The sequence below is a fragment of the Olea europaea genome, chromosome 1 (genome assembly GCF_002742605.1).
Source record: "Olea europaea var. sylvestris chromosome 1, O_europaea_v1, whole genome shotgun sequence".
NCBI lineage: Eukaryota > Viridiplantae > Streptophyta > Magnoliopsida > Lamiales > Oleaceae > Olea > Olea europaea.
The window spans coordinates 27,912,229-27,982,437 of NC_036237.1; the positions used below are offsets into that span (position 1 = coordinate 27,912,229).

At 36.2% G+C, this 70,209-nt stretch overlaps 8 protein-coding genes and 1 pseudogene across 20 annotated transcripts; 5 read left to right on the forward strand and 4 right to left on the reverse strand.

The window, feature by feature from the left end:
* The first annotated feature begins 15,059 nt into the window (after positions 1-15,059).
* On the forward strand, positions 15,060-16,345 carry LOC111396239 (vinorine synthase-like). Its single transcript, XM_023022647.1, has one exon. It carries the CDS (start codon positions 15,060-15,062, stop codon positions 16,320-16,322), a length of 1,263 nt encoding a protein of 420 aa, XP_022878415.1. The 3' UTR covers positions 16,323-16,345.
* A 1,895-nt stretch (positions 16,346-18,240) lies between these two features.
* LOC111406799 lies at positions 18,241-20,210 on the forward strand. The gene is made up of 3 exons (XM_023036173.1): positions 18,241-18,264; positions 19,571-19,625; positions 19,736-20,210. The coding sequence occupies exons 1-3, from the start codon at positions 18,241-18,243 to the stop codon at positions 20,086-20,088; spliced, it is 432 nt and encodes a 143-aa protein (XP_022891941.1). The 3' UTR covers positions 20,089-20,210.
* A 107-nt stretch (positions 20,211-20,317) lies between these two features.
* LOC111396317 lies at positions 20,318-22,186 on the reverse strand (annotated as a pseudogene).
* Positions 22,187-22,867: 681 nt separating this feature from the next.
* Positions 22,868-25,210, forward strand: LOC111399480 (oxygen-independent coproporphyrinogen-III oxidase-like protein sll1917). 2 transcript variants are annotated; one of them, XM_023026822.1, is made up of 3 exons: positions 22,868-23,027; positions 23,164-24,048; positions 24,187-25,210. In XM_023026822.1, exons 2-3 carry the CDS (start codon positions 23,201-23,203, stop codon positions 24,812-24,814), a joined length of 1,476 nt encoding a protein of 491 aa, XP_022882590.1. In that variant the 5' UTR covers positions 22,868-23,027; positions 23,164-23,200; the 3' UTR covers positions 24,815-25,210. The 2 variants fall into 2 exon arrangements, with proteins under 2 accessions (XP_022882590.1, XP_022882598.1); XM_023026830.1 differs by lacking the exon at positions 22,868-23,027 and having other exon boundaries at positions 23,065-24,048.
* Positions 25,211-26,010: 800 nt separating this feature from the next.
* On the reverse strand, positions 26,011-31,918 carry LOC111399490. 6 transcript variants are annotated; one of them, XM_023026859.1, is made up of 10 exons: positions 31,718-31,918; positions 31,076-31,101; positions 30,618-30,702; positions 30,313-30,522; positions 28,508-28,630; positions 28,317-28,374; positions 28,160-28,233; positions 27,412-27,500; positions 27,238-27,309; positions 26,011-26,411 (listed from the first exon to the last, which is right to left on the reverse strand). In XM_023026859.1, the coding sequence occupies exons 1-9, from the start codon at positions 31,901-31,903 to the stop codon at positions 27,240-27,242; spliced, it is 921 nt and encodes a 306-aa protein (XP_022882627.1). In that variant the 5' UTR covers positions 31,904-31,918; the 3' UTR covers positions 26,011-26,411; positions 27,238-27,239. The 6 variants fall into 6 exon arrangements, with proteins under 6 accessions (XP_022882627.1, XP_022882612.1, XP_022882631.1 ...); XM_023026844.1 differs by lacking the exon at positions 28,160-28,233 and having other exon boundaries at positions 31,076-31,098; XM_023026863.1 differs by lacking the exon at positions 28,508-28,630.
* Positions 31,919-33,105: 1,187 nt separating this feature from the next.
* Positions 33,106-41,144, reverse strand: LOC111399515 (tubulin gamma-1 chain). The gene is made up of 12 exons (XM_023026882.1): positions 40,802-41,144; positions 39,533-39,733; positions 38,786-38,897; positions 38,032-38,432; positions 37,033-37,086; positions 36,862-36,963; positions 35,796-35,870; positions 35,663-35,707; positions 34,868-34,996; positions 34,306-34,410; positions 34,151-34,229; positions 33,106-33,351 (listed from the first exon to the last, which is right to left on the reverse strand). The coding sequence occupies exons 1-11, from the start codon at positions 40,928-40,930 to the stop codon at positions 34,161-34,163; spliced, it is 1,422 nt and encodes a 473-aa protein (XP_022882650.1). The 5' UTR covers positions 40,931-41,144; the 3' UTR covers positions 33,106-33,351; positions 34,151-34,160.
* An 11,156-nt stretch (positions 41,145-52,300) lies between these two features.
* LOC111399524 (UDP-N-acetylglucosamine transferase subunit ALG13 homolog) lies at positions 52,301-57,100 on the forward strand. 5 transcript variants are annotated; one of them, XM_023026899.1, is made up of 5 exons: positions 52,462-52,590; positions 53,078-53,231; positions 53,817-54,127; positions 55,387-55,486; positions 56,590-57,100. In XM_023026899.1, exons 3-5 carry the CDS (start codon positions 53,948-53,950, stop codon positions 56,844-56,846), a joined length of 537 nt encoding a protein of 178 aa, XP_022882667.1. In that variant the 5' UTR covers positions 52,462-52,590; positions 53,078-53,231; positions 53,817-53,947; the 3' UTR covers positions 56,847-57,100. The 5 variants fall into 5 exon arrangements, with proteins under 5 accessions (XP_022882660.1, XP_022882667.1, XP_022882688.1 ...); XM_023026920.1 differs by having other exon boundaries at positions 53,867-54,127; XM_023026892.1 differs by lacking the exon at positions 53,078-53,231 and having other exon boundaries at positions 52,301-52,590.
* A 7,420-nt stretch (positions 57,101-64,520) lies between these two features.
* LOC111399561 lies at positions 64,521-66,388 on the forward strand. Its single transcript, XM_023026959.1, has 2 exons — positions 64,521-65,181; positions 66,014-66,388. The coding sequence occupies exons 1-2, from the start codon at positions 64,717-64,719 to the stop codon at positions 66,098-66,100; spliced, it is 552 nt and encodes a 183-aa protein (XP_022882727.1). The 5' UTR covers positions 64,521-64,716; the 3' UTR covers positions 66,101-66,388.
* A 46-nt stretch (positions 66,389-66,434) lies between these two features.
* On the reverse strand, positions 66,435-70,026 carry LOC111399546 (26S proteasome non-ATPase regulatory subunit 11 homolog). Of its 3 annotated transcripts, XM_023026940.1 has the most exons (3): positions 69,836-70,009; positions 68,065-68,102; positions 66,435-67,975 (listed from the first exon to the last, which is right to left on the reverse strand). In XM_023026940.1, the coding sequence occupies exon 3, from the start codon at positions 67,948-67,950 to the stop codon at positions 66,679-66,681; it is 1,272 nt and encodes a 423-aa protein (XP_022882708.1). In that variant the 5' UTR covers positions 67,951-67,975; positions 68,065-68,102; positions 69,836-70,009; the 3' UTR covers positions 66,435-66,678. The 3 variants fall into 3 exon arrangements, with proteins under 3 accessions (XP_022882708.1, XP_022882699.1, XP_022882716.1); XM_023026931.1 differs by lacking the exon at positions 68,065-68,102 and having other exon boundaries at positions 69,836-70,026; XM_023026948.1 differs by lacking the exons at positions 68,065-68,102; positions 69,836-70,009 and adding an exon at positions 68,516-69,795.
* Between the last annotated feature and the right edge of the window lie 183 nt (positions 70,027-70,209).

Consider the following 70,209-nt stretch of genomic DNA (forward strand, 5'->3'; position numbering starts at 1 on the left):
AGATAGGAGGCCATCGTTTTGTCTTTGGCTGAGAAGTTACCATTGACTTGGCTAACAACCAGCTGGGAATCACTACTGACGAGTAGCTTCTTTACTTGCATTTCCTTGGCCAGTCTGAGGCCTGCAAGGAGTGCTTCATACTCTGCAACATTGTTGGTGGCTTTGAATCCGAACCTCACGGCCGAGGTGAGTTTGTGACCCTCGGGGCTGATGAGGACAACCCCGGCACCTGAGCCGACCTCCCCAGCTGAGCCATCGACGAAGAGGCTCCACGTGGGGGTTCGACGGATTCCATGATTTCATCCACCTCGGGTAGGTTGACGAATTCAGCAACAAAGTCAACTAAGTCTTGTCCTTTGATGGCTGCCCTAGCTTTGAACATAAGGTCAAATTCACTTAGTTCCACTGTCCATTTCAACAATCTTCCCGAGGCATCGGGCTTTTGGAGTACTTGCCTCAGGGAAAATTTATAAGTACATGGATGGTATGAGCTTGGACGTAGGGTCTCAATTTCTTAGAGGCCGTGATTAAGGCCAAAGCAAGCTTCTCCATATCGGGGTTTCGGGTCTCCGGCGATAGGAGCGCTTTGCTCGTATAGTAGACGGGAAGTTGGGTGGACCCTTCTTCTCGAATCAGAACCGAACTGATGGCGTCATTGGAGACAGCAAGATATAGTTGCAAGATGTCACCGGGCTTCGGTTTGGAGAGGAGGGGGGCCTGCCCCAAATGCCTTTTCAGTACTTGGAAAGCCTCTTCACATTCCTCAGTCCATTGGAATTTCTTCCCAGCCTTGAGCACTTTGAAAAATGGGAGGCACTTGTCAGTTGCTTTGGAGACGAAGCGACTAAGTGCTTCCACTCGTCCAGTTAAGCTTTGCACCTCCTTTGGCTTTTGAGGGGACCTCATCTGGCACAGAGCCTCAATCTTCTCGGGATTTGCTTCAATTCCTCGCTGGTTGACCATGTACCCCAAGAACTTGCCGGAAGCCACCCCAAAGGCACATTTCAAGGGATTGAGCCTCATCCTTTACCTTCTCAGGATTTGGAAGGTGTTGTTGAGGTGCGCTGTGTGGTTCTCTGCTTCTAAGATCTTCACCAGCATGTCATCCACGTAGACCTCCATTGTCTTGCCAATGAGGTCGGTAAACATTTTGTTCACGAGTCTTTGGTAGGTTGCTCCAGCGTTTTTCAACCCGAAGGGCATCATTCTATAGCAATAGAGGCCTCGGTCCGTGATGAAAGAGGTGTGCTCTTCATCAGTCGAGTGCATGGGGATTTGGTTGTAGCTGGAGTATGCATCAATGAAGCTCAACAACTCATGCCCAGCCGTGGAGTCCACCAATTGGTCAATCCTTGGAAGCGGAAAGCTATCTTTCGGGCAAGCTCTATTGAGGTTGGTAAAGTCGATGCATACCCTCCATTTGCCATTGTGTTTCTTAACCAAGATCGGGTTGAAGACCTACCTCGGATAGGTGGCCTCCCTAATGAAGCCATTTTGGATGAGCTTCTGAACCTCTTCCTTTAGGGCCTCATACCTCTTAGGGTTGAGGGCTCTCCTTTTTTGTCTATGCGGGGCAACATTAGGATCAATTTTCAAGTGGTGGCAGCTGATCTTAGGGTCTATGCCCACCATGTCCTCATGCCTCCAAGCAAAGACGTCAAGGTTCTTGCCTAGGAAGTCCTTAATCTTTTCTCTCAAAATTTTGGATAGGCCTCTGCCTATTTTCAACACCTTGGACGGATCTCGGGGGTCGGCTGAGAAGCTCTCAAGTTCCTCTACAGGGGATGCTTGAGGCTCATGTTCCATTATGCGGGGGTCGATCTCATCAACGATCAGCATCTCCTGATTAAGCGGTGCATCAATCATATCAACATCTTCTTGATCAATGGGAGCGTCAACTGGGACATCCGCCATGACCACATCAGCTATGATCACGTGGACATCCTGGGGCTCTACCTTCTTAATAGAGCTTAGATAGCACTCTCTCGAGCCTCTCTGGTCGCCTCTCACCGTTGCCACCCCATTTTCTGTTGGGAATTTTATGCATAGGTGGTGAATGGAGGTGACTGCTTTCAATTCCTTTAGGGCCGGTCTACCCAAGACTCTGTGGTAAGCCGACCGGCTGTCAACTACGAGGAATTCCATGAAGTTCACCGTAGTTTGAGGAGATTTTCCCATCTCCACTGCCAGTGTTATCTTTCCCCTCGGAGTGATGCTATCTCTGGTAAATCCATACAATGGAGTGGTGGTGGGCGTCAACTGATGGTCCAATATCATCTTGTCAAAGGCAGACCTGAATAGGATGTTGACGGAGTTGCCGTTGTCGACTAGCATTCGTTTGAGCCCATTTCGGGCTATGACAGCCCTCACCACCAGCGCATCGCCGTGGGGATAATGAACTCCTTCGGCGTCTTCCTGGGTGAAGACAATGGGTGGTACTTGGTTTCTTCGAGAGCTACTGTCCATAATGTAACTCGTCAGAGGGGGGTGCTTAGCCTCCCTATCATAATTTCTTTTGGCGTTTCGTGTTTCACCGCCAACATAAGGGCCTCCAAATATGGTATCTATCTCGTGGATAGGGGCATCATCTTGAGCTTGCCTATTTCTTCTGTGTCTACGCCCTTCCCTGGGCCTCTCTGTGTCTTGCTCTCTTCGCCTTGGGGATACATCCCTTTGACGAGGAGTGGCCGCCTCACGCCCATGTCGGTTGTCTTGCCTGGACGAGGGCCTGTTCGCCTGGGGTGAGTCATGTCTTTCTCTGGCAGGTTCCTGCCGGGAGCGGTGTGCATAGTCTCTGCAATTCACGGTGTCGTGCCCGTAGGACCTGTGGTGCAAACAGTATCCTGGGAGGTTCGGATTGGACCTATTTCTAGGTGCAAAAACTTGGCCTCTCCCTCTACGGGGTCCCTGCTGGGCCTCCATCTGATGTGGGTCAGCAATTGGGTTGACATCCTCATATGCCAAGGTAGGAACCGCGTTCAAAGTTGTGGTGGCCAGAGCTTGGCCGGAGTTCTCATTTCCGGCTCGGTTTATCTGGTAGTCCATGAGGTGGGAGGTCAGACCCCTACCTCGCTGTCTTTGAGGAGGTGGGAGGCCTCTGCTTGCCCTGTTCCTATGCTCAATCAATTCTTCATTGATTATCTCCCTTCTCATCATCTCTAGTAGGGCGTCATAGGTGGTGGGGTCTTGATTCTGCACATCCCTCCAGAATAGGGTGTTCATGTTCAAGCCTCCTCTCAATGCAGATAGTGCTTCTCTGTCGGTGACTTGTACGCAGTAGGCCATCTCGTCGGTGAAGCGGGATAGGAAGCTTTTTAGGGACTCACCATGCGCCTGTCTCATGTCTTGGAGAAGTTGGATGGGGGCCTCTCCTTCCTTGCTCACTGTGAACCTCTTCAAGAAGGTAGTCTTGAACTTGGGCCAGCTTCGGATGCTCCCAGGTTGTAGCTTACTATACCAGATTTCAGCCGCTCCATTGAGGGTTAAATGGAATGCTCTGCACTTCACGGCTGGGGTGGCGTCCCTCAGGCTCATGTGAGTTTTGTAAGCATTGAGGTGCTTTTCTGGGTCACCTCTTCCATCATACTTTGGTATTTTTGGCATGACATATTGGCTCGCGACCTGGGCATTTCTTAGTTCTCTTGAGAATGGCAGGTTCTATCATCATCGTCCAAGTCACAGGACCTCTGCTGCTCATCAGAATCATAGCCATCGGCCTCGTACCTTGGTTGTTGGTGAGAGGGTCCGGGCCGGTTCCTAGCCTCTTCTTCCCTCCTCTGCGGCCTACTTCTAGACGGGACAGTGCGAGGGGCATTTTCATGCCTTCTCTCCGGCTGCTGGGGCATCGGAGGTGGAGGCTGTGGTCTCGTCCGAGGCTGCTGAGCCTGCTGTTGACTGGGCCTCGGTTCGGCAGGGCTGATTCTGTCAAAAACACTTCCTGCTCTCCTATGTCTTGGGTCTTGCTCATATGGAGGTGAAAAGTTATCATGGCTCATTTGGACCTTGGTGGGTCAGCCAGATGCATAGTTGGAGGAAATGTCGACTCCCACTTTCCTCTCGAATGGGCTTTCACCTCGGCCATAGTCTGGCGAGGCAGCCCTATGACTCTGGACCTCGTCCTCTTGCTGATAGTGCCCATGGGGGGCATATGGAGGAATGGGGAAGCCTCCCTGGCCTTGCATTTGGGCCATGAGCTCCCTCATGGCTAAGTTTTGGTTGGCTATATCCCTCATGTTGGCTGCCACCGTAGCCATTTCTCTTGATAGTCGTGCTGTCGCACGCATCCCACCTCTCCTTTGGTGGTGGTGGAGCCTCGGCTGAGCTGCTGGGGCAGCAGGCTGGGGAGGCACATTCGTGCTTTCTCTTACCCTCCTTGGGGGAGTATCTTCGTTAGAACTCATTTTTCTTTTATCAAACTTAGATTTCTCTAAGTGATAGGGGTTCTTCCTGTTCTTTTTCAAGAACAAATCCTTTTTCAAGGGGGGTTGCCCAAATGTTTTTCAGTAAGCTTCTACCACAAGGTTGCTCGTGATTATGGTATGGTTTCCCACAGACGGCGATAATCTGTTGACCCCAAAAAGTGCGCCAACAGATGTCGGTCCCACCCGCGCTTGCGTGGGCGAATGTCCAACACGCTAAGACACGTGGACGGTCTAAAACGAGTGGTTCAAAGGGGCGTGGGGATAGCCCAACGACGTGGGACGGAGACGTTCGGAATTCGGCGGGTTGTTCGTAATCCGATTGTACAATAATTACCAATCGGTGCTCGTAAATGTATATGTAAAAGTGTATAAACTCGATTTGTGTATTGCAAGTAAATGAGAGAGAGTTGAGTAAATGTAGTCTTTAGTATTGATTCTTGCATTAGTCTTTGACATTACACAATGGAAGTATTTATAGTGATACATATGAAATGGGAGCCCTTGGATGAAGTGGCACGTGGCCTCATCTCTTTAGTTCAAACATCTTTTCTTAGGTATGGGGCTTAACTTGCTAGCTTATGGCACATTTATTGCTTGCGCAGGTCCTCCATACTAGTGACAAGACTTGACATTTATGCTTGTGACAAACGTTCCATCAGTCATTCGAATAAGATCTCTGAGCAGGCGATCTCTTGGGAGAAGTGACTGTGGAGGAAGCTCCTTGCGGTTAAGAGGCTCGTGCATCAACTTCGGGGCTTCGACCATTTGACAAATACTTCCACTTGAGGACCTCAGCTACATTCAACAGGTTCCATGCTTCGGGTCGTGGACCTCAGTAGTTGGACTTCGACAAACTCGCGTACATCGGATCGAGGAGCCTCGGCGGATGGACCTCGGCTTGAAGCACTTCGGATATAACCCACCTCGGCAATGTGTGCCACCTCAACAGGAATGCCACGTGGATCAGGATGAGTGGGTCATTGGCCCAGGTGGGTAGGACAGGTGTGACAACACGCAACACCAACATCTTGAATTACCATTCATAAAACGTTTTTAAATTTTTTTTAATGACTCATTTGCATATTTTGAAAAAATTTGGGACTTTAACTGCAATTGTTTCTTAATTTTTTTTTTCTCTTTTTTTTTTGTTTATTTAAAGAGGAGGGTAAATTCGTTATTTTACAAGACTTTAAGAAGAAAAATGAGGAAAATGTTGTATCCCATAGAGTTTGGATGATTTTGAAAGATTAGGGGGTATTAAGCAAAGTTTGATGCTTTTGTATGACAAGAATGACTGAATGATTCTATTTGTAGTCTCACACAGTAGAGATTTTTGCTTGATAAATGAAGAATGTAAGGAACAATGTCCATTGAAGTCTCTTAAGCAGTGATGTACTCAGAACTCGTTCAGAAGTTGAAAAATCGGCTGAACATTAAAAATCTACCCACTCAATAGCAAAATGAGTGGACCTCAATGTTGGCAATAAAGGATGCTACGTGTAAGTGCAAATGAAAATTATCACGAAAATAATTACACTTGGACAACATAATCGTGAATTCGATCCAAACCATCAAATCGATCCAATTCGAAAATCGATAGGGATCAATTAAAACTTCATTGTCGATTTGGGCCAGGTTCACGGTCCATCGGTTCCATTTCTGCATTGCGATTTTCCAACCCAAAGCCTCAATTTTTTTTATTATTATATTTTTAAAAAGATAGATTTAAAGAGGCAAAAAATTGCATTGTCAATTCTATTGCGATTTAGAATGTTCAATCCTGATTAAAATATCCACACTTATTTAGTCATGAGTGTACCATTCTCATTATATGAGTTTAAGAGAAACTAACTTATTATGATACTATGTTTTCGCCTATAGTAGTCTCATTTAGATTAGTCTACATCGCATGCAGTGTGGTCCTAGTCTTCAATGACACCAAATGATGTGTCAACTATTCAATAGTGGGCCCCAATGACTTGATTTGAAAAAATTGCTTCATGAGCCTCCCGCTCTCGATCGCCCTAACGAAGTATTTCTCCCTGCTTTCTCCAGGGAGCCCTACTAGGTACTGTATAGAACCTCAGATTGTGTGACCGTCCTATTGAAGTATTTCTCCCCGCTCTCTTCGGGGAGTCCTACCAGGTACTGTATAGAACCTCAGAGGCCCTATGGTACATCAACATCGTCATCTAATGACATCATTTCTTTTTTCATCCTTTGGAAAGTGGGAAAATTGATTGCAGCCATTTGTTTAAGAAATGACGATTGGATTTTGTTTCTTTGTTTTCCACAATTTCTAATTGGGTACTGTCAGTAGACACATACGCGAAATAAAGTAGGAAATGGTGGCAGATGGCTGCCAAACTTGGCCATTTTTGGAAAAATGGCTGTTGATCGAAAAATTCTCATTAAATAAAAAAAAACTAAAAATGTAAACAAATGCAAAGGGTCGAAAATACCCCCCAAATAAAGAGAAGGGAAGAGGAAAGAAAGTGAAAACTAAGGAAGAGAAAGAAAAATCTCATCACCGACGTCACCTACGGACCGCTCAGACCGGACCCACTTAGACCATTGCAGGAAATTGCCATTTCTCAAATATTAGATTTGTTTCTTTGAAATTTACTCATCATTGAGGTCTAGCACATGTGGGAATTTGAATATTTGAGTTTAATACATAAAAAATTGAATATTTAAGATTTGAATATGCTAAATTATGAGTTTAATACAAATTTTTATAGTTAAAATGGAAGAAAAAGTCGAATTTGAGGTTGAAATGGTTAAGAAAAATGAAAAAATGGAACGGAACTCGTTGAAAATGGAGTTTTTAGACGAATCAGGCGACAACGACATTGCTGTCTAGATCCGGTCGATTGGGCCATTTGGGCCGTTCGGATCCGGACAACCCAGACGTCTGGGCCGTCTGGATTATTAGCCCAACTCTAGCCATTTTTTTTGTTTTTTTTAATATCGAATTTCATTGTTTAAAAATATTTCATGAATTATGTAAATTGTTTATTTAAGTAAAATAATTAATTTTTTATTTCATTTTATTTAAAATATAAATAATGAAATAAATATAATAAACAATTAATATAAATGAGAAATTGATATAAATAATTAAATGAAGTAAATAAATATGAAATAAACAATTAAAATAAGTAATTAATATTTAATAAATAATTTAATAAATCAATATTTAATTTAATTGTTTATTTAAATATATAAGCAATTACTTTAATTGTTTATGTATATTATTTGTTTAATATATAATTATTTATTTTATATTTTATTTGTTTATTTAAATATTTCATGAAGTATGTTAATTATTTATGTATATTTTTTATTTAAATAAATAATAAATAACTAATTGAGATAATAAACTATTTGAAATGAATTAAATAAATATTAATAAAAAACTAAAAAAATAAATAAACAATTAACATAAATAAAAAAATAAATATAAATAATAAAAAATAGTTTAAATAAGTAAGTAAATATTAAATACACAATTCGAACAAACAATTGAAATAAATAATTAACATTTAAGTATTAAATAAGTAATTTAAATGAACCATAAATATAAATAATAAAAATAAGTAATTAAATATTAAATAAACAATTTAAATAAAAAATTGAAATAAATAATTAACATTTAAGTATTAAATAAATAATTTAAATGAAACATAAATATAAATAATAAAAATAAGTAATTAAATATTAAATAAACAATTGAAATAAATAATTAACATTTAAAACAAACAATTAAACATTCAATTAACAATTAAAATAAATATTAAATAAACAACTAAACAAATAAAATAAATAATTTAAATACACATTTAAATATTGAATAAATAATTTAAATGTACAATTTAAATAAATAATTAACAATTAAATGTTCAATAAACAATTTAAATAAGTAAATAAACAATTTAATTTTCAAATATTATACTTTATCCATTGTCTCTTACACAAGGTCCAAACATTTTGTATTTTACAGGATAAATTACCATTTGGACGCTACCATGAGACAGATTCTCGACTAAGTTACGTCGAACTATAACTTTGCCAACTTCGCATTAGTCATAAAATTGTTGGATGAGGAGCACGCAGACTTGTTACGCCGGTACTATTTATGACGGTTACTCTGGTACAGTTAGGAGACGCATTCAAAGAATGCGACGATATGTCTGACAAGGAATGAGATGGTGTTTATACTAGATAGCATACTGATGTGTCATCACAAGAAGATGTCGATCAACGTCTTTCATTTGGAAGTTGTTGATGACATTGACACATTCAACAACTATTTATGGGGACAAAGCTAACAATTATTAGCTCTTCTCGACGATCCTGAGGTACATACTATTCATTCATGATTTATGTTATACGTCATTTCGAAATCTCGATACATGGTTATTAACTCGGTGAAATGTTAATATGTCAGCTTGAAATGCTCACTGAGCTAACACCGTTGATCAATGAGGATGGTCAGAGTCATATCTGAGGAGATAATCCGATTCGAAATTAAAAAAATAAAGATTTTATTTATTTTTTCAGCGAAAATCATAGCCTCAACAAGATTTAATTATTTATTTATTTTAAAAATATTTGAACTATCTTGATGGGCTCACTTATTATATTAGAAGGTCAAAATCAATTTTTTTTTATCTAAATGATGCTCATTTAACTCCTTTTTAAAGGAGACTCATTTTGGAATGTTTTAGTGATATCGGATCGGATTGATATATATCCAAATTTGAATGTAAGCGTTCTTTTATGTACATTGTGATCCGTAGTTGTAATAATTTCAAATGTAAGCATTTTTTAAAAACGTTTATAATACTTTAATTTTTATGTAATTGTTTAATAAATAACTAATTACTCTTAATTACGTATATAACACACTATAAATAAAGAAAATTGAGAAAATCAGTAACATACTATAAATAGAGAGTACATACGATTTAAATAGATATTACATATTCGTCGGATCAATTTTCATATATCAATAATGCACTATAAATAAAGAAATTGAGAAAATCAATAACATATTATAAATAGAGAGTACATACTATGTAAATAGATATTACACATCTATTGGATAGAGAGTAACACACTATAATCGGGAACTTCTCACTCAACTTCATTTTGTAGAGGAAATATAGTTTTGACATTCTTGAATAATGTTCGATGTATTGAAAATGTGATCGTGCATAAAGTTCGACTCTCATCTCTATTAGATATTCTCATACACCGTGTGATTTATGTTCTAATTAAATATTAAATAAATAATATAAATAACCAATCAAGATGATTAGAGCATGTTTGGTACAGCTTAAAATCCAATTAAAATCAAATTTTTTTACCGTTATTTCACTATTCCAGCCGTTATTTTTGAATTCTTCTCTCACAGGTAGGATCTACTTTATCTCTAACGATCAAAAAAATCAATTAACAAAATCTCTACCAAACAAGCACTAATTAATGAGATATTTAAAGAATAAATTAAATTAAATATTAATTTTCTATTCGAATAAGTGATTAAATAAATAATTAATTAAAGTAATGAAATATTAAATAAACAATATACATAATTAATTAAGATAATTAATTAATGAAATATTTAAAGAAGAAATTAAATTAAATATTAATTTTTTAATTGAGTAAGTATTTAAAATAAATAATTAAATAGAGTAATTAAATATACATAACCAATTAAGGTAATTAATAAAAAAATATTTAAACGAGAAATCAAATTAAATATTGGATAATTCTACATGTACTAATTCATAAGCATGTCCCTAATGTACATGTAAAATTCCATGATTGGAGAATCTAAAAAACTGTTTTTCAACTCTCCAATAATGTTATGCTACTTGTTCATTATAGTATAATGTTTTTATTTAAATAAGTAATTAAAATAAAGTAACTAAATATTAATTACTAATAATATACATAACCAATTAAGATAATTAGTTACTAAAATATATAAATAATAAACTAAATTAAATATTAATTTTTTATTTAAACAAGTGATTAAATAAATAAATAAACAAAGTAATTAAATATTAAATAAAGAATATACATAATTAATTAGATAATTAATCAATGAATTATTTAAATAATAAATTAAAATAAATATTAATTTTTTTTATTTAAATCAGTGATTAAATAAATAATTAAAAAAAGTAATTAAATATTAAATGAACAATATAGATAACCAATTAAAGTAATTAATAAAGAAATATTTAAACGAGAAACTAAATTAAATATTAATTTTTTTTTATTTGAGTAAGTGTTTAAAATAAATAATTAAATATGGATCAATTAAAATAATTAATTAATGAAATATTTAAAAGAGAAACCAAATTAAATATAAATTTTTTTATTTGAGTAAGTGTTTAAAATAAATAATTATATAATTAATTAAATATACATATATCAATTAAGATAATTAGTTAATGAAATATTTAAATGAGAAATAAAATTAAACATTAATTTTTTTAATTTAAACAAGTGATTAAATAAATAATTAAATAGATTAATTAAATATTAAATAAATAATATACATAACCGATTAAGATAATTAATTAATGAAATATTTAAACAAGAAAATAAATTAAATATTAATTTTTTTATTTGTATATGTGTTTAAAATAAATAATTAAATATAAAGTGAAAAGTGTTTGATTTTTTAATTTGTAACTTAAGGGTATTTTTGTCTTTTTAAATAAAATTCTATCATTGTAATGTATAAACCATTTAAAGATAGTTTTGTCTTTTACTCAACAAAATGTCATTTTGAATATTGACAATTTTTTTTGGTCAAAGTGGAAAAATGGCATTTTGACTTGCCCAATCGTAAAAGTACCCCGAAAAGAAGTGATTTTCTATGGACCCCCAAAACCTCTATTTTATTTTATTTTTTTAAAAATAAGAATGGATCTCTCAAGGGTGGACCTTTTAATCGAACCGAACATTCTAAATCGCAATCGAATTCGCAGCGCAATTTTTGTATATATATATATATATATATGAAAATGTTTTGGCAGTCTTGTCCACAGAGTTTGTAGTAACAAGCCTTCAATAACGGCAAGTTATTGTTTTGGTTGACTTCTAACCAGAACCTTGCCTACAAAATCTCCAATTAATATTATATCTAATTAAAGTCCTTGTCTTTCTAACCAAAGCCTCACGTACAATTCTCTTTTTAACATCTCGTCTAATTAAGATGCGTAAAATCCCCACATTCAATTCTAATTTTTATTTCGAGCCTGTAAAAAGTGAAAATTTTCAAGAGTGCGTGATTTAAAATGAGTTTAAGAAATAGGAATTTTAAAGGAACCGTACCAAATACGAATTATATGTACAAAAACAAAACCAAAATAAAATTGGGTAACCACTTGATGGAAAGAATTTCGTAGAATTTAAAGTGAAAAGTAAAGAGTAACCAAGATCAAGAAGTCACAATCGCTAATGGGATGTGAAAATAATCGTGATTGCTTGGGTTTGGTGATGCTCATAATTTTCAATGGGAATTGAAAGGGAGAAATCAATGAATCTAGTAAATATTAGAATGTATTAATCATGTGATATTTTCTAGTTTACAGTGCGGGCATCGTTTGTGTTTCAAATTTCAAAATTGACTAGTACTAAATTAATAATGTGAATTAATAATATCTCAAAGGATATTATTGAAATATAAAGTTGTCCAAAAAATGATTCCAGCTTGTGACATTCAATATATGGTAAATATATTGAGTAATTATATTAACATCACAATTTTTGTTAATTGTATCACATTTTAATTACAATCGAGGTTCTCAATTTTTACTCATTTTGATATCTATGCCCTCACCATTTCATTATATTTTTTCTTCAATATTCTATTAATTAACACATCTTACCGACAAGTACCAAAGATGTCAAGGCGGAGCACAAAGATTAATGTGCCCCTCGTACTTTAAAATAAGCAACATAAATAGTAAATACAAAATTTTGACAAGTATGTAATGCCCCAAAATCTATTTCATTTTTTTATTTTTTGGTATAAAAATGACTCGAGGTGTTACCAAGAATCTTCTTTATAAATTAAGCAGAAATTCTTTTTTTTTTTATCGATAAATCGATAACAATAAACTAACAATTTAAGTGAAAATTTAAATCTCGAAATACTACTACCTCAAACCCTCCATTTAAAATTAACATAAAATGTCACATATTTGAACATAAAAATATATGTATTACTAAACAATGTGCACAAAGTTTAACAAAAAGAAGTTCTTTAAAATAGACAAAGGAAATTTGCAAATTATCATTTCTAGAAATTTTTACTTGGTGACCCCATCACTCGATCAATCTATCATGCATCCACATGACCTATTTTAAACTGAAAGATTATTGTAATAGTGAGTATTTCGAAAATACCCAGTAAAAATATGTACATATTCTTATTAACAGGATATAAATATAAAATGACATGGCATACTTACATTTAGAGCAAATTGGTCGCGACATCAGATAGCTCAAGGAATTTCATAAGAATTCCTATATCTAGTAGGATTTACATATTTGACCAAACTATTCATCCTGTAGGATTTAACATATTCGACCTAACGGTTCATCCTGTAGAATTTAACACAAAAACAACCCGAAGATCTTAGAGTATTTTCATGCCAAAGTCTATAAAAATATCAAGAAAATAAGAATCTATAACTTACACAAAGCATTACCAAAGAAATTCTGAAAAATGGCTTGTAAAATAAAATGCTATTCATATTCAAAAGAATGAGCGTGTGTAGATGTGTGAAATACCACTTTTCTATGTGAGTAAAATGAAAGTTTCTCACATATTTTATATATTACTTGTATCAGTTGTGTGCTTATCAAATCAAATTCAAAACATCTAAATGAAATTCAATAGGTTAATTAAATTTATTCTTTATTTCAAATCAATCATGGTGGACGCTTCAAATTTACGGGCCGGTTGAGTGAGGGAGTTACAAAGGTTAATTAAATGAATTATTATATAAAATAATGAATGATTTGTGGTTTTCAAATTCCAAGGAACGTGAGTGATATTATTATTATTATTATTATTATTATATTTTTTATTAATAAAATATAGGATTTAAAATACTTTTATTTCTATCAAAATAACTTTAATATGACTAATCCAAAATTATTCCTTCTTGAGTCAATTTATTTTATTTAGCACGAGTTACAAAATGAGTATAATATCGATATATTTTTATCAACTTTTGAAATATTTACATATTTGACCCAAATAACTTAAGATAAATTCTAAATAATATACGTATGCAAAATAAATAATTTATGCAAATAAGTGGATCATATTTATCATTTCAACTTTTGAATTTTAGTATGATGACGTGACTGGTCATGGACCCTTTTATTTGCTAAATGATTTATATTAAATTTATCTCACATGAAAATATAATTAAAATTCAAAATGTTACAAAATATCTTCTTCGTACTAACAAAATATTTGAAGAAAGGATTTTAATAAAGTCAAGATGTCGTGATTAATTAAATATTCTAATGATAAAAACGCGACGTAAAAAGTTTAGGACTTATAAATACAGTATTTCGAAACTTTCATCGTAATTAAATGTGATAATTAACAAAAATTATGTGAATATAATTAATCATATATATTGTCACCACTATTTTAGTTTATGCACCATATTATATACACACTACTTAAAACAATTTTTTAATAAACACACCACAATCATTTTACATATGAAACCCAAATCAGTAAATAAAAAAATAAAAAAATGACGATATACCACACATTCTCCCCATCTGTCAAATACATGTACACTTTCTTCACCCTTTTACTGCAACAACATCAAGTGATCAATGTAAAGGTTGAACTCCAACCTTGAGGACCCTTACCGCCTTGCTCCTAGAGTTTTGTGAGGGAGATAAATCGCGGGATGTGCCCCAACAGATCAGGGAATAAGAGTCGCATATATACTACGCCTACAGTGAGTCCAATTCCATGTTTCAGGAATCGAACTCTCATACTGCGACTGCCAACAAGGCGTGAGATAACCTCACTCCTATCCTTTGCACCAAGACTATGCCCCGGGGGGCTACATCAAGTGATCAATGTAACCAACTAAAGGGAGGAGAGAGAGAACGAAGAGAAATATAAAAGGAAAGCAATAAAAGTTTTACATTTTTCTTTTCTTTTTATTTTTTTCCTTTGACTCATTTTTATTTTCTGCATTTTATTAATTAGCACATCATGTCTCCAATAACAATTTCTGTCCAAAAGGTCCGTTGAAAGAGTATAAAATGACTTATTTTGTATAACATAATTTTAAAAGGACAATAAATGCAAATGTACAATAAAGTATTTTTTTTTCTTCACATGAAAGCATACAAATAGAAAATTTTGACAAGAATCATAATCAAGGACGAGACGTGTGTGTGTATATATATATATATATATATTCCCTTTTTCTTTTGAATTATTATGTCGATGTCATTCTCTATTAGAGCATACAATCATAGTTTTCAAATCAGACCTGCCTCTGTTCCCCATATAAAGCATGCTATTATTTTCAGAAACAAAACATTATGAATCAGAGAAAACAGAATATGGAAGGCAACGTAGAGATAATTTCTAAATATATGATTAAACCATCATCCCCAACTTCTCCACATCTTAAAATTCTCAAGCTTTCTTTTCTAGACCAAATCTCTCCACCAGTTTATGTACCTCTTATTTTCTTCTATCAAGCTGATGAATTAGGCCGCAAATATACTGATCATGCCCACAAATTTCAATTGCTAAAACAATCTTTATCCAACACTTTAACTTTATTCTACCCTTTGGCTGGAAGAATTCACGAAAATTCTTACGTGGATTGTAACGACGCTGGCGCTAAACTAATCGAAACTAGGGTTCATGCTAACGTCTCAGATGTTATAGAAGAGCCTCATATGCAGAAACTGCAGCAGTACTTGCCAGTGAAACCCTCCAGTGTCGTTGATGCTGAGGCTGCTCTTCTAGCCATCCAAATCAATTTCTTTGATTGTGGTGGCACCGTTATAGGCGTGTGTTTATCACATAAAATAGCAGACGGCGCGTCCTTGGTGATATTCATCGAAGCTTGGGCAGCCACGTGCCGTGGAGAATCGAAAATTGTGCAGCCCAATTTTGGTTTCGCAGCCCTCTTTCCTCCGAAAGATTTCTCTACCTATAATTTCAGACCAACCGATACCATGTCAAGCGAAAAGATTGTCTCAAAAATATTTGTCTTTGATAAAGATAAGCTTGTTGCGTTAAAAGAAGCAGCCGTGGTTGGATCGGAACTATTAGTGAAGAATCCCACTCGGGTGGAAGCTGTGTCAGCTTATATTTGGAGGCATTTCATCGAGATGGCAAAAGGAAAAACTGAAAAGGAAAAGATGTTTGGTGCTGTCCATGCAGTTAACCTAAGATCAAAAACAAGCCCACCTCTTCCAGAACATGGTTTTGGAAACTGTTGGAGCGTCGCGTTCACATTATTCACAGCTGATGACCCCAGCAACCTAGGATATGGTGATCTAATAACAAAGTTGGGAGGCGCGATAAGAAAAATCGATGGCGATTATATTAGACAAAAGAAAAATGAAGAGAATTGGAGTCGTGTCAGAAAATTAAATGATCCATCATTAGAGTTATGCAATTTTAGCAGTTGGTGTAGGTTTCCTGTTTACCGGGTGAATTATGGCTGGGGAGAGCCATTATGGGTCTGCACCACAACTATGCCGTTCAAGAATTTTGTAGTTTTAATGAGTACTAAAACTGGGGATGGCATAGAAGCATGGGTGAACATGCTTGAAAATGATGTGGAGAAGCTTCAAATCCATGGATAAATACCACCATGCTACATAATCAGAGTCAATGACAGAATTTCATTTTCAAACAATACTTGGCAGATTCTCATTGAAAATTGAAAAAAAAATACAACATAAAAATACTTAATCATGAGTTGCCACATCGGTCTTTTTTTCCTTGTTTGTTTTCATGTTTGTTAAGCATTATTCGAATAAATAACTTAAACTCTGATTTTTCCATTAGTCTTTCGTGTGCTTTCGGGTTTTCAAGCTTGAAGTCCTCTAGTGTCTGTTATCGTTACATGAGATGTCATGTCACGCTCCCTTCGAGCTTCTACTATTTATTTTGTAAAAATATAAGTATCATCCATGTTAACTATCTATACGCAATCACCCAAATCATGAACAAGCAATTCCAAAGTCATAAGTATTATCGCATTCTATGATGATTGACCTATTGTTTCAGAAAATATGCAATAAAGAAAGCAATATGGAGAAGAATATCAATTTGTATTCATTTATTTCTTTCGTGTATTTGCTATACAATGCCTTGGCTACTTATAGAGAGGAAAGAATCTACTCTAACTATAACTTTATACAAGTTGGTATAAGTTATAAAAAAAAAACAACACAATTTAAAAAAACAAACTCCAGCTATGCAGCAGCATATTCCCAGCAATTCTTCTAGAGTCTTCGTCAACTAGAATCTGTAGTCCAGCTGGATTTGTGACTCACGTCTATTTCTACTAAGCTTTGAGTTGGCATCAATGCTCCTTGCTGACTTTCTTGATTCAATAGTGCTTTGGGGACACACAATTTTTTTATCATTTGAACAAACTAAATAATTTAGAGCATTTTCAAGACACAACTTAAACACAATATGTTCTTTATTTTTAAGAGTTGGTTCTTAAAATTATATTTCAAGAGACTGTTCAAATTAACATTTTAATTTAGATAGTGAGTTTGACTATAAAAATTAGAGCCAAATTCACTCTCTATAATTAAATGCAATCAAAGTATTTCGTTTTTCAATGGAAAAAATAATACAATAATTTAGAAAAAATCTAGTGAAAATAAAAGAGAAAAAATAATAAATAATTTTTTAGAATAGTAAAATTAAGTGTTAAATATAAAAAGTTTGTTGAAGTACTTAAAATTATTCTCTCTAAATTATATGATATGCTCTTTTAAAATAGAGAGTTTCTTGAAAATGTCACAAATAATTAAGAACAACCATGCTTGATGTATATCATATTTTAAACCATTTTTTACATTTTGCTGTCTCATTACACCATTGGACAATTTGAAAATAAAAATGTTTTTTCATCCAATCAATTATTGACAACATGAATGATGTCAACCACGATGTTAAAAAAAAAAAGTATACAAATGGCATAATTCTAAAACTAAAGCCATTAAGACTGACTAAATTTCAAGAATATTTGAAGTGAACAAGTATTAAGATTTTGACTTCACCTAAATGTCTTCTTTAATTTCTATAATCAAGCTCCAGGACATATTTGCTCACGTTGACAACCGATGTCCCTTCAATGTCCAACAATCTCTCTGTCTCAATGTTACTTTTTAATTAATACTACAACAATTAATACAATAACAAGTAATCAAACATCAAGCAAATGTTAGGAGCAATTAGAACAAGATTATAAAAATTTAAGATTCAAAATAGGTTTACATCATCATCCTAGCATGTTACAATTTAGACCATTATGTGAAAATGAGAGAAAATACATATGTTCTGTTACGCACACCGCACCGCCTCAGCTAGTCGAAGTGCGTACGACACTTCCAAATACCCGTATATTCGAGGCAGTACCCTTTGCCTATAATACCAAGGTCTTGACCATATAACCAAGAAAAAGCATTTTCTCCTCCCCCTTTTTAGTATCGCGCATTTCGGCACCGCCACCACCATCGACTGACTTCATCATCGGAGTATATGCGGCTCCCACCACCACCACTGGTACCGATCGTATATGCCTGACCTTTCATTATTGCGTGCAAGGAGGAATAAGTGGAATAGCTCGCAGTTGGCCACGTGAAGAGTCCAATTTGCAGGGTCAGCATGTTCAAGAAATACATTTCACAAAAATGACACACTTGAAATCTTGAATTTTTCTACATTAAAAATCATAATTTGACATCTTGAAAAGAGATTGACTTGAACTGGCTGGGACATGGCCTAAAATCCTGAAAATTTCCTAACGGTGTGCAAAAATTCCAAAATCAAAACCATACGTATTCTTTCACTTAATTTCAACCCAAAAAAACATTAATTGTCTTGAAAATCATAATATTTTCTTAAAATTGTACTTTAGTACTAAACATGCACAATTGTGTTAATGGAATTTAGTGATGTCACATTCTACATTTAGTAGGATCACCTCACCCCAACCCTGCCCTTCAAAAAAAGAATTTAAGCCTTGTTTGCTAGTGCCCACTCTCAAAAAAGAACAATGTCATAGGTACAGATTTTTTTCCTAGAAATCAAACAAATAGACACTTGACAAATTATGATTGGAAGATGACAAAAATACCACCAACAAAATAAAATAAAATGAAGTAGATGCTGCCCTCACAATGTATATTTTTATGTACTTGGGGAAAAACAGCTAAAAAAAGAAAAAAAGTTTACAATAATGCTGCCTGTCCATGGACGTAGAGCAGCACTAAAAAATTTAAGGTAATGCTAAAATAGTTTTTAAGAGTGTCGAATCCTATTATGGCCCAATTAGTGCTATTTGTGTAAATTTGTCATTGCTATTTGATCTATTATGTGGATCCGACCCTTCATTTTACTTCCCGCTCTCATCACTTTCACCCCTTTTTGGCACGTGAAATTCGAAAATTGCCCTATTGACAACGTACATACTATTTAGAGAGATATAGAGAGTGGGAAAATTTTGGGGAGAGTGAGGCCATCATCAATCAGTTCCTTAGGATTGTTGGAGTTACTCTTTCGATATATGGTATGTTTTTTTCTTTGATTTGTTGTATAGGAACTGGCCATTGTCAATACTAATACATTTCTGATCTTTTCTTTTGGTGAACTGCCACTTTTATTCCTTCCTGAATTAATATCGTTCTAAAGTAGGAGTTTACTCCACGAAAATTGGGAAGTTTTCGTTTGGGCATTTGAAAAGTTATCAGTATTACAGAAATTAGTAAACAAAATTAAGAGCGATTCTCATTTTATCTATTTTATTTTTTTATTCTTTTATTTTCTGGCTGCTCTTCTGAGTGACCCTGTTGGAAATATCAAATACCAGAGACTAAGAAATATCAGATACTATGCAGTTTTGCATATACTTGAAGAATATGATGGTAGTATTCCGTTCACATGATTTCTAACGAAAGTTGATGAAATATGTAGTTGAAAATGAGTTTTAAAAATAGGGGTCAAGACTCATTTAACTTGTTTCCAATTGGCACAGAAACTACACTTTTAAAGCTTAAACAAGGCTCTCTTCGCAATCCTAGCATAGCCCAGGAGAATTCGACAGGGACAGATGTAAATTGTACCATGGAAATTGAGGATGCAAAGACCATGGAGGTCGATTTTTCCTCGACTAATTCTTTACCAATTTCTAGTAGCTTTGAATCTACAGACACCTCTAAAGAACAAGGGACTAAAAACCTTTCTGTTCTCTACCTGTTTTCGAGATACAACAACTCTCAACAAAATTCAGTAAGCTCACCTAATGGGGTGGATATGTTGGCAGACAGTGCTTTTTCTTCTACCAGTGTTTCACCAAGTCCTGGCAATGGCCAGCTGCTAAGCACTTGACAGATTAATTTTTCTCTACTCATCTTTTTTTGAGATCACAACTACCAAGTACCTCTAATAAATGACAAGTTGAGAGCATAGCAAAAATTTAACTATCGTTACATTTCTCTTCCGACTGTTGTATGAAATGAATTATCTCGAGTCACTCTTCTGACAAACAAGTTCTACAAAATATGGCTGGTCAAGCATGGAACAAAATTAACTTTTTTTTGTTTTTTACTTTCTCACGAGAATTGAGATTGAATTACAAAAATGAGTTTTGAACACGATTGTCTAAGAAGTCAAATTTCACTCCCTCGACCATGGCTCTAGAACTGGTGTCCATGCACATAATTCTTCATCCTTGAACTAGAAAGCTGCAAGGCAAGAAAAGAAACATAAATATGTATTAACACTGTCACACTGAAACCCGACCTTTGGTATGCACAAAAATCACAAAAATTTCATCATAAACACAAGAAATTTGAAATGTATGAGAACTACTTGTTACCTTACCTCAAAGCACTTGTGACTCGTGTTATAGCACATTAAATGTACTGTGCAGTAGCGTGTACTTTAACATGCTAGTTAGAAATAAGTACCAAATTTGTGAGACCTTAATAATGCAAGTTAGCATGATACGGATGAATAGAGAATGGTTAAGACCTCAAAGTAACATCCACAGCTTGTGAAGGATAAAGGTAAATAGCATGTGCTCGAATTTAAAGATGTATTTACTCAACAGACCCTCCCTTGCAAAATATATGTAACTAGCTTGACATTGAATCAATTTAAACCATTTAAACAGTGAAGGTTAGGAAGGGGTTATGTAAATGAAGAGAATTCTCTACGCCATAAATCTTGACTGGAAACTTGCTTATGCATAAAATATATCTAATTCACGCTTGCTGTCACTTCCATGAACCGCATTCCTGCCTATGTAATAGCATAAAACCATGAGCATTAACCTTAAAGTTCCGATTAATGTTGAATTGATATAATTAAATCCTTAGTGGTATAACCTCGAGTTTGAATAGCGAGATCTCCTCTGATTGTTCTCAGCTCAGCTTGAAGTGAATTGGCTGCACCAATCACTTTATGAGCAGAAGCAACAACGCCAACACCTTCCCAAGCCTTGCGAAACAAAATAATCACTCGTTTCTCAGAAAACAAGTAAATAATATAACTTAATTATTTGCTTATGGAGAATAGGGTTTAATGAGAAACATACCATACACAAAAGAGGACCAGATGTAATGTAATCAATCAGTTTAGGGAAGAACGGCTTAGGTTGCAGATCCTTATAGTGCTCCTACAATCATTATTGAACTACACAACTAGGTTGTATAAATAACTTAGTCATCTCAAAGAGTTTTCAAATTAAGATGAGCAAATTGAGCAAATTTTCTTGTAAATGACACGTAATCGATTAAAATTGAGTAATCTTTTTACAATAATTACTATAACAATTCAGCTTCCTGTTGGAATACACAGAGCCTAATTATATTGCTGACCCTTCCCTTCAACTGCTGATCGACCTAATGTTCCTACCATATAAAGAATGCATATAAATATGTAAGTTTGCTTTGTGTTTTCTTATTTCTGGCAGCTTATTAACACATTGAATCCATTTGAACTTCCCAGACATACATTACAAAATCAACACGACATTTACTGAAAACACAAAATTTTATATAAGCTCTTCTTCCCAAAAACTAAAGAAAACAAAACACTGCCAATTCTTGGGGACACTGGAAGAGTTTCATGCTTTAAACATAAACCCGAATTATTAGAGGCGCGCTTTACCACTGAACTAATAGCCCATAGTACGAGCCTCCCATTGGTGTCCCCTCCAGTCAAGAATTGGGGCCTAGGCCCCGAATTCAAGTTGATTCTATTTTGTCGATGAATTCGTTCTCGGGAGATCACCTTTTTCTCAAATGTTGAAATTCTCTCTCCAACTTACAAATACAGAAAAAATTCCAAAGCATGCACTTCTACTCTAAATTTACCAAGAACTGAACTTTTTTACTACTATTTTAACTAGATGAATTTTTGTTGAGTTTCTTACAAGGCCACGTTGAACCCCATCAGGCGTAATCATAACGTAAGTCTCTTCCACTTCCTACACAACAAAATCAACAACATAAAAAAAATAAAAAATAAAATCCGAATGAGGTTCCTAATACGTGAGAAGTACCAAAATGAATACTTCAATTTCTTCCTCTACAACAAAATCAAGAACCCAAAAAATTCCAAAAGGGTTTATTGAATCTTTAAATGAAAATTGAAATATACGTACATACCATGGAAGCAACTAAGTGGGGAAGGAGCTCTCGGGACATAGCTAAGTGGTGTAAAGGACTCCTTATAGGTATAGTGTACAGACAACTCTTGTTTCCTGGACTGTTGGGGCACATCCCACGATTTATCTCCCTCACAAAACTCTAAGAGCGGGATAGTGGAGGCTCTCAAAATTAGGGTTAAACCTTTTTTAACTAAATGGGGAAGGAAGATGTGGGGTTTACGATGTACTTTCTTGTAAGTATAGAAACAAGATGGGTTGGTGACTGGAATCCTGTTTAGTGTGAGGTGTGCAGGAAAATATTGTACATTACTCGTTGTAAACTTGGCATTTTTCAAATTTCAACATTTATGTTAGTGATTAACGTACAATATTTTTAAATGTTCAATAACTAAAATTTGATATTTTAAATTTCAGTGAGCAATAGAAGATATGGATCTAAATTCAGTGATCAAAACTCGACATTTTAATCAATCAAAAACATGAACCTATGCACAATTACCATTGGAACAATTAATTCTTGGATAAGCTGCCATTTCTTGCGAGGAAGAAACACAGGGCAGTGCCGGTGCTCCACATAGAATGGCTATGGCATCCAATCTCTATCCAGTCTCCCTGTGCCTGACCAAACTTCGTCGGGACAAGTGATGATTACGTAAATGTTTTTTTTTTTTTTTGGGCTCCGTTGGATTAATTATTTCTTTTTAATATTGTTATTTATTAAAACATAATTTAAATTATAAAGCCACAACAGAGTACTCTGTAATACGATGTTTTTGTGTCATCGGCAGAATATAAGCGGTAGTCGGAAAGATTGCAGTCGTAAATATGCTTCTGAAATCAGCATTTTCTCCCATATTCACAGTCATTCCCACCACAAACATACACCGAAAGCTCTCGCGCTTTGTGATAACAAATGCTCTAACACAAGCATGTCTACAAAATGTTCGACAAAATGTGTCAATGTATGCTGAAGCCAATCCGTCTTCGTTATTAGTAGTACATAAACTCCCCCCTACATCGGCTTACATTCACCTCCCTTTTTGCCGAAAACGTTGCCACTACTGCGATTTCCCCATCATTGCTCTTGGCTCATCCTCCTCGTCTTCGTTTTCGTCCTCAACAAGAACGGCAAACGATGATTGTGAGGATCCACGTATATTGAACTATGTTGAAACTCTCTGTAGAGAAATGAAGGCCACCAAATTAAGTTCTGATTCTAACCCACTTCTTGAAACGGTGTTTTTTGGTGGCGGCACGCCTTCGTTGGTTCCACCGAAGCTCGTTGCTCTAGTTCTCGACACCCTTAGTTCGAAATTTGGTTTGTGTGCTAATGCTGAAATATCAATGGAAATGGACCCTGGCACGTTTGATGGAGCAAAAATGAAGCAGTTATCAGGATTGGGTGTGAACAGAGTGTCTCTGGGTGTTCAGGCTTTTCAAGAGGAGTTGTTGAAAGCTTGTGGGAGAGCTCATGGAGTTAAGGAGATTCACGAGGCTGTTGATATTGTGAAGTCGTGTGGGGTTGAGAATTGGAGCGTGGACCTCATTTCCTCGCTCCCTCACCAAACTCCGGATATGTGGGAAGAGAGTTTGGAGCTCGCTATTCAAATCCAGCCTACTCATGTTTCCGTCTATGATTTGCAAGTCGAACAAGGGACAAAGTTTGGAACACTGTAAGTGATTTATCAGCTAAATTTAAGAATCGAATTGCTAGAACATGATGCAATGAAAGTGCTAAACCTTTAGTCTGGGGTTTGAATATGTTACAGTTTCCCTGATTAAATTTTTGGGTAATATTTGCATGCTTGCAGGTTTACTCCAGGTGAATTTCCTCTGCCATCAGAAAATCAGTCAGCTGAGTTCTACAAAATGGCTTCAAGAATGCTGAGGGATGCTGGTTACGACCATTATGAGATCAGTAGTTACTGTAAAAAAGGTTATCGGTGCAAGCACAATCTTACATATTGGAAGAACAAATCTTTCTATGGTTTTGGACTCGGGTCAGCCAGTTTCGTTGGCGGAGTAAGGTTTTCTAGGCCGAGGAGGTTGAAAGATTATATGGGTTACGTGCAGAATTTAGAGGATGGACCGGTGAATCATTCTGAGGATAGTTTTACTGATTACAAAGACTTGGCAATGGATATTGTTATGCTCTCTCTCAGAACTGCTCGTGGGTTGGATTTAGAGTCTTTCGGTGAAGCCTTTGGTGGTTCACTTCTGCTCTCAATTTGTCAGGTCTATAGACCATATGTGGAAACTGGGCATATGATCTGCTCAGACTCGAATGGGAGAAATATTACATCTGATGAATATAGTTTCTTGCTATCAAACGAGCATAAGATGAATAAGGTGTTGGGGTTCCTTCGGCTCAGCGATCCTGATGGTTTTCTATTATCGAATGAATTGATATCCCTTGCTTTTGGTGTCATATCTCCATGATTTTCTTTTTCTCCGTTGTTTTTCATGCTTGGAGTTCTATGCTAACAAGCGTTTGAAGCTTTGTCTGGTACGAGGGAGACAATGTTCAAAGCCCAAGAGGATCAAGAATATTCAAGTTGATAAAATGTTTGTTGTGTGCAGGTTCTGGCAATAACTTGGTCTCTGTGGCAGTATTTCATCACAAAGATGAGAAAAATAAGTGCGCGGAACGGTGTAACAAATACAACTTAACTTCTCTTTTCTCCCTCAAATACTGTCTAGCGCTATTCAAACTATCTATCAAATGTATTGTAAATGTATATTCTCAAAACTGAGAAGAAATATAAACTAGGAATTATAACTGATGTTGTATGTTGCAGGCTTCTATTTATGGATAGATGTTGTAATTTGTGAGAATTAGAGTTTTATTCGATGAATTTTTACCCCTATTTGATTTTGCTAAAAAAACAAAGTTTAAGAAAAATGTAAGTAAAAGTTGATAAAATTTAACAGATGTATAATTAACGTTGACTTTGATTTAAGTTTTTATCATTTTTTTTTTTAAGCTAAACCAAACAAGAGCTTTGTAATTTAGCTTCAGAATTTACCAAGAATCCAAGATGCAGTTTTTGCTTAGGGGTTAAAAACATTATTAGAAAGGTTGAACCACAATCTTGAGGGCCCCACCGCCTCGCCCCTAGAGCATTTTGACGGAGGTAAATCGCGAGATGTGCCTCAATAGACCAGAGAACAAAATTTGGTCCGTACACTTGTGTCTATAAAGAGTTCAATTCAATATCTCAGAAATCGAACCCTCACACTGCGGCTGTCGACAAGGTTGAAACTACCTCACTCCTGTCATTCACTCCTGTCATTTGTACCATTGGGTTATTCCCCTGGGGGCAGGTTACAAACATTGTTAGCCATATTTCACTTTGTTTGTCAAGTTTTAATCGTTCCAAATTAGTCGCTGAACTTTCATTTTATTTTAACGTCTGTTAACCTTGAAGTAATATTAAATGCAAGAGTCCATCAAATTTAACATAATTATCAATTTGAAAAGTAAAAGGGGACAGATTTGAAAACATACTAAATTTTTAATCAACTAAATACAACTGTTTTCTTTAAGTAACTTGTACTGATTTTTAAGCATAGGCAAACACGATATTTAGAAACAAGAAGTAAAAATCAAATAAAATTTAAGCATAATGCAGAAGGCCAAGAAAATTGAAACTAATGAAGACAGATGAACATCTGTTCAAACTTAATAGACACCATTTTGAAATGTACAATATTTAAAAATTTCAAGAGGCACCTGAATCCCGAGTCGGAAGATACTTTATGAACAGAATTATGATCCATTTATCAAAATATCTTTTCAAGCATCTTCTATGTTTTTTTAACGTTAAAGAGAAATGTTCATATTCGGGGAAGAAAATCTTAAAACCAACAAAATCCAAAAAATGCAGCTGATTTTCCTGCGAGCTATTGTGAGCCGATGTTGAAAATTCACTTCAACAGGCAACACTATTGAAGGATATACACTTGTTAGTACCTCAGAACTTGAATTTATGTTCATTCCCCATCTGCTCCAGTATGTTATGCCTAAGAGTTTTTCCTGAAATGGAAGGAAAAGAACACGATAAAGGCATGTCGTGCCCATGTAATATGCTCATAATTGGGAACGAATATTTCAACGCAACATATCGTTCAAAGACAAATTAGAGGACGAGTTGAGAGCATGTTTGGCTAATAAGCTTAAAAAGAAGTAATTGTTAAGTAACTTTTGTTTTCAAACATGTTTAGGTAAGTTACTTTTCTTACTTTCAAGAACAAAAGAGTTGTTTCAAAACTGTTACATACCGTCAATATATTTTTAAGGGAACATTCTGAAGGCAGTAATCTCAGTTAAAAATACATCCTTGTGTGATTCCGGTAGACGAAATTGTGCACCAGAAAATCTAATCTTTCTAGTGGCCAGCCAATCTTCTTGTTCAAATAATAACTTCTTCCACACCGTTATTTAGGACAAACAAAGATACATTAATTAAGTGGTAGTTGAAGTATCAAAAAAATTTCCATGTGGTGAAAAATATCCAGAGTGTTGAGGAGACTGAGTGATTCCATAAGAAAATAAGAAATCTAGATAACGAAGCGTCATAACTGTATATGAAGCTTAAAGGTTAAAATTATTGGTCTCAACTCTTGATTTAAGCACTACAATTTATTTCCAGAACAAATTATCATGTTAATTAGGATAAGACCTACGAAATCTATTTATTTTTTTATGATTGTTTTTCGGACAGGTTCTCTTTTACAACATGGAACACGAGCGACTTACTTACAAAGAAAATGAAACAAAATGACAAATAAGTCAAGAAACTTAAGAGCCCAAATTTAAATTTTCATCATCGGATAATTTCGAAGCAATTTCAATTGCTTACCATCAAGAAGGCTTTGGTTTTCTTCCAGGTTTTGAGATGCGCTTGAGTTGTTGCCCTCCCGTTCTCATTTCTCTGCAATGTATAAAGAAAATCTTCAGAAGCTAGAGCAAAAGTGCTTGGATTCTTTCCTTGATATCATGTAAAAGTTTGGGAATTCAGAGACTAGAATGGAACCTTTGGTACAAATAAACAATCAGGTAAAATATTGGGAGGAACATCAAAATCAGTATTGAAATTGCCAGGTAGAAGATGCTTGTATGCTTCTGCATGTAAAAAGGTGAAACAACAAGAATTAGATGGAAAACGATGATAAAAAGAATGAAAAAGTGCAAAATACTCAATAGATGGATCGAAATAAACCAATTCCACAAAGGTATATGCCGGGCATCCAATATGCCTAAAAAGCCGTAAGAGGCTGATCCAACTGTTGTTGGGAAAAATCAATTCAACTCAACCAAATTTTATGGCCATATTAGTGCCTAAAAAGACATGTTAGTAAATTCGTTGAAGACTAAATTAAAAATATAAATGTGTCTACTCTTTGGCAGTTGAAGCTTCTAGATGAGATGGTTCAAAATGGTATCAAAGCAAGCAAAGGTTCTGAGTTTACGATTTTACTGCCACCATGTATAAATATTATGCATCTGTCATGCCTTTGAAGAAAATATATATTTCTGGCAGGCCACGTGAGGGATCATGTTGAATCAAACTTTTAGATAAAATAGTTCAATAGTGCATATGCAAACCAGTCAAAGTTTTCTATCAGAGATTGACAATGCAATAATGCAAACCACAACACCTTGAGAATATAAAAAATCTCTCCTCTATACATAAATCGCTTTCTCTTTTATAATTTCCTCGAAAGAGTTTTCAACTACATTTATAGCACCCAAACTGGGGTATTTACTGAGTGAAGCCTTACCCTGCCTCCCCTAGAGAAGGGTTTTCTTCCTCCAGAACAAGTGTGTGCATCACAGAACTGGCGCAAAAATAACTCTACAAACATCATAAAGAAAGTTAATGGGGGTAATCAGGAAAATTAAAGCCAGAAGAAGTATTTATGGGTTAGAAAATGGTACCATGAAGACGAGTTGCTGGGGGGCCCTGATTAACGGGAAAACAGCTGTCGGCAAGATCCTGCAAAGAAAGAAACGGATTTAAACCAGGGGATAACAAACAAATAGTGCATATTTTCTTAGTACCGTGCAGTATACCAATCCTTCCTACCAAACATGCTAATAATGTGAAAGATCACAAACACGGGGACAACCTCACATAAGTGATGGTTTTTAGCAGCAGCAGCAGGATTGCACTTGGTTTTACGAGATTGAGTATCCATTACGAGGTCACAATGCAAAGCTCCGCATACATCAGCTAAGCACTTGCTGCCACTCTGAATCCACACACAGTGTGTCATAAAATATGGAACATGCTATATTTTAATAGAAGAGCTATTACTATAGCCTCTTGATTCAGGGTAATCCTTAAACCATTAAACAACGGAAAAAGTCGTAAATGCCTAAACAGTAACATGATTTGAACACCTTGTGAATGTTAAAACATAGTGCAACCTCTTCAGTACTCAAAATTATGATGCAAGCTGCAGCTACAGGAATTATTTTCACGTGAAATATTGAAACGGCACGTGGGGTAATTTCAGATGGCTCTACATTAAAGTTACAAATAATCAAACTACTTTACAGTAGCAATGCTTCATAATTAGTATCAATACAAGGCTTTGGATGTGCAGTTTTGAGAAATGTTCTGGTTTTCTCATTGTGATCTGAATCTCGAGACAGGAACCTGACGACTTTCTATCTTCTGAAGGTACCATTTTCCAATGACAAAAATAACTCCAGTGTGCAACATATGAATCAGCCAAAACTTTTACTGTGGGACTAGGGTGATATTATTCCAGAAAGTAATTCACTTCTCTCCCTCTGTATTTGTTCTGGTTCAAACCAAACTAGGAAGACCAGGGCGAAAAAAGCTGAGGGTTATATGAGAGGAATCAAAATTTATACAAAATGTGTAAAACATAAAATGACTCTGCCAGATAAAAGGGGATAGGGATAGATATTCCAATTGCACAAAAAAATCTTAATCAAATTACCTACCCACATCCACTCAGATAAAGTACAAACTCATAACATTTCTAAACTGTGATGTGACAAATGTAAAAGGGTACTAATAAGGAGGGGTACCAAAAATTTTGATAAAAGAGGTTAAATGTTCAAACAATGTATAAATACAGTGGCCGAGGCTAGGAAGAATCCTAGATCTAGGTTGGGAAGGATATAAAGGAGCGGTTTTATTTACTGGAACAGATGGGAAAGAACTATATCAGTCTTATAATTTCTTAAAATCATATAGTTTATATGTAAATTTGAAATATAATAGGAAATATTTTCTCCGGTCCAGTATCACATAGAGGTGATTGTGTATATTTCCTATAGACCAATTCTACAGTACATATTTAACAGTTATTATAAATTCAATCATATTAAGAAACAGCGTGAAATTTTGTTAGGGTTTTATAAGTTGAACAATGAAGATTAAGGGCTAAGACACCAATTGGAAAGCATAACCACTCTCTCTGGTTACTAACTCACACAAACAATTAGAAGGTAGAACAATGCTTGCTCTTGTTAAAAACCCGTATGCTTATCCATCTTGCAAACAAAAATTTTCTTAAACATCATTTCAACGATAATTTCAACTATACTCGTCAACTCAACATAACTATGATATGTATATCAAGGAGTATGTACAACAAATGAAAAAAAAAATTAGCAAAAAACAGAAGGGTCTTTATGTTAACCAGTTAAAATTCCTTCTTTTTCTTTTTTCTTTTTTCTTCTCCTTTTTCTTTTTTGATAGTTTGCAATTGAAAGTCGAAGCATATCATATAAAAGTAACAATGTAAGCTAAATAGAGAGAAGTTATTCCGAGAATTTGTAAAATGCATAATTGACTGCAATATACAACCAAAAATACTAGCAACCAGCAGTTTTGAATCCATAGAACCATGGTATTGCTCTAGAATAATGAATGAGGAAAGACGTTTTTACATACAATATTCAGAAGATTTAGGTGTCTGTTGTCAAAATGCTGATCCAAATATTTTTCTGCTCGGAAGATTTTCTTACAGTACCCACAGCGCCACTCATTTATATCCACATGAATCTTATTTTCCTCTTGATCTCTAAAGATATCATTGCTTGGATGAAGTCGGCATTTGCTCGAGAGCTGATATTTCTCTCGTTCCAAAAATGGCATAAGATACTGCAACATTAATTACATTTAAAGTTAATGAAGGGAGAGCAGATTAAAGGTTGGCTTCAAATGTATCTACAGAACTATCAAGTATTTGATAGTACCTCCTCTATAACTTTCCATGCAGCCCGACTCCTCTCTCTGGAACAATGAACTTCAGGAACTTGAGATTGATCTTCTTTAAGATTTCTAAGTGACAAAAGGAAGAAAACTTACCAACTCAAACCTTAACCCAAGTTTTATTAGAGTGACTCGATAAATTTTAATTGAATTGATCTCACTTCATGGATTTCTCTATTTGAGAAAGAGTTAAATTACTTAACCATCAGTCTATTAATGCAGGGATTAGTATCAGTGAATAGGATAGAATGGAAGAATGTAGAACCAGCGAAAAAGAAAGGAAGGAAAAAGTTAGCCAATACTAATCCTAACTACAGGACAGGGAGCATTTTTTCTGTAAAGTGTCCAAAGATTAGATTTATCTTTGACAGTTGAGACACAGGAAGTGATCTTAAAAGGAATTAACAAGTAAGAACTTCCATCAAGTGAAAGAAAATGTTACCTTGAAATAGAATGCTCAATACCCTGCAGCACATTAAGTTGAAACATGTGAATTCACATGAATAAGTGTAGAAAGATGACATTTATTCAGACATTCAATAAAACATATCTCATGTACATATACGGACGCATAAGTATTCTTTCATACAATTAGTTTATTGCTAATAATCCAGTTGAGATGATCACAAGTTGCTAAAGCAAAACATTAACCTGTTTCTCGTCACTGCAAATCTAAGAATCCAAACCATCCAAAAAAAGTTAATTAACTGAGCATTTCATAACTTCATAGTATAACATAAGAAAGTTCTAACTTGGAAAAAATTTAATGGGCCCTGATCTTATGAAACTAAACACCCAAAAATTCACATAAAAGGATCAATCAAATTTTCTATTCATTAAATATTCAACCTTTTTCTTCATTTCTTACCTCGTCTTCACACCAAATCCTCAATTACTTATTATTTAAAGAACGAATTTGACAAAAAGTAATCAAGATTTTGAGCACTACAGAGTAAATAAACTACATTTAGAGAAACAGAACAAATCCAAATAGATGGATTAAAATTGAACTCAATTTCTTCGTTTGAAGAATTCTTATTTCCCCGTAAAATTAAATTTCATCTTAAAGTAAGAGAAGAACTACCTGATTTGAGTTTGACTGCGAAAGAGATGAAGCAAAGGATGATTCAAGTGTGATCAGAAGAAGAAAAACACTGTATGAAAAGACTCGTATTTTCTTCCCCATGTCCCCTCTATTCTTTCTCTGCCCTTTTCTTTTAAATAGCACAGTGATTTTTCTCCGACTCCTCTGTCCATTTATATACTCCATATTACGGTATTTCGGAAAAGTTGCAATATTAGTCCTGAAACTATTGCTTCAGTAGCAAGTTAATCCTAAGTTTAAATTTAAAAAGTAAGTTGATCCTTAGAGTTGCATAGTCATTTATCAATTAGAAGCGGTTTAAATTTGGTTAAATTGTCAAGAGATTTACAATATGTGATGATTTACTAGTAATTTAGGCGATTTTAATTTTTTAAGACTTATTATGCAACTACACAAAAGTCTGGAGATTAATTTATAACTACAATAATAGGCCGTGGGCCAGTACTATAATTTCTTTACTAATTAATATAATATTTAATATTAATCAGAATTATTGAATATTAAATGCCTGTCAATTTTCTCAAATTTATATCTAAAGCTCAATAATTCTTTGTACAAATTATTATTTGACAAAAATAATAAATTTATCTAACATTTATCAAAATATTAATCAACCCTATAATAAGTGGTTAAAAAAAATGGCTCGAAAATTTTTCGATTTTCTATATAAAAGTTAACAAAAGCAAATTGTTTTTAAAATTTGTTTAATATCAAGTAGGAAATTCATCATAAACACCACATCATCTGACCCCGGTTACTTCTAAATTATAGTGAAATTTCATGCTAATATTCAAATTTTAAATCATTTCATTAATCAAACTTTATATCATTTCATCAACCACTAGAGTTTACTTTTTATCTCAGCTTAATAGTCACCTAGCCTCTATTTGAAAGAAATAATATATAGAAATAAATAATGAATAAGTAAATAATACTTGTGAATTCATTAAAATGTATGATTAAGCAATTATTTGATCTCCATTATTTCTAAAACACATTTTTTCTCTCGTATTTTCAATCAAACGTTTTTCAATAAAATAATATACACAAATTCAAAACTTTTTCTTATCTTTTTACCACATATTATTTGAAAATGCATTTTTTGAGAACGATGGGACTCAAACTGGCTTTTGATTATTTATAACTGATTGATAAATTTTGCCAAGAGGCTTAAGTTAAAATCCATTATTTCTTCTAACAAAATATATGATATCAAAGGCCTCCAAGTTTACCTCACCTTGAGACACTCAATTTGAAAAATTAACGAATTGCGAGTTACCAAACTAGCTCCACCAAATTGCATCATCATCATCATAATTGTGTGTGTGTGTGTGTGTGTGTGTGTGTGAGAGAGAGAGAGAGAGAGAGAGCTAATAATTTTTGTTCCTTGTTTGGATCTAATAAGACATCTAAAGCAAAAATTGCTGATAACAAAACAAAATATTTGAAAGATGAAATGCCAACATCAATATACACAATCAGAATTGCACCATCAAATTGATTCATTTGTTATTGATATAGCAAATGACACACCACACCAACATACACCGTACCATGTTCAACAGGACAGATTCAAATCTGAATACACCCTATGTTACCGTCTTTACTGAGCCCTGTGACAAAAAATTGAAGGGCATAAGATTTCCTGTTCTAGCGAGAAACTAAAAGAAAAACTAAAAACCCATTACCCGCACTATTAACATTCAGAGTTGTATTTCTGCTTATAAAACAAGATATATAAATAGCCAACGTTATTCGATTACAATCATCAAGGAAAAAAAAACCAAGAAACCCAATGGCAATGGTCAACTTTTCTCCTCTTTCATGGCTTGATAGTATTTTATCCTATGAATTTTGAACTTTTGGTTCTTCTTCTCAAGATGTTTCTTTAAAAGCCCGTTAAAATGTTGTATCTAAAATTCAGGAGGCATCACGTTGCCATATTGATCAGCTAGTTGACTATTTTTCTTTGGTTCAGCATGTGCTTTTGTTTCAGGGTTTTGCATTTTTTAAAGGATAGATAACACCCTTCATTTACTACAAGGATAGTAATATTAGTAGGAAAACAGAATCCATATAAAATACTAAAGTTATATTCTGTATTCAAGCATTATAGATACAGAGTAAGAGTGTGAAAACTTAACCATTAATAGCTCTAATAGTTGGTAAATTTTTATCTCAATATTATAAAAGATTAAGTCTCAGTCGAAGTTGATAACAACCTTCGCTTAATCTTCATATTTCAATCGTTATTGTTTCCTTTGAAATTACCAAAAGCATCTCATGTACTTCTATGTCTGTGCATCCATGGTTTTTTACCACAAAGTATACATCATCATTAAATTAAGCCAATCTAGGTGGTGGTTGATTAGTACCTAACAAAAACAAAAATTTCAAGTGATTGCAACATACCTGGGTTAATTCACAGACCAAATTTAGGGTCCACTGTTCCGGTAGCATTTCCTTCCCCCGATAGCATATGGTTGGGATCCTGCCAAAACATATGAACTCATTAGCAACAAAGAAAGTAATAACAGACAAATTAAATCAGACGTGCAGCGGGCTACCTCCATTCCCCACTTGATGTAATCTGGGGATTCACAAGCCTTGTACTCATCTACAAGACTCTCAATTATGTCTCTAGATTCATCAAACTCTGAAAGATCATTATCCTGGACATGTTTCACAACCATTAAATGTGAGACAAGATATGCAAGCAGAAATTTAAGTTCTACAATACAACTAAGAGTCTTAAGGTGTTCAAACCAGCGAGTTATTGGAACGACCGAATACCAAATGATAAATTCCTGAAACCTAATGAAAGCCTAGTGCTTGCTGCTTCGGGAAGAGTAAAAAGGACCAATTATAGAGCATGAATTTCAAAGGGGAAAAAATATGAATATGAAAATCTTGTTCTCCATTTCAACTATTAAAGCACTTGCTGAACTTTTATATGGCATCATCACTGATTAAGAAATTTTTGGTACTGCAAATGTCTCGAAAGGTCGAGAGGAAAGTGTGAATGACTTCAATTATCAGGGGAAAAAAAAGACGGAAAAAAAAAAAGAAGAACGAAATGTAAGGTCCAAAACAAACTACATATGAAATGACACAAGGCAGACAACTTACAGCAAACATTGGATGGTTCCTGTAATTATCCAGAAAAGCTTGTCTCTTCCTCAACTTTTCGTACTGGCTCAAACACTTGGAGAATAAGTGGCGGATACCAGTATGACTTGCTAGCATGAGACCACTGACCTAAAAAATACAAAAGGCATATATAACAATTGATTGCTACAATATTTTGACCCTCATCATCTAAATATAACTTCACATGCAACCAGGAGAAAGAAAAGAAACATAAAATGATGATTTATATTGTCTAAAAAATTCTTGATGAAAAAGGTCAAGTACACAATAAAAGCTGGAACAAGGGAAAAAATAGTCAGCTACGTATTGTCTTACTTTTGCATTTACCGGTCTCTACTCTCTGCTATTTTCATTTAAAACCCTCTCCAAAAGCATGCATTTTATTCAGTTTTACAGCACTAAATAGATAACACCAGAGAAGCAAATAAGGAAAGAATTATAAATGATGCAACAGTCCCCCTTTTATCCAAAACACCACTCCATGAGGTCAGACGACGACAGTCATGAAAGGAATTAAGCACCCGTTTGGCCCCCATTTTTTGGAAATGAAAATGGGTAAAATTGTGTTTTCTAAAAAATGAGTGGTTGAAAAAGAAGGAAAAAATTTCGACTTACGTGTAATATTATTTTATGGAAGATTGTGTGGTTGAAAATAGGACAGAAAAAATGAAATGTAATTAAACGGGGCTAACTAGCTGGTTGCAGTCACAGGAAGCCGATCATGTCTTATACCACCTACAATAGTTATTTACCAAGGAAGTGCAGACATCATACCCTGTGAGCAGTCTGAACATAAGGAGACTTTCTAGATAGAGCAACCTATCAAAATGAAAAGACAGATTTTACTGTATAACAAATGATATAAATTAAATATACAAACTAACAACTGAGAGAAGATTAGACATGCCTGAATGCTGGCAGGGCCCCATTCAATAAAATTTACAAGCTTTCTTTCACGTATTCTCTGTAAACTTTCATGAACCTAGTTTCCAAAAGTCGTACATTAATAAATAATAAATAGAACACCGAAAGTGATATAACTGACACAACCTTTGGTTTCTAAGATCATTATCAAAATTCAGCAAAGAGAAATTAGGCAAAATAATTCTGCACAAAATTATAGAGATAGAGGCAAACTGAGCTGTTGTAGACCATGAGATGGTGATCAATCCCTCTACTCTCCACCCTAAAACAATCATCTTGGCTTCTATTCTATCTTCCCAAACTCTTAATTTCTACCCAAAATCCAATTTTAATGTTTCTCATTTCTCATTATTATCCTTAGCAGATAATGTTTTAGTGGTTCTTTTAGTTTTGTGTTGTTTTATATACTCGTTATAGTGGATTCGCACATGAAATCATTACTAAATTTCACAATTGATTGCAGACCTCTGAGATAAAAGACTCCCAGATCATTTATAGCTTTAGTCCATTGTTTGGACATATCAAGCATAATTAAGAAATAATGACACTCTACGGAATTAAACATGTGAAGTCATTCATACACTAAGCAAAGCCAGCTTAAATTTTTTTCGAAAGGATGATGCTTGTTCATCTATAAATGCTCCATGCCTCCACCCAATAAACATCATAGTAGTATCATTACAATGCTAACTGAACAAACTGAAACCCCAAACCAATAAAAACAAAAACAAAAATGCACTAATGGCACACCTTTTTCACCTCACCAAGATTTTGAGCTCAAGGGAATGTTGCATGACTAAATAAGAAATTTCTTAATATACTTGGAAAAGTCCTGGCATTTACAATTTACAATCTCATTATAGTCGCAGAAACTAAGTTTATATTGACTAATAAACATGAAATTCTAGGTACTTGCTCTATTCTTTCCATAAATGTGCTTTCAAAAGGAATTCTCAAATCCAAAATTACATGTGATTACTGGCCTCTTGAAACTGAAATTACATGTGATTACCGACTTCTTAAGAGGGATGAGCATTAACCCAAATTACCTGAGTAGGATCCACTTCTCCTTGAATAATGTTCAGTATTGATATGTATTTTGCCTGACTAGCTTCTTTTGTTCGAGCAGAGGAAACCATGATGTTCTTTGTCTGCCAAGTGAAACAACATAAGAATCTATCCCATATGTGTAAAACAAATTTTAAGAGATTTCCTCTTGCCTGAAGAAGTCTTCTCATCACATCTAGTACGGTTGTTTTGCGAATTACATTAGCCTGCAGAAAAAAATTTCCATGCATTAGCTTACAGTTTTGACTGTTTTGACACTTTGACGAAAAAAATAGAAGTGTGCTTCATACTTCCAAATATGAGAATATTTAAAATAGAAAAATGCCCTGCTTCATAATTCATAAGATAATTAAATATATATCCACTTATATCGAGTATTATCCATGATTGACCTTTGCCATAATTAAGCAATCATTTCAGTTAATTAATTTTGCTTTAATAAGATGAATCATGATGGCAGATCTCAATGAGATGTAAACATGTGTGCTATGCCTTGGGTGGGATAAGCAAAAAAGAAGATGGACATTCTCACAAGCAAGAAAGAGTAAGAGAGACGGAAAGATTGTCGTGGGAGAATTAAACCTAGATCTATTTGTTCAATTGCTACATGAAATAAGCAGTGTGCTAACGCATATACCAAAAGTCTGAATGAACTGCATCAAATAAAGCATCCTAAGCTATATGGAGCACCACTAATCAAATACAGCAAGCTTGTGATGAAAATTTCTATCAACTTATATTCAATACTTCTCAACATAGCACAGAAGACAATTTGATCAAATAGACAAAAAAGAAACCATTTAGAAGTGATCCAACTCTTCCAAAATGATTCAATCTAATACTAATACATTTTTAAACATCAAATATAATTAGCTTTTCAAGCCAAAACAAGTATATACATGTTCCATTATTGAGAGAATGCAAATTATGCACAACTGTGTGATGAAAGTTACTGTATGTAAATTCGTGAGTGAAAGTAATTAACATCAGATATTGAGTTGTAGTATTCCCTTCCTCTTGCAACACTCAAAACCAAAATGTAATAAACAACACAAAGGGCCGTAGTTTGAACTAATAGAAGGGAAATCAGAAAACGTCAGAACACGTCTACTTGCTAAATTTTCAGTAAATAGCAGTCATAAGAAGCTTACTTGTCGCTCCACTGTGAGTGGTGTATATCCTGTCATTAGAAAATGACATCGAGGAGTAGGGATCAGAGAAGCAAGAAGTCCAACCAAGTCATTGTTCATGTATCCTGGATAGCGCAAAGTTGTCGTGCTTGCTGACATGACTGTAGAAACTAAAGAATTTGTTTGGGCAAAAGTAGGAGTAGAGATGTGAAGGCGTTCCACAGCAATCCTATTAAGTGCAGTATTATCGAGAACAACTACGCAGTCAGCATTCAAAGTCAGTCGCTTGAGTGTTAGAAGGGAGTTGTATGGCTGTACCACCACATCACTTGTCTCGTTTTGGTTGGGAAATACACTATATGTTTGAACGAGTTTTTTGCTGTAGCGATCATTCAGCGTCTCCAGTAGGTATGATCCCATACCTGGCGAAAGCAAGCAATTATTGGTCAAAATAAGTCAAATCACTTGGCCAAGACTAGAAAGTAATTGTGTCAGTGAAAAACATATTAAAGATAAAGTGGCATGGGATATCTGAGGAATAATATGTTGCTATAAGGCAGTCTGAGTTAAAGCGGGAAAAGAATTCAAGTATAAGTCATCCCACAAATGATAGTTGATTTTCATTTTTCACTCACTCAAGAAGGCAAGCATATACCTTCTTACAATTTAACAATTGATTAACATAATTCTTATCAAAATCAATATGATTTAGAAGATTCAGATTTTGGAAGTTAGATAGGAAAGTTGTACAGCAACACAGTAGGATTCGAAAAACCTGAGCCTGTTCCGCCAGCAATTGAATGGCACAGTACAAAACCCTCAAGACTGTCACTTCCATCCGCTTCTCTATCAATCATGTCCATTAGATCCTCCTCATATTGCTTACCCTGATTGAAAGAATATTAAAATGCCAAAAGGAAGTAATATAACAATATTAATTGACATCCAAATTCATAAGTTTAATACAAAGAGGGGACAAAAGAAAGAGATTTATGTCCAATTTAATATGCGAGGGATAGTAAAGGCTTATCTTAGGAGATATAAACTACGGCAAATGACAGCTCTACTAAATAGAATCTATAGGAAGTCGAGAAAAAATTGAATAATTTCAGGCAGATTGCTGTAGTTTTTCTACCACATACGACTCACTTGTACATCTACTTTATTTTAATTTGCTGGATTAGAGAAAAGAATTTGTTTCGCTCAGAAATTGAAATCTAATATTACTTGACAAAAAAAAGTTTGGAATGCCAAAGTTATTACTTTTGAAACCAGCGTGGATCAAATTAACAGTAGGGATTCAAGCAGAAAAAAGCATGATTACAAAGAGCAGTAGGCCAGCAGTCATCTCACCAAATATATCGAATACCATTATATCGCTTTACACACACTTTACCAGCAATCCAGTAATATTTTCTGTACTATTAGTCCGAGCATATTGCTTTCACAATACAAAAGGAATATGTCACATTAACTGTATATAATATCTGCCATCAATTATGAAAATGGAACAGATACTGACCTGGTGGTATCCACTTGCCCAGTTATTTCCAGCACCACCTCCATGATCTGCAATAAATACATTCTCGTGATTGTAGAGATTTCTGTATTCCCCATTTTGTATACCATTAATCACTCTGGGCTCCAAATCCATCAGTAATGCACGTGGAATATAGTGTTGATCATCGGCTTGATAGAAAAAAACATCTTTCCTGTCACCTCCCTGCAGCATTTGAAGCATCGCATTAACACAGAATAAGAAATTTTTATTAGAATGCTGATAGAGATCAATTCTGCTCATGGGGCCAGATATAAGTATCCAGTGCACACACAATTTACCATTTATGTATATGAGCATGAATTTACGAATAGTTGATGTATTTGTGAGCATATACATCTTCCCTGAATACATCCTTGATAAATATGCATACTTAAGATCTGCATCCTTCAGCAAGGAATGAAATCTCAGAATGAGATGACATTAGCAGGATGCCTCATCAAAGTTCCCACTGCATGTTTGTTTTCTTCAGTTCCAATTTCATGCCCCCAACTCTGTGGACCAATCACTCAGCAGAGGTTCATTTGTATAATCAAGAACTTATTTGAAACAGTTCTCTCGGTTCTCCGGCGCTTCCCTTTCCAAAATAATTGAACTTCGCCCCTTATTATATTGCTTTCTTTCCCTTCCAATTCCATCATGCACTTGCTAACTAATACTCTCAATAACTAAAACAGTATATGACAAACTACCAAAATCCTTACTTAACTCCAAAAAAAATAATAATAATAATAAATCTAACAGTGCAATTTCATTTCATCGAACTAAGATGGGTACAACTTTTGATACATGAACTACCACACTTTGTTATTGCACTTCACCAACCCAATAGTTCAAGCCTTCTCCTCTATAGCACGATCAAACAGGAAAAATCACACAAAAAGTAAAGCATTAAGTATCGAAAATTTCCACCCCTTATCACCAATTCGAAAATTGAAAGCTTTCTCCATTATATCTTTTCCGGTTACATTTTTCTACCAAGGAAGAACATAAAACAACAACTCTAGAAAAAAAAAATGAGAGAGAAGAGAAGAGTATACACAGACATAAACATATACCTACTTCATACTGAAAGTAAAGCATTGAGTTCTGCACATTCACCAATCAAATTTAAAACATTCCTTCATAATATTTTTTCTATTTTCAATTTCTTGGCCAATTACAAGCATAAAACAAGTATACATTAATGGAAAAATCATATACAAACAAAGAGAGAGTGTAAGAGGTTTGGACCTGAGTGGCGAAGTCTTCGAGAATGCCATCTTTGCTAATGCCATGTTCGAGGCATAGCTGTTTCCAGAACTCCATTCCGATCTGGTTCCCACATTGCCCCACTTGCAACGTAATTATTTCCCTCGGCATTTTCCTTTTCCTGGGGGAAATTCGAATTTAGCTAGGGTTTCGATCGAGAAAGATGAGGGATCTGACTGTGAATATATGATTTTGCTTTTTTGCAGTGTTTGTGGTTGGTGGCGGGGACTGGGGTTTTGAAAAGGAGGAGAGGGAAACTGTGGCGTCGGAAATTATTGCCACTGCGCTTTACAACATAGTGCCGGCAAAGGTACGGATGGAGTCACCGCAGACTTGTGCTGCATTTATAGGAAATGGGAAAAATTACGGATGGGGTCCTCGACCTATTGAAAATGTAGCAATTTTGTCTTTCACTTTTTTTATTTGTAGCAGTGAGTTCTTCATAGACGGATTTCATAAAACGTATTGATAGAGTTAATCGATTTGACTTGTAATCAAACAAATTGATTAGTTTTGATCGATCAAATAGCGTCAACAGTCCCTATTTGATCCCATTAAAATTAAAATTCATTTTTTCCTCTCTTTTCACTAATTACGCATTTTTCAATAAAATAATATTACACATTGACTATGCCAATATTGATATAGCCCGAGGAGTTTATCCCGAGGACTCCATATATACCCCATCTCATTTCTCTGCTATGGTCCTCGGGGTCTCCCTAAGTTCTAAAGGTAATGTAGTCCTCGAGATACCTCAAGGACATATTTACATTCTCTCAGGTCCTCGAGAATAGTCCTCGGGACATACACCACCAACATGTCTCCTAAGACCTGGGTACCTAACAAACAAACCTAAACACCCAAGGATTCTACATCAACCCTGATACCGCTTGTCAAACAATTCCATTACAAGTAGGACACTCTTTATAAATAGAAATTCCCTTGGATAAAAACATCCAACCAACACAATCCTACTAGGAGTACACTACCTACCCCTATAAAAGCAGAACCTTGGGCCATTATTCAGGTACGTTTTTCATTGTTCTTCAGCACATAGCCTCACGCTTATATTTCCCTTTCTGACTTAAGCATCGGAGGGACGACGAGAACATACCTCGTTGCCTTTGTTTCAGGTACCGGAAGATCGCTATCGTGATCAACCCGAATCATCAAGCTCGGAAAATCAGCAGGTACGATTTTTGGTATCATCATTGGCGTCGTCTGTGGGAGACGCTACCAAAAGCCATGGTAAACACACGTTCAGGTCTTCCACCAGCAAGCTCATCCGCTCCAAACCAACCCCCTCCTGAGGATATCCCTGTTCCTCAAGAGGAATCATCAGAAGTGCCAGAGCCCCAGCCGGCAGTCGTCACTGCTGGAGCCTTTGAAGAACTCAGACAACAAGTCGCCACACTGAATCAGCTGCTAAGCCAAAGAAATTCGCATCCGTCACCCACACCAGCACCCCAGGGGGGTCCTATGACTGATGCTCGAGCTCGAGCTCAAACACATGTCCCTGACAATGGCGGAGCAAGGGCCTCGGGTATACCACATGTGACCTCGACCTCGAGATCAGTGACCATGGAGTCCGGGGAACTCGCTAGAATTATTCAAGAAGGAATCACGGCAGGCCTACTTCAGGGCAACAAAGGGACGATAAGATTCAGTCCCAACACTCCCTTTACTCCCGAGATATTAATATTCCCCTTGTTAGACAGATTTAAGTATCCTAGGATCAAAGAATATGATGGGACCACCGATCCAATCAATCATTTGAACGTATACACGGACGTCACGAATCTACAGGTTGCACCAAATCAGGTGATGTGCAAGGCCTTCCCGCAAACTTTGACGAATGCTGCTAGGGATTGGTTCTCAACCTTAGAACCCAACTCCATAGCCTCATTCTCGGATTTGGCGGACAAGTTCTCTGCTTTCTTTGCAAGCAGTAAACGCATCAGGAAGACAGCGGCTTCCCTCATGCAACTTAGACAAGGGCAAAATGAGACCCTACGTGACTTCATGACCAGGTTCAACAAGGAAAGACTTCAGATTCTCGACCTACACATAACTGCAGCAGTTTCTGCCCTCACAAATGCCATAAAGTGCGAGGCTTTCAAGATGTCTTTATCCAAGACTCCACCGAAGACAGTCACCGAGCTTCTTACCTGAGCCGAGAAGTACATAAATATGGAGGAAACATTGAACCCGAGAAAGGTTGGACCATCCCATGATAGGGTCGAGCATAAAAGACAGCACGACGCGAACCCCCGTGAAGAACATCGGAAAAAAACAGAGACAGGAGGTTTCCCCGACGCCATTCACGCGTTTAAATACGTCAAAAACCAATATATTGATGGAGATCAAGGATATTAAGGAACTCAAATGGCCTGCCAGAATGAGGTCACCACCCGAATCCAGGGACATGAACAAGTACTGTGAGTTCCATCGGGATCATGGGCATACCACGGAGAACTGTAAGGCCCTGCAAAGGGAGATTGAAGCCCTTATTAAAAGAGGACTCCTGAGTTCTTACGTCGGTAACGAAAAACGCCCGAGGAATGATCGTGGCAGGGAAAAAGCCCCTGAGACAAAAAGGGATGGTCAACCTACTGCTGGAACCATCAATATCATCATTGGAGGCATTGCCTCGGGAGGAGACTCCAGCAGTGGAAGAAAACAATATGCCCGACAATATGCCTTGGCCTCTGGGATGCCTCATAGAAAGCTGGAGGATATTACTTTTGGGACCGGGGACTTAGATAGTGTATCACTTCCACATGATGACGCCTTGGTAATCTCAGCCATTGTGGCCAATTTTGAAGTAAAGAGAATCTTGGTTGACAACGGGAGTGCGGCCAATATACTTTCACAAAAAGCTTTTGCAAAAATGGGAATCTCATCTCAGCAGCTCAAAGCGGTTAAAACTCCTCTCCAGGGATTTGGGGGAGGAGTCATCACTCCAGAGGGTGTCGTGGAGCTTCCTCTAACTTTGGGTTTTGGCCAGAAACAGGTTACGGAGATGACATCTTTTCAAGTGGTACGTGTCTCAATGGCCTATAACGCTATTCTGGGAAGGCCACTCCTGAACAAGATTAAAGTCATTGTGTCCACCTTCCACCTAGCCATGAAGTTTCCAACATGTAATGGTGTTGGGGTCGTCCGTGGAGACCAGATAGCCGCTAGACAATGCTACGTTGCCAGCGTTCGGGAAATAAATAACGACGTCTTGCAAATCTCGAAGATTGAGCCCGAGGCCGAGCAACAAGTCAGACTTGCTCCTGTCGAAGAATTGATGGAAATTGAGCTCGAGCATGATAAGAAGGTGACAATTGGTCGGGATCTGGACGTCACCCTGAAGACAGAACTTGTTGGTTGCTTATCTCGCAACATTGACGTTTTTGCCTGGAAGGTTGAGGATATGTCAGGGATAGACCCTAAAATTGCAGTCCATAGGCTTAACATTAGCCCAGGGGCCAGACCAGTAAAGCAGAGGAAAAGACAGTTTGCCCCGGAACGCCGGGAGGTCATTCGCGAAGAAATTAACAAACTCGTAAGTGCTTAGTTCATTCGGGAGGTCCAATATCCCGATTGGCTTGCCAATGCTGTTTTAGTAAAGAAGGCCAATGATAAGTGGAGGGTCTGCATTGACTTCACAGATCTTAACAAAGCATGCCCAAAGGATAGTTATCCCCTACCACGGATTGACAACTTGGTGGATAGCACGTCCGGACATAAGTTGTACAGCTTCTTGGAAGCATTTTCTGGTTATCATCAAATCCTCATGGCCGAGGAAGATCAAGAAAAGACATCATTCATGGCCGATTCCGCCATATACTGTTATAAGGTCATGCCTTTCGGTTTGAAGAATGCAGGGGCAACATACCAAAGACTCATCAACAAAGTCTTTGCTAACTTGATTGGAAGGAACGTGGAGGCGTACGTTGATGACATGGTGGTCAAGAGCAAACAGGTGGACCAGCATATTTCAGATCTTGAAGAGGTTTTCGACACATTGCGAAAGTACGAAATGAAATTGAACCCCGCAAAATGTGCATTTGGTGTGGCCTCGGGCAAGTTCTTGGGCTTTATGATCACTCACCGGGGGATAGAGGCCAACCCTGACAAAATACAAGCCTTGGCGTCTATGGATCACCGAGGAACAAGAAAGAGGTACAGAGGTTGACAGGTAGGATAGCAGCCTTGAACAGGTTCATGTCCCGAGCATCAGACAGGTGCTATCCCTTCTTCAAAGTCCTCAGAGGAAACCAAGGCTTCGATTGGAGTAAAGACTGTGAGAAAGCTTTTCAGGAGCTCAAGCAGACATTGGCATCTCCTCCTATTCTCACTAGGCCTGAGCCTGGTGACACCTTATTTTTGTACTTGGCCGTATCTCAAAACGCAGTCAGCGGGGTCTTGGTGAAAGAGGTTAACAAAGTCCAGCAACCTATCTACTATGTAAGCAAGGTCCTACTGGATGCGGAAACAAGGTATACTTTGGCGGAACAACTTGCCCTTGCCTTGGTTATAGCAGCACGGAAACTCCGACAGTATTTTCAGTCTCACCCTATTGTGGTACTCACTAATCAACCACTTAGGCATATACTTCAGAAGCCGGACGTATCGGGAAGACTAATGAAATGGGCAATCGAGCTTGGAGAATTTGACATAGAATTCAAACCACGCCCATCTATCAAAGCCCAAGCTCTAGTCGGCTTCATTGCAAAACTAACCCCTAGGCCTCAGGGGCCAGGTGACAGCTCTAGCATGAGCACTAATTTGGACACTTGGCAAATATTTGTGGATGGAGCATCGAACTCCTCGGGCTCGGGCGCAGGGGTCATCATCATCAGCCCTGACAAACAAACAGAGATCCAATGCGCTCTCAGGTTCGAGTTTGAAGCAACCAACAACGAGGCCGAGTATGAGGCCGTCGTTATCGCTCTTGAGCTAGCCCTTTGCCTCGAGCTCGAGTTCGTAAAGATATTCAGCGGCTCACAACTGGTGGTCGGACGGATTGAAGGTTCATTTGAAAGGAAAGACGAGAAAATGAGTTTGTACTGTATGAGGGTTCAGGATCTTCAACGAAAATTCAAGAGTTGTGAAATTGCAAAAATTGCTCGAAAGGACAACGGAAAAGCCGATGCATTATCCAGGCTTGTGTTCATGGGGGTAGATGGCCTTGACAAAACAGTTCATATTAAAATCATCACAGAACCCAGCATCAGTCAAATCCTCGACATTATGGACATTGACAACGAACCATCCTGGATGGACCCAATCATCGAATTCCTCACAAGTGGAAATCTACCAAGCGATGCCAGGTTGGCTAGAAGCATCAGAGCTCGAGCTCCTAGGTACTGCATGATAAGCAGTGTCCTCTTCCACAGAAGTATTACTCTTCCATACCTAAGGTGCCTTAGACCATCTGAGTCATCCCAGGCCTTTACTGAAGTTCATGAAGGTGTGTGCGGGAATCATCAAGGAGCCAGGGCCTTGGCCTTTAAACTCATACGATATGGGTACTATTGGCCAACTATGAAAAGAGACGCCTCAGAATATGTTAAAAGATGTGATAGGTGCCAGAGGTTTGGTAATGTTATCCACTCACCAGCCGAAGACCTAACCAACATTAACTGTTCGGCCCCGTTTGAACAATGGGGAGTCGATATCCTCGGTCCCTTTCCTGTGGCTAGAGGTCAATTAAAGTTTGTTGCTATAGCAGTAGAGTACTTCACAAAATGGGTAGAGGCCGAACCTCTCGCCACAATATCGGAGCCCAAACTAAGAGCCTTCACTTGGAGATCTATCATTTGCAAGTTTGGGATACCAAAGGTCCTCATCACCGACAATAGCAGGCAATTTGACAATCAACAGTTTAGGGACTTTTGCTCAAACATTGGGATTGATCACCGTCTGACATCAGTTTCACATCCTCAGAGCAATGGTCTGGCCGAGGTAACAAATCAAATCATATTACAAGACCTCCGAACAAGAATAGGCAATGCTAGGGGATCTTGGTCCGACGAGCTGCCTTCTATACTTTGGACGTATAGAACAACGCATAGGACAACCACAGGAGAAACCCCCTTTATGTTAGCCTATGGCATTGAAGCAATGGTCCCAGTAGAAATTAGACTCCCGAGCCATAGGAGGCTCGTGCCAGAAACCTCGGAGCATACAACTGAACATCTTGATCTCTTGGAAGAAGTGCGGGAACAAGCCGCTATAAAGGTGGCCTCTTACCAAACTAAGACGGCAAAACATTTTAATAACAAAGTCAAGACTCAGAGGTTCAGAGCACGCGACTTGGTCCTGAGGAGGGCCGAAGCTGCAGGTTACCCCCCTGGGAAGCTCGGGCCCATCTGGGAAGGACCCTTTGAGGTCATACGACAGGTTCTCAAGGGAACATACAGTCTAAAAGACACTTCGGGTAGACCTCTTCCAAGGCCCTGGAACGCTGATAATCTGAAATTATACTACAAGTAACATTCTCGATGACATCTAGGAGATTTTCTTTTTATTCCTGCATTTTTTCTTCTGAATATTATTTTTGGTTCCTCGGGCCTGCGCGCCCTTGCATTTTATTTCTCTAGTTTAGCGGGCCTGCGTGCCCAAACATGTTTTTTGTTTTCTCTTAATGAACTACGTTCGGCTTGATCCCGTTTGGGTACGTAGGCAGCTTCGATATAATATAAATTCAAGTCCAGTCCGAAAAATTAGTAAATTCAAGTTTCGGGTATAACAGCCCTTTAGTTTACTTTGCGCCCAGGAATCACCAAAGCCTTGCCCCGAGCAAGCCCCAAAAGCCTTGCCCCGCGCAAGCACACAAAAAAGCCTTGCCCCGAGCAAGCACTCAAAAAAGCCTTGTCCCGCGCAAGCACAAAAAGCCTTGCCCTAAGCAAGCACTCAAAAAAGTCTTGCCCCGCGCAAGCACAAAAAGCCTTGCCCCGAGCAAGCACTCAAGAAAGCCTTGCCCTGCACAAGTACAAAAAGCCTTGATCATATACTCAAGCATAAACCGTTATAGTATCACCCAGGGACATACAAAAATCCCACATCATTTTTGACACCCTCGAGAATTTCACATTACAACTTTTTAAGTTAGATGTGCTCGAGGTTTATAGTCCTCGAGAATTTCACATTATAGCTTTTTAAGTTAATTGTGCTCGAGGTTACAGTCCTCGAGGAAAAGTTTAGTTGTGCTCAAGGTTTACAGTGCTCGAGAATGTCACATTATCATTTTTTAAGATTAATTGTGCTCGAGGTTTACAGTCCTCGAGAATATCACATTACCATTTTTTAAGATTAATTGTGCTCGAGGTTTACAGTCCCCGAGAATGTCACATTATCATTTTTTAATATTAGTTGTGCTCGAGGATTACAGTCCTCGAGAATGTCACTCACTTTTTAATCCCTTAAATACGCTCGAGTTGTGGAATCCTCGAGTAAACACTTCGATGTCGCATGAGCAGTTAGTTTCGAATTTGTTTGCTCGAATGTATGGAGTCCAAGGGGTCGAGATAAATAGTTCGAATAAATTAACTTTAGAACATACATAGTCCTCGATCAATTTACATGTTCAAAGTTAAACAAAAATTACAAAAGATCGGGGTGGGGAAGTCATCCAATGTGGCCAAGAGGAGGGTTGAGGTTGCTGATGTCGATCTCAACGTCGTCCTCAAGACCATCCTCATCATCTCCACCCGATCCTCCTCCATCTTCCAAACCCGAGAGCTCCAATGTATCAGCAATGGAAGGCACTGTCTTCAGGCCGTCCGGAGTGACGTCGGGCAACTTCTGACGGAGGAAGGCCCGGGCTTCTTTTAGAGCATGGAAGTACGCCCCCGACGCGTACTCCCCTTTTATCTTGTCGCAGTCCTCGGAGGTTTTAAACTCCTCCCAGGCCCTCTCCCTGACAGCCGCGAGCTCGCGCCCAAAATCCTCTGTCTTCTGGATAAGCTCGAGCCTCGCACCCTCGACCTCATCCTTTGCTACAACAAGGTCATCCCTGGACTTTGCAGCCTCTCTCCTCGCGTCATCACGCTCCTTCAATAAAACCTCGACCTGAGCCTCGAGTTCTTGAATCCTGCTATCCTTAGAGGCCATGGACGTCTCGACCCCAGCTGCCCTCTTGGCCTCCTCGAGCCCTTGTAGAGAAAGTCCTCGAGCTATACTCAACATCTGGAAAAAATGAAGAAAATGACAAGTATTAATCTCGACAAAAAAAAAACTTGAGGTTAAAGTCGAAAGCCCGAAGATTACCTTTACTGTAAGACCCTTAAGGACCTTCATCCCATCCTCGAGCTTGACCTCCTCCTTGTATTTATTTACGAGCTCAGGAGCGAGGTGGCAAGTCTCAAAGTCCCCCGTGAGAGACGGGTCATCCTCAAGGTCAACCACTTCAGAAGGAGGCTGAGGAGTGACGACCCGAGGAGTGGGAGATCTAAGGTTCGGTTGCAGAGGGGTCGAGACTTGTGGATGTGCTCGAGATGTTTCGCCAGGCCCCCTCGCACCCTCAGGAGTCCCTCGAGGCCTCTTCTTGCTTTTCTTCCTCGGGGGCTGCCCCTGTGGATGAGCGTCTGCCCTTGTGCTGACAAAGTTTCGAAGAGCCCGAGGATCAAAAGACATACCTGCAAAAATTTACAAACATTTTAGAACGAGCACAAGGTCAGGCTATTTTTCAAAAAATAATAATAAAGGAACATCCCTACCATCGACGCCTCTAATATCTGCCAGGTCTATAACCTCTTCCCCAATCTCCTTCATCGTCGAGAAAAGGGGGCTGAGCCCGACCAGCATCCTCCTATGCTCTTCCAAAACATCCGGATATACCTGGCCCTCACAGAACTTCTCGGCGTCGAGGATTCCCCAATCAGGCCAGAAAGGAAGATCGGGTTCTTGTGCTATAACATAAAACCACCCCTCCCTCCACCCCTTCAAAGAGCTCACCATCCTCGGGACTTTAAAACCCCCAATCGTCGAGAGATAGCCAAAACAAGTATATCGAGGATGCTTCTTAAACTCGAACACTAATTTACTGAGGCCAATGTTGGGCTCGATACCTAAGTATCTACATGCTATAAAAAAAATAAACGAGCATTCTCCAGGCGTTGGGCACTAACTGCCCCCGGCACATGGAGTGCTCGACTAATAGAGCAATAAAGAAGGGGTGAAGAGGCCACCTAAAGCCAGCCTTAAGGGTCTCCCTAAAAATAACAAACTCCCCTCGTCGTGCTCGAACAATCCTATCCTCGGGGTCAGGAAATCTAACATCGCAATTAGGCATTATACCATATTCCCTAGCTGCAGCTATGACTGAGCTCTTTAAGCCTGCAGGGTTCGTCGGGATACTCAAAAACCATATTAACCTGGGCCTCGGGAATAGCCTCTAGGGGAATAGCCGTCGGTATTATCGAGGTCCCTACGTCCTCACTACTACTAGAACTACTAGAAGATTCTCAACCCTTACTACTCGACATCACTTCGCAAACTTAAGACCTAGCTTATGAATAACTTAAAGTCTCGAGCCTTACCTGGAGTTCCCGACGACTTGAGAAGTTCCCTAAGTGTTTTTCTCGAGCACGACCTCGCAGAACTCTGATTTACAGTGGGTAAAAGTGAAAAATAAAGGTGAGAACAACAGTATTTATAGGTGAAAACGATGGGAGGCCAAAGGTCGCTATCTACGACCGTCCACGAAGACACGTGTCACAAATCCAAGCCACTCTCTGCAACGGTCATATCTCGACCTTTATCATCAGTCATCACTTATCGACGAAGGTTCGAGAAATGACATAACCCATGTGCACCCCATCCTAAGAGCTCGATCTCTAGGACGAGTGCACGGGGGCTAGTGACTATGCCAATATTGATATAGCCCGAGGAGTTTATCCCGAGGACTCCATATATACCCCATCTCATTTCTCTGCTATGGTCTTCGAGGTCTCCCTAAGTCCTCGAGGTATTGTAGTCCTCGAGGACATATTTACATTCTCTCAGGTCCTCGAGAATAGTCCTCGGGACATACACCACCAACATGCCTCCTAAGACCTGGGTACCTAACAAACAAACCTAAAAACCCAAGGATTCTACATCAACCCTGATACCGCTTGTCAAACAATTCCGTTACAAATAGGACACTCTTTATAAATAGAAATTCCCTTGGATAAAAACATCCAACCAACACAATCCTACTAGGAGTACACTACCTACCCCTATAAAAGCAGAACCTTGGGCCATTATTCATGTACGTTTTTCATTGTTCTTCAGCACATAGCCTCACGCTTATATTTCCCTTTCTGACTTAAGCATCGGAGGGGCGACGAGAACATACCTCGTTGTCTTTGTTTCAGGTACCGGAAGACCGCTATCGTGATCAACCCGAATCATCAAGCTTGGAAAATCAGTAGGTACGATTTTTGGTATCATCACACATAATTCCAAAACTACTTATTCTTTTTTCAAACGCACATTATTTAAAAAAATATTACAACTATTAAAATTCAAATAATAGGAGCCAGATGGAAGCTTTTTTTTTTTTTGAAAAAATATTGCTCCCGTTTGGTCCCCACTCTTGCCAAATTTTAATGGTTGGAATAGTATTTTTTTGAAAAATGTGTGATTGAAAAAGAATGATTTTTTTTTTATTTGCGTATAAATATTATTTTATGAAGGATTATGTGGTTGAAAATAAAAGAGAGAAAAAGAATGAGAAGGAGAATGAGGGTCAAACGGGGGCATTATGTTCAAACTCTTCATATTCAAGGAGTTTATTCTTAGGTTTCAATTCAAATTTGAAGAAGTTGTCTGAGTTTCCTCATTTTCCTACCATTAATAGAGACACTTCACCATCACAAACCACAATGGGCCAACTAGTCAAAAAAAATGCGAGATATGATATTCATAGCTCATCACAAAACGAGCTCAAGTCAATATGGGCCAAGTTGAAATGAGTCGAGCTCGATCCATTGATCCCACCTGATAAGTTTTGAAAATAGGGTTCAATCAGGAGACTTGATTTAAGAGTATCTCCGATAAATTTTTTAAACAAGAGAATCTTTATTTTTAAGAGAACCCTTAAAATCACGTTTCAAGAGATTCATTAACATTTTAATCTAGAGAACTCATTCTCTGTAATTGATGCATTTAAAGTGTTTTATTTTTCTATATAAAAAATAATAAAAAAAATTTAGAAAAAAATTAGTTAAAATAAAGTCAGTTAGTTGGGGCAAAAAATAGGGAAGTAAGAGACAGATTGAGGTGACGACAAATGGTTGAGTGTTTTTATCTTAAATTTTCAAATTGTTCAATCACAGAAAGACACTTGTCATCCCTATTTTTTAGACTGCTTTTCACTTGTGTACCACAGTTGAAAAATAAAATATAAAATTAAGTCCTAAATATGAAAAAGTTGCCAAAGTAATTCAAATGAAATACACTATTTAGTACAATTATCTTAGAAAACATCATCGCCTGCTCAAATGCTAGAGATTCCATCGGCAGAGCCTCAACCAGCCTTGAGCCCTATTTTTTTTCGAAAACTGTATTTTGAATAGTAGATTGATAGAGAATATGTAATTAAAAATTTAGAAAAAAGTTTTAGCTATTCTTTTGTTGAAAAATGTATAATTAAAAATAAATTTTGGAAAAATGAATTTTCTGAAGTAACTGACTCAAACAACACAAGAACTCAATGTTAAATCAGGTTTAAGAATATTTCTCCGTCTTAGATCTGATTCTCCTGTCTAAAGGCGGCTCCATTCCATCAGGTTTGATTGTTCTTCTTTTCATTTATTTATTCAGTTTAATCAAAATTAACAACAACAATTAAATTTCTTTTATTTTCTTTTTTTTCCTTTTCCTTTTTCTTTCTTGATTGTGTGATATCCCAGATCCAATTTCCTAGCAGTGTGTATTACTCTTCAGTTTCCCGTCTCAATAACTTAAATCAATAGTGGTCAACAAATAATATCTGATTTATTGCATAAATTGGTGGCAGATTTTATTTCCCTTCTTCTTCGAGATTTCCCGGGTTTTGGATCATTATTGTTTCCAACATAATACCTGGCTAATATTTAAATTCTAAAAGAAGCCAAAAGTGGACTCTTTTCAGCCTTTTCTTGATAGTATGGCCTTACCTAGCATTCACTTCGCGAAACATGCTCATAATCGAATTGTGCATCTCTTTTTTGCTACTGGATATTATTTGGGTAATTAATTCTATCATCAAGAAATTTATTCCCCGCATGAATTCAGTAATGTAATTTAGCATTGAAAATGGCTTTGGACTGGGTGGGGTAAGGAGGGAGCTGCAGGGTTCGGGCTGCTGTAGGGCTTTGCGGATTGGGAGAGTCTGTAGGAATGAGGGGCAGGGGTGCAGCTGGGTCATGGCATGTGGGGCTTGGAGAAGGTGATGTTTAAAATATTTTTCCCTTTTATATATTCAATTTATAAATTTATTTATATATTTCAATTTAACGGTAACGAATTTTGGAAGGAAGTTTAAGGGTCATGTGCATGTTAATTTTAATTTTAATGTTAATGAAAGGTCGAGAAACTTAATGCCAAGAAAAAACCTTTGGGGATAGAAGTGCACAGGGAGGTGTTCGTCAGAAATCAGCGCGATCAAATTAATCATTTTCTTTCAAGGCTATCCACACTCAATTACTAATATGACAATACGAAGCTCTGATAGAAAATGTGTTAATTGTGAAAAACTCTCCATTCTTCATTTGAATGTGGTGCAGTTGCTGCAAGCCTTGCCTGTGCTTCAATTCAGCCTACCTCTGTTTTCTTTCTGTCCATTTCTCCTCTCCATTTTTTCAATTCATAATTCTATTTTCTCTACTTTTTTTTTTCTCTGTCTGAGCATAATTTGTTCAAATAATAATTTGAGTCTATAATTTTCTGCATATCCAGAAACATGAAGATAGAGAATTTAATGATTTATTCGTAGACTCTAAGCTAACAATGGCATTGATTTTCCTCTGCGCAGTCTGTCCTTGTCCTTAGAAGCACATCTTCTTTTGCATTTGTTATGTTCAGAACAAGAATGTTAAATATGTGATGTTTATCAACAATTCTAAGCATTGAAGTGAGTAAGGTGGAGAGAATTGAAAGAATATAATGAGTGAGGTTGACCATAGCATGAACTCCAAGAGATTGGTTTTCGTGACGGTTGGAACAACATGTTTTGATTCTCTGGTCAGAGCAGTGGACACTCAAGAAGTTAAAGAAGCTTTGTTTAGGAAGGGCTATACCCACCTTCTCATTCAAATGGGGCGTGGATCCTACATCCCCACAAAGGTAATTTATACTTGTGGCTTTCTATTTTATGTTAATCAACTTGTTGATCCTGGCATTTAGCAGTATGGTGTCGAGTATTAGGTATCTATTCCGATTTTAAATGCAGCCAGTTCCCTATCCAGATCTACTTGGGTGAAGAAAAAAGCAAGATATGGGCTTTATTCCAGGCTCTAAAAAATAGTTCTTGAAATTCTTTCTAGACGGTGAAGATAGCTATAAGTAAAATAAATACGAGGGGCTGACTTTTGAGTACTGTCCACTTAATTTAGGACTTCAAGTATAAGTTTAAAGAAATGAAATCAATGATTTCTTGATAATTATGAATAAGTGGCAGCAAGGAACATGCAGTGAGATAAAATGCAAATTTCAATATGAGGTTACATTTTAGTGAATTACTGGTTGTCTGCATCCATTCTTCCGTTTCCAGAACTCCACTTTTAAAATAACCTCAAAGTATGACTCCCAGATGTCATTCATAGTCTTAACTGATTATCATAACCACCTTTTTATCCATTCTTTGACTCAAAATTTTAGAATGTGTGACCAAGTTAGTAGTTTCAACTGCATAATCAATTTCCAACTGCTGTGTACAATAGGCAGGAAAATAGTTCTCTATGCAAGAGATTGTTTCAAGAAGTGGATACGTTTTTGTGCATCAGTTTTTGTATGCAAGAGTTAGTACAGCCTTTACCATGCTTGTTTGTTAGTCAAATCACCTCTCTTCATTTGAATTAAATTAGTGACATCTAGCATCTATTGGTTCCAAATTCCTCTCTGCATGGTTTCTTAATAGAAGAAGACTATGTTGTGAGTGTAAATAGCAGGACTTGATTGAAGATGGGAAATCTAGTCACCACCTTGATAATAGAATTTACCTCTTTTCTACAAGTTGCCTTTCTCAAGAAGCATAGGAAGTTGAGCTTTTCCCATCTCATATATGATTGTTATTCTCATCCACTGCCAGAGTAATACATGCCAAATTGTTTAAAATCTCCCAGGCAGCATCACATGAGGTCAAAACTCATGGTCAGTCGCTCTGTGGATCTAAGCAATACATTACAAGTTCTCCAGATTTCAATACATTTAGTGTTTTTATTAGCTTATCCATTAAATAATTAGGATGTGTCATCTATTAGAAGATGTAATGTTGAGAAAAAATTGCTAGATTAGAAGATTAGGAGTACGTTTTCATAACCTACTTTTATTTCAAAATGTTGATGCTTAGCATAATGTCATTAAAGAATTATTATGATTTTCAGTCTGCTAGAGAAGAAGGATCTGTGGACGTAGACTATTTTACATTTTCCTCAAGCATAGCTGAGTACCTGAAATCCGCGTCTCTTGTAATCAGTCATGCAGGTAACTCTCCTTTCTCGCCTATTTTATGTAATTCTATCATCTGAACATCCCCCATATTTTCTCCATATGCTTTTCTTGCACCTTTCCCCTCATTAGCAAGTTACTTCACCTTTCCAGTTTCCATTAAACACTGTATATACCATATATTGAGTGCCTATTCCTGACAGAGTCATAGACAATCTATTTGTGCATGATTAGGAGTAATGTTCTAAGCTATTCATATATTAGACATGAGCTGGAGGAAAGCATATGGCAGATTGGTTAAGTTTCTTTTTTTTTTTTTTTTTTTTTTCCTTATATTGTATTTGCTACTTTATAGGGTCCAGTACTATCTTAATTCTTAACTCTGATATATGAAGACCACCATTGAAATTGTATAAAGAACCCAAATCAATGCCTGTTTGGAAAGTGATTAAATTAAAATTTAAGCGATTATAAATTGTAGGTCTCATGGAATGTGTGGATAATAAATGGGTAGTAAGTATGGATCCTACGAAATGTGTGAATAAAAAATATGTTTGATTAGAAGTGATTAAGTGTATGTTTGGTAGGGATTAAAATTAGATTTTTTAGTAGATTGTGATAGAAGTTTTTGAAATGTGTGGTTGAAAAGTTGTAGGATCCATAAAAGATATGGTTAATATTGATTGTTTGACTTTGATTTAGATTAAGATCAGATTTTAATCTTTTCCAAACAAGCTTTAAATTATAATCACTTACCAAACATGCTCCTAGTCCTCTACCACTTGGGTGGTTGAACTTTTTGGTTAATAATTAATTGTGATAAAAAATCACCATCCTTTGTTGTATACTTTTGATGGAAAAGTAATAGGTCGATGTCTGTTTTCTTTTTTTCGCCTTTAAAAATCAAATTTGGATGATGTCTTGATTCTGGTAACTATTTGATTTATTTATTTAGGTTTACTTTCCTTCCATCTATTTCAGTGTAAAAAACTATTGCATTGCTGATCTCTGATGCTTTAAATAGAGGTTGTGATCATTTCTTGGTCCATGTAACCAGTTTTTCTTCAAATGTTTGGCAAGACATTTTGTTGGGCGTCTCAATCAGAATTTAATTAATGAGATTTTATCTGGTGTTGCAGGTTCAGGGAGCATATTTGAGACATTGCAGCTCAAAAAACCTTTAATTGTGGTAGTTAATGAGGATTTGATGGATAATCATCAAAGTGAGCTGGCAGAAGAACTAGCAGAGAGAAAACATTTGTTTTGTGCTCGTCCCCAAACGCTCTATCAGACAATCTCAGAAATGGATCCAGAATCTCTTACAGTGTATCAACCAGGTGATGCAACCCCGGTTGCCAAGTTCATTAGCAGGTTTCTTGGTTTTGCTGATGATTGATGTTGAGTACCAAGAAGTTGGAGACTAATTGTTTAAGATTGATGAAAACATGACTGCTACAAAATTGCGGCATATATTACATAATCGTCAATTATAACAGTTATCTTTCTATCAAGTGAAGCAATTGATTTTGCTTGTGAATTTAATATATTGTTGTTTTGTGGAGAATCCTGAGCCGATTACTTCTGATCTCACATTACTCGTCGGAGGCGTATCTTGTAGTTTTATATATTGACTGGCACTTCATTTTACAAGGTGTTTTTGAGTACTTGAGTATGTCTTACTGTTGATAATGCACCTGTCTAAGATCAATTTTTCTTCACTTGTATGAACCTCATCTTCGATCACCCCCTGGCCCCCTAAACCTTATTAACTATCAGATAGAAAATTTAACATAAATCAATGCAGTTCAATTTGCAGAAAAGTTATATATTAGCTCACCTTCATGCCCAAATTATAGAACAGCTTAGACTAAAGAGTTGGGCAGGGGCCGCGCGAACGCAGGCTCCCACTAGCACAAATTATGACGTAGGCTCGACCACTTGGGCCGACCTTAGGCAGGTGCCCCTCCAAGGTGCAATGGAAGTCACCAACCTAGGCCATGAGCCTTGTTGATCACCCATTGACCCCGTCCAGGTAAGTACTTAGAACAATCCCACTTGGTCTAGTTTTGTAGTACTCCTCAACCTCTCCCTTTTCTTGTTCTCCAATGTGGGATGCAGAAGACATTAGCTTATTACCATCAAATATCAAGTGTTCTCTTGCTACTCCACATTTTGGTTTGCGGCTGCATATATAATTTAAATTTATAAAATGGAAGGCAAAGGTTATACGCGGATCATATTCTTCTACTCTACTGTTTCTTTGGTTTCTGAGTTTTGAACTTCATATCCATCATATTTCAGTGTTTCTTTTTTTTTTATTCAAATAATATTTTTCATATTCATAGGATTTAACTTTTCTTGGCTGATGAGAGATTCAGCTCATATGTCGCAGAGAAACAGAAGTAGACTTATGGTTTTAGATATTCTGATAATTCTAAGAAAATCTATGGATTTACAGACCGACTTTGATTCGGATAATATCAAAGAACACCCGTCTGGGGGACGATGGGACTGTAATAGAAGGCTAATTCCTTGAAAACATTCAGACTGTTTTCCAAGAACATTAGCAGCACTATAACATTACTCGAGTCCTTGTCTGCCCCTCGAGTAACAACCTTACTATAAAATAACGACGTAGCAGAAGACCTGCCTGGAAGGTAAAACATTTAGTTGAACAAAAACAACTCAGTTCACAAAAGACTCTTTTTTCCCTCCAAATGATCTTCTGCCTGTCTCGAGCTTCTTCTTCTTTTCTTCTTCTTTTGCATGGTAGCAACAATCAATTGCAAGTGTGGAATCCAAGATTAAAATTGATAAGAACCCTAAACAGCTAAACCCGAAACCAATAAAGTTGAGACAGAGAAGTAAAAGAAAGGCAAAAGGATGGAATTAATGGACTCATTTTGCCGGTAAACCAGATGTGAAAAGACCGAGAGCATCAGTTGCTTGAGCAAAATTCTAACAAGGTTTGCGATAAAGTTAGCGAAGTTTTCACGAAATATCTTGAAGTTATGTCATGGTACCAGCCAAACTTGTAGAGTGAGTGTGATCGCACTTCTCAAAACATCTCCTACGCTTAAAAAGAGGTTTTTCCATTGACGGGGTAATAGCCACCCAACACCCATACATCGAAGAAGAGAGAGTTAGATTACCAACTTCTGGAATTGGAGGAGGGTATACGTCAACACACCTCAAATTCGACACGAAAAACATTTTTGCATCAAAACGAAGTGTGTGCACGAATTACTAATAAATTTGACATCAGTAGCCAATTCCCTCATCTGTGCGTCCACGGAGAGAGAGTTAAGAGTACCAACTTCCTGCTCCAGAGAAAGCTCATATCTGATGATCTTATAATCAATTTGATCAAAAATGAAACCAGAAGCAAAAATGACGATAAGGTACACAAGCTGGTGGAGTTAATGCTATGCTAGTTGGAATTTTGGAGTGCAATTGGGTTTTTTGTTCAGTACCAATCCCACATCGGTAGAAAGTGTTAAGATGAGAGAATGAGAGGCTATAAAATTTGGCTCTGTATAAGAGGATATTCCATGCAGCCGTGCGGTGAGCACAAAGCGAACTATTCTTTCGCCTTTTACTAAAGAATACCGTGTGCTCGCCGCAATTAGCGGCATACACCTATTTTTGGAGGTGGTTTTCCCAATAGGGATTGCCCCCAACCAACTCTAGTCTAAATATATTGCTATTATAAAACTATTGTGAAAAGTTTATAGTTCTAGTTTTGTGTTAATATATATTATGTAGTTTTTCCATTTCAAGTTCATAGACAGAGAAACAGATTTAGTAATGCATATAATAATTGTTGATCTTAAAATTAATCGCGCTCTGATAATTTATACCCAAAACCACATTTTATCACAATTTGTGATGTACATGGTTTTATTAGGTGAACCTTGTTTATTTGTTGAGATTAAAGTTTTATCCAGTTGAGCAATAACCAATTATTAGTGATCCATATAAACACTAGACATTGAATTGGGATTTAATTTGCCACCAAACTAATAGATAATAGTTGGAAAGCAAAGACAAACTGAAGCGAGATTCTAAGTAAGAATATCAAATACCGATTTTGATCAGAGCTCTAGGAATAAGTTCGACTGAGCGAATCACAAAATTAATTAAAACAACTCAAAAGATAAAAGTATCGTCAATTTCATGCTCGTTCCGTGCAGATTTAGCCCCCCCCCCCCCCCCCCCCCCCCCCCCCCCCAACTGGGGGAAGATTGAACTTTACAAAAGTAAAAAAAATGAAATGAAAAAAATAATAATTAGTGAAGAGGAGCATTCGAAAATTTGAGTTTTTATTTGGAACCAAAAGAATTAAGAGTGAGTAACTCATTTAAGAACATTTTTTTCACAAAACTATCACATATCTAACTTCTATTAAAAATGGGAAGTAGTGAATAGTAAACCAATCCCAAGTTACTATACAAGAGAAAAAATGACATCATTTTTTTTTTTTTTAACTTTTTCATTCTCCATTTTCATACGTTATGGTCATGCCTTTTCTAATCTCTAGAGATGCAATATCTACAATAGTGTTGAATCTCATTCTTTCATCACATCCCGATTTTAACAGCTTCAAAATTATTTCAATTTCAACATGCAACCATTGTTTCCATTTCTCTTTCTCCAAACTATAATCTTCTGTTTCTCCATTTTTCACACAAAAATCAGAGACTACAAGCAACCCCTTTTTCACACAAACACCATAGCCTATTTTATTAATAAATAATTTCAATTTGGTAATTTGATTAATGTAGACATTTTCTTAATAAAGTGCATGGGCACCTAGGCTGCTCGAGAGAAGGAGCTTGCGAGTGTAGTAGTGCAAAAAAGAAAATAAGGGAAGACAGTTGTATAACATTATAATGCAAATTTTGTAATTTTGTAATAATGAGATGAATTGTTCACTATCTTGAATAACCTATGGTCTTATTGTTTTTTCTCAAGCATGCAATGCTTACTGATTTGGATGCTTCCACCTTATTCTTTCGTGTTTATAATGGTCATAGGGGTAAGTTTTTCTACTTCTGATGTTGTTATATTGCATACTAAATTAGGGTGCATGCGATTTACCATGGCACGAATATTTTGAATACAAATCGGCATTCCTTAGCATATACCTATGATTCAAAAGATATGACTAGGCAAAAGAAAGATGAAGTGTTGACTGTAGGCATTTGTATACCATAATCTATGTCATGAGATCTTGTACTCACAAGTCACAATACAGATCCATTTAAGATTATAATTAGTTTGAATTGAAATAATGTTTTGCTCTAAATCAAGCTTTGCTAACCAATTTCTTTGTTGTCTGGTCAGTACGTTATTGTTCTATTATCAATGCATTGAATTTCACAGGTAAGGTTGTTGCCAAATTTTGTGCTAAATATCTTCATCAGTATGTTCTCAAGCAAGAAGCATATTTGACTGGTGACATAGGTACTTCTGTTCAGAAAGCCTTTCTCAGGTCATTTTCTAATCTCTGGTAGTTTTTAAGAGTTTCTGTTTGTGTTCAGTGTATGCATATTTGCTCTTAAATGATGAATTCTATATAATAGGTCTTCTTTAAATGGCATAACTATTTTTAGCAGCTTTATCATGAGATACTTGCAACTTACTTTAAGAGAAGCAAATTTATTTTGATTTAGGCAATTGTGTAAAAAGCTGTTTCTTCCAATTGGATTGTTGAACTTAGAATTTATTGCAATTGGTTGTTTTATCCATTGTTTTTTTAATATATATATAAACTAGGAAAAAAAACTCTGCACTGTGCGAAGCCATCTCTCCGCACTCTTCGCATAGTGTGGAGCCATCTTTCTACAATGTGCCTCCGCACTGTGCAGAGAGTTCTCTCCAACTCTCCAAAAATCTTATATCATTTATGCGAAGGCATCTTTTGCCTTTAAAACATATTGATAGAGACAGTTACATTTTTATACAGGTTCAAAATCTTATTCTTGATGTGGCAATGTGATTTTGGCAACTCTCGTGCTATCTCGGTCTTCAAGCATTGCGGGGACTCCGCACAAAATTGGTGCGAGGAGTCCCCGCACATTCGTGCGGGGACCCCGCACAAATCTGTGGGACACGCAACGTGCGGAGTGTCCGCACACATTCCACACCGTCGCAATTTTTTTTAGAGTAATTAGACTAAATACATTAATTATTATTAATGATTTTTTTAAAAAAATTTCTATAGATAACAATTTCAAAGAAGGAGATATTGATAATGCCATGACATTACTTTTACAAATGGAGGCTCTAGAAAGAATATTGGCAGACATTATTTTCAATGAAATTATACTTTCGGGTTGTAGTCAGGAATTAAACTGTTAATACATTGCTCAAAAGTTGTTTAGAAAAGGCTCTTACAACTTGCAGATAAAATCTGGAGATTATTAGATGATTCGGGTTTGGCAAGGAATCGCAAAACATTAATACTTATTGACTATTATGTTCACACGAATAAGGTAAAAGATACTTGGTTAGTTATTTCTCAGATGAAGAAAAAAGAGTACCAGCTAAATTCTTTTATGTATAATAAGATTATTAAAGTTTATAAAGACAATGGGATGTGGAAGAAAGCAAGATGTACGGAGTGTGCAGAGTGACTCCACACTTTTTGGGATTAACTCTGCACTTTGCTCACACGAACTGCAAAGCAAATTTTTTTTAGTTTTTTGGAAAATTTTTGAGGGAATATTTAAAAATATTTCCATGATATAAGAAAATAATTGTAAATTATTTTTACAATTGCATAGCAGTATATTATCTAGAAAAATATGCTTGTATATTTCATGTTTGAATAAGAAATATACAAACTATTAGTGTTGATATGATTGAATTGAATGTGAAAATTATATTTCTAAATTTTGTGTAATTCAATATTAAAAAAAAAAAAAAACTCTTCGCATAGTGCGGAGATAGTTCAACCAAGTGCGGAGTAAAAATAAAAAAACGTGCGGAGAGGAAAAAAACTAAACTTTGGCATGATGCGATGTGGAAGAATATTTGTCAATCATGATAAAAAAATTCTTTACAAAATGCAAAAAATAAAAATGCATAATAAATCTTCTTATTACCCTAACAAAATTACAATAATTTTTTTTTTACAAATAATATAAAAAAATCATTTTTACCTTCAAGAAAAAAACACATTTAAAAATTAACAATTTCATAACATTTTTTTTTAATTCTCGAAAATAGAATTATAAAAAATGAAACAATATTAAATTAAATATTTAATACTCAAGAAATTCAATATTAAATAAATTTTATATATTTATAACAAATTATAAATCAGCTTACCGCATTTACAGGCAGCTTACCTATATGTTGCCTATCGATTTACAGTCTACCGTATTTGCAAATACCTTACCGTATTTGCTGCTTACCGTATTTACAACTTACCGTATTACCGTATTTGCAGGTTATCGTATTTGCAAACAACTTACCATATTTACAGCTTATCGTATTTGCACATTACCGTATTTGTTGTCTACCATATTTACAACTTACCGTATTTGCAGCTTATCGTATTTGCAAACAATTTACTATATTTTCACATTACCTATTTGCAGCTTACCGTATATGCTGCCTATCGTATTTGTAACTTACTATATATGCTGTCTACCGTATTTGCAGTTTACTGTATTTTTTATATACAGATTTTTGCACTTACGAACCGGGAATGCAAAACACCGTAATTCACTTACCAAACTGAATTTCAAAAAATTTTCCAGATTTTTATTTTTTCAACATAAAATAAAATATTAAATATATATCAAGTTGGGTGGGTATGACATTATCAATATTACTATTTAGTTTAAAAAAATAAAAATAAATAAATAAATAAATAAATAAATATATATATATATATACACACACACACAATAAATTCAAAATTCATGCAAGGCACGTGACGATGACTAGTATGATAGAAAATCTTTTACAAAGGGTCAAAGTCAAATACAGACCACTAAGAACAATTAATAAGCTCAGGTTCAGACTCGGGCAAAAGCAAAATTAGAGCCCAAATGAAGAATAATACTCTGAACTAACGAGTTGGGGCAGGGGCTGCGCTAACAGAGGCCCATTTTAACAAATTATGACATAGGCTCGACCACTTGTGCCGACCTTAGACAGGCGCCCCACCAAAGTGCAATAGAAGTCGCCAATCTATGCCATAGGCCTTCTTGATCGTCCATTGACCCTGTCCAGGTAAGTATGTTGCTCAATCCCACGAGGTCTTCTTTTATATTACTCCTCAATTCCTCCTTTTCCTTGTTCTTCCAATGTGGGATCCTGAAAACAGTACTTATCGAATATATCAAGTGTTCTCTTGCATTGCACTACATTTTGGCTCTCAATTCCAAGATATTGCCACGTACATAATTCAATTATTATAACATTTTGCTATTTGGGGGGTACGTTTTAATTTTTGTGCAGAGGAATCTAGAAATTCTAGGATATACTGAACGTGAAATTCGAGAATTACACCTGATGCGGGCACATGTTATACTCTTTGATCGTACTCTTCTACCCTTTCGTTCCTTTGGTTTCTATGTTAGTTTTGAACTTCAATATTCGGGCACCATCCCCTTTAAATGCTAGTTTTAAGGTGAGTTTTATCCAATATAGTCATAAAAATTAATATCAACGGACACGTGCTTGGAGATGACACGTTACCTAGATAGAATTACTTTAGTAGAGGACTAGTTCAATAAAATCGGCACCTAGAATTGTGGGTCATTGTGGATGTTGATTTTGAATGGAACAATGAACTGTAATCACCTTAATTATGTGTGCACAATTAAAAGAAAAATAATATTCAATTCCAAATATCACAAAAGCAAAGAAATAAGTAAAAGAAAAGACCAAAGTAATTAGCTGCAAAACCCAAATTCTGGATATAAAAAGTCAATTTCTTAATTTACTTGCTGTTGTGTTTTTCTTTATTATGTGCCTAAAAAACTAGCCGACAAATACAAATTCTGAAAAGTGCCTTTCATGATATTTCCAGCAAAATATCTTACAAGCAAGATTTTTTGTGAAATTTATTTCAAATAGTCAAAGAAGGGATAATGTTTTCCAAGAACATTATCTTCCAAGCAAGATTTTTTGTGAATTTTATTTCAAATAATCAAAGAAGGGATAATGTTTTGTGTAATGAACATTAGCAGCATTGTTACACTACTCGATTTCCTCTTCTGCCTCTCGACTAACAACCTTACTACAACATGGAGAAGAACGACGTATCAGAAGACCTGTCCGATTGGGAGGACATAAAGCTGAACAATAACAACTCAATGCACAACAATGGCTCAAATTTTGCTCCAAATGATCATGAAGACCGAACTGTCCCGACTCCGCGCAACAACGAACAAGTCCACGAGCCACAGCCATTTTTGTCAGGGATAATGTCATCTGGTGGCGACGATGGTAGAAAAGATGGAGTCGAAAGGGTGGAAAGAGATGTTAACCAGTCGAAAAGATTGAATTTGGGAGTCTTGAATTCGGGTATTTTTCGGATTTTACTTAAGATAAGAAAATTTGATTGCTTTAAGGTTGGATTGTGGTCAGTTTCTGGAGTCGCAGCAGTTGTTTTAGCGTCCTTGTTGCATAGGAGAGTGTTGAAATGGTGGAAATCAATGAAGATGGAGCAGAAGGAGCACCTATTACTTCTCATCAAAGAAAAAGACCAGGTTTGATTCAGAAAAAAAAAATTCATATAGTTTTAAGGCATGATCTTAAGCTTAAAAAGTTTACTTATAAGTTTAAAAGTTTTGAAATAAATAAGAATTATTATTGATCAAAATTGAAAATAAGTTATTTAAAAGTAAATATGTCTTAAAATAAATAAAAGATTTTATTGATAGAAGTTGTAAATTAGTTACTTATTTCAATTGTAAAGTAACAGTGACTTTGAAATTTAGTAATTTTTTTTTTTTTTTAAATTTCAAAGTAAGGAAACCTAAACTTATCTAAATGAGTTTGGAAATAATTGTTACTTAAAATTAATTTTTACTTATTTTTAAGCTCAATCAATCATGATACAATTATTGACATTAAACTGTAATATGTTTGGAGTTTTTAAATTTTTAATGTTATTCATGTACGGATCACAAAGAATTTACGTGGGTCAATAATTAGCATAAATCACTTTTTTTTTAAAATTGCTTATGATGACGCAATAAGATTTATGGAAATTGCGTATTAAGAATAAAATTTTATTTATTGCATTAAGTTGTATCTCACATAACTTTTAAAGAATGCCTTTGCAGCTCTTGTATTATTTGTTGGGAGCGTGTTTGCCTAAACTTAAAGATTACCAATATTACTTTTAAATTAAATAAGTTACTTCTTTGTAAAGTAACTTTTACATTGATTTCCATCCTTGACCATTATAAAAATTAATTATTTTGAAAGTTATTCATTTACTGATTAGTAAACTAGTTTACGTAATGTGAACTCCTTTCTTATGAGATTTCATTCCGGAGTTATAACCATTGGCTAACTGGCCGTACTTTTTTGCAGAAAATAAATCAACTTTTGCTCCGAATTGCCCAAATGAATGATATTATACTAGCGCGCCGGAAAGTCCCAGTTCTTCGAGCGAATTGAATTATTGTGCATTGGGATTCTTCCTCATTATTCTCAATACCTGGAAAAATGGTCAAATCAAGTCTTTCTACGACTCGAATGAGCACTTCAAAGATGCATGACTTTCTTGATAGAAGATATGCTTCCATAGGGCAATTCGATAAATTTATGGCAAGTTTTGGGACGTGAATAAGAATGTACAAGATTCAGAATTTTTTTTTTTTTTTTATTCTGTCTGCAATAGATGTTGAAAGTGAATTAACGCTGTAAGTAAAACCTATAGTTATAATCAAGCTCTACTTCCATTTTTGTCAACAAATTCATAGCAAATTATGAACACCACGATAAAAACACATCCAAGAAAAGAATCAGTCCGACTCTGGAAATAGCCATAGAGGTTCAAACAGATCATGAAGCCCGTAAGGGGGGATCGAAAATTTTAAGAATTTAAAGAACCTAGAGCGAAAAATGTTTAACAGAGAGTACACTAACTTGAAGAGAGTGTAAATGGAGTAAAAAAGCAAGCACAACCTGATGAATCCCGAGATAGAAAAGATAAAAGTAGCTGCCAATTGGAAGGACATCCAACAATTTCAACCTCATGCCATTATTTTGGCTGATCTCACGTAAAGACTGTCCACAACTTTGGCCATATTCGAAATGGTTTCTAGTGTAGCTGGATATATAGCATCTGTTTTGGGATCATCAAAAATGACGAGGCATCCAGCACCCTGGTCCAAAGTTCCAGCAAATTTCTTGTCCAAGATCATTTGCGATAATTTCTTCTCGACATGGTCGGCAGGCAATTCAATTAACTCGGCAATATGAGAAATCTCGACCCTTGAGAAAGGTTCAATCAACCTACAAAGGTTCTGCTCAAGCAGTGTATCGTAAAGGGAAGAAAGGTGCCTGTGGACAATAGGATCTTCCTCAAGCTGAGCCCTAAAATTTTGAAGAGCAGTCTCAAAAAGCTTCAACGAACGTTTTGAATGAGCATCAGCGATGGCTTTCATTGCATCGAGTTCAGGGCCCTGATATTGCAAACCCACCTTGGGGGAGGATATTATTCCTGCAACATCATCAGCTTGGCTAACCATGATTTTGCAGAGCAACATATACTTGAGGCTATATATGGCCTGAGGATCTTCGAGGGCATTGAAAGCTTCAAAAGCTTCATAAAAATAGCTATAAGCAGTTTTGTAATCCTTCTCTTCTGCATGAAGAATCCCACTTTGTAAATCTATGGTGCCCTGCTGAGCGGGAGGCACGTAAATAGCATTGGCAGCTGTTCTTGCAGCAGTAAGTGCAGCCTTAGCTTTAGGAAGGTTTCTCAGAGAAAAATGGAGCTTGCTCTCCAACAAATCTATATCGACAAGCAGGAGCTTATCATCTAATCTTCTTACTTCCTTGATCAGGCCTGAAAGAAGATTTAATGCTTCAGAATATTCCTTGTTTTCCATCAAAAGAGCTGCAAGTCTTGCCTCAATTCGTTGGCGAAGGAAAGTTCGCTTCTCTGCACGGGTCCATTGCACCATTTCCTTGCAGAGGGCAATTTGGAGATCTGATGTATCTGGTATTTTGGCTACTGCATCAACAATTCCACGGACAATTTTTGCAGTCTTTGCTTTGGGTATCAACGAGAAGAACGGACGGAGCTGGGTCAGTAGATTTTTTAGTTCCTCAGCTTTGTTCTCTTGTCTAAGAAGATCGGAGAGATTGGAGATGGCCTGTTCTTTTATCCTTAGAGCCTCAGAAGAAGATGAGGGGTTGTCAAGTACGCGATAGAGGATAGATATAGCCTCGGATGGAGTTTTTGTTTCAGTAGCCAGAACAAGCGAATCTGTGGTTGCTGGAAGATATGAAGAAGACATGGTGACAGCTTTCAGATTACAGGTCCTGCAATTTAGTCAACATCAAAAAGTTTATGATTCGATAGTAAAGTTTTTCCGGCAAACAATTCATCCAACACTTTCAGTTAGGGCTACCAAGGAAAAGAGAGCACTCCAATTCGTCCCCAGTCTTCCTACATGCACATATATATTAGTCAAAATCCATTAATCCACGATTCATGTCATATGATTCAAATCAATTCAATTATTCAATTAAAATAAATAACATTAATCATCTGGAATCAATATTGGAGTAAATCTTGTGATTCCATTACTATTCAGTTAATCTCGTTGGTATCTTGTTCAAAAGTTGCCAGAACCTTGTTCTACTCTACCAATCCTGATTTAATAAATGAAGTCCTTTTCAAATAATAATCAAATAATTTTTTAAGGACTCTTAAACATAAAGGTGCATAAGAAGTTTATAGTTACTGCCTTTCAATAAATTAATATTCGTACTCCCATACAACAATTAATGTTGAGTTTCAATTCAAGCTTTCCGTATCCCATATATGCATTTCACCCAAAGAATATTCGAGAAAAGAACCTGTTTTATATGCATGATTTTTGTTTTTCTCACAAATCAAGAACTGTTTCTAATAGATCCTCTAAGGAAAGGTTCATAACCTGCATTAGATTACCAATATAACACACTCCACTGTATATCTACAATATAAATATTCTAAGCAAATCTTTGATGGTTTTATTTCAAGAAAAATCTTTATCAACCCAAGAAGATTCTCATTGAAGGCACAGATCAAAATGGATTATAGTCATTCGAAGAATCAAATTTGAACAGACTGCTACATTTATCAGAAATTATAAAAGTTCAATTCCATGCAATTTACTGAATAAGGCACCTAATAAGCTTTTTCCCTAATTTTATAATTTTTTTTTTTATAAGTCCCCAATTTTATAACAGCACAGAGGATTGACGAGGGAATAAATCTATCTCCCAATTCCTTAAGCTATAATTGTCAGATTAGGCTCAAAAAGGACATTCATACAGCTCCATACTAGAGAAACACGAAAATGACCACTTTGTACCTCAAAATAAAATTCCAACCATCTTTCAGAAATCTCCTAAAAAAAATGAAAATATAAAAAATCAACCAAAAGATACATCATCATGTAGGCCAGGGCATCCATATTCTAAGATCTCAACACAAAATGTCTCATCGAAATGAGGAATCATATTTAGAACTAAAGGCATTGAATTGGTTTTAACATGTCCGGACTCTGAGTCCCCAATTGCATTTCAACAAACTGCCCATTTAAACTTCCAACACGTACTTTCCATAGTATCAGCAGCAAGATATTCCCACTCCAACCCAACAATAAAAATTCTCTTCTCACAATAATACCAAAATCAGGTACTAATTGAAGAGTTTAAGCATCCATTACACTACATACAAAGAAAAAAAAATAATCTTTTACACAAGCCTTCAAAATAAATCTGCCATCAAACTAGGGAGGCAAACTACAGAAGCAAAAAGAGTACAGTTTTATGCACAAGAAACTCGCATATTCCAGAAAGTCAGCAGAATATACAATTAATTGTAAAATAGGGTGGGAAAAAAGAAGAAATGAACCCAGAAAAAAAATAAAAACAAGATCCGTGCAAATTTTAACCACAGTTCTAACTTGTAAATGTTCAACTTTTCAACAAAGTCTACAAAACATACAATCCATTACTAAAGAGGCAAAATAGAGATGACCCAGAAATTAAAAAGACAGGATTTCTATAAAATTTAGTTCAGAATTCAATTTTCCAAATGTTCCGTCATCGAAAGTAATTCAATGTCGATTTAAGTAATAACGAAATTAGGGTTTACAAAAGTTTACAGAATCTCAATTGGTTACGTACCTTAACTGGTACGATTCGCAACTATTAGGCTGCGATTTGCGATCCAGGAACCGAAGGTAGATCTATGGATTAGGACTTATATGCGTGTATGTACATTGAAGATATAACCCATCTCTCAAGTCTTGTCCCCTGCGCCCTTCATTTGTGATATAAAAAAATATTGAAGAAGATATTTTTCTACAATTTGCACTCACATAAATAAAATATAAATACGAAAGTAAAAGGCGAAATTTCCAATACATTCAAATGTCTGTGTTTGCTTTAACTTTCTATTCGTTAAAATGTATAATTTAACTTTGATAGTGTTAGTTTTGTTTAGTTCAGTTAAAAAATTTGATTTAAAGTTGACATTAATTTTAATAATATATTTTATG

Excerpts from the sequence above, each read along its gene's own strand:
- LOC111396239 (XM_023022647.1), top strand. The coding sequence starts at position 15,060 with ATGGAAGGCAACGTAGAGATAATTTCTAAATATATGATTAAACCATCA.
- LOC111399515 (XM_023026882.1), bottom strand. The coding sequence starts at position 40,930 with ATGCCGAGGGAAATAATTACGTTGCAAGTGGGGCAATGTGGGAACCAG. Across the intron at positions 38,898-39,532 it reads GGGCAAGTGGATACCACCAG|GGTAAGCAATATGAGGAGGA; the intron begins GTCAGTATCTGT and ends TCTTTCAATCAG. Across the intron at positions 34,230-34,305 it reads ACATCAAGTGGGGAATGGAG|GATCCCAACCATATGCTATC; the intron begins GTAGCCCGCTGC and ends ATGTTTTGGCAG.
- LOC111399546 (XM_023026931.1), bottom strand. The coding sequence starts at position 67,950 with ATGTCTTCTTCATATCTTCCAGCAACCACAGATTCGCTTGTTCTGGCT.
- LOC111399561 (XM_023026959.1), top strand. The coding sequence starts at position 64,717 with ATGGAGAAGAACGACGTATCAGAAGACCTGTCCGATTGGGAGGACATA. Across the intron at positions 65,182-66,013 it reads TCATCAAAGAAAAAGACCAG|AAAATAAATCAACTTTTGCT; the intron begins GTTTGATTCAGA and ends ACTTTTTTGCAG.
- LOC111399480 (XM_023026822.1), top strand. The coding sequence starts at position 23,201 with ATGCTTCTGAAATCAGCATTTTCTCCCATATTCACAGTCATTCCCACC. Across the intron at positions 24,049-24,186 it reads GGGACAAAGTTTGGAACACT|GTTTACTCCAGGTGAATTTC; the intron begins GTAAGTGATTTA and ends GCATGCTTGCAG.
- LOC111406799 (XM_023036173.1), top strand. The coding sequence starts at position 18,241 with ATGCGGCTCCCACCACCACCACTG. Across the intron at positions 18,265-19,570 it reads GGCTCCCACCACCACCACTG|AGACTAAGAAATATCAGATA; the intron begins GTACCGATCGTA and ends ATCAAATACCAG. Across the intron at positions 19,626-19,735 it reads TATACTTGAAGAATATGATG|AAACTACACTTTTAAAGCTT; the intron begins GTAGTATTCCGT and ends CAATTGGCACAG.
- LOC111399490 (XM_023026834.1), bottom strand. The coding sequence starts at position 31,903 with ATGGAGTATATAAATGGACAGAGGAGTCGGAGAAAAATCACTGTGCTA. Across the intron at positions 30,523-30,617 it reads CATGGAAAGTTATAGAGGAG|TATCTTATGCCATTTTTGGA; the intron begins GTACTATCAAAT and ends TTAATGTTGCAG. Across the intron at positions 28,375-28,507 it reads AAAACCATCACTTATGTGAG|GATCTTGCCGACAGCTGTTT; the intron begins GTTGTCCCCGTG and ends CTTTCTTTGCAG.
- LOC111399524 (XM_023026892.1), top strand. The coding sequence starts at position 53,948 with ATGAGTGAGGTTGACCATAGCATGAACTCCAAGAGATTGGTTTTCGTG. Across the intron at positions 54,128-55,386 it reads GATCCTACATCCCCACAAAG|TCTGCTAGAGAAGAAGGATC; the intron begins GTAATTTATACT and ends TATGATTTTCAG. Across the intron at positions 55,487-56,589 it reads TCTTGTAATCAGTCATGCAG|GTTCAGGGAGCATATTTGAG; the intron begins GTAACTCTCCTT and ends CTGGTGTTGCAG.